At 41.8% G+C, this 71,377-nt stretch overlaps 1 protein-coding gene across 1 annotated transcript; it reads right to left on the minus strand.

Moving 5' to 3' along the window:
- Nucleotides 1–22,543: 22,543 nt before the first annotated feature.
- Nucleotides 22,544–60,546, minus strand: GPBP1 (GC-rich promoter binding protein 1). Its single transcript, XM_086479231.1, has 13 exons — nucleotides 60,477–60,546; nucleotides 58,419–59,483; nucleotides 57,556–57,621; nucleotides 42,098–42,217; nucleotides 37,218–37,341; nucleotides 36,517–36,740; nucleotides 35,804–35,870; nucleotides 33,998–34,182; nucleotides 33,051–33,191; nucleotides 32,411–32,575; nucleotides 28,333–28,517; nucleotides 24,118–24,220; nucleotides 22,544–23,019 (listed from the first exon to the last, which is right to left on the minus strand). Exons 4-13 carry the CDS (start codon nucleotides 42,158–42,160, stop codon nucleotides 22,861–22,863), a joined length of 1,416 nt encoding a protein of 471 aa, XP_086335357.1. The 5' UTR covers nucleotides 42,161–42,217; nucleotides 57,556–57,621; nucleotides 58,419–59,483; nucleotides 60,477–60,546; the 3' UTR covers nucleotides 22,544–22,860.
- Nucleotides 60,547–71,377: the final 10,831 nt, after the last annotated feature.

A 71,377-nucleotide genomic window follows, 5' to 3' on the forward strand; every position in this document is an offset into this window, starting at 1 on the left:
TGCCATAGTTATGCTGGCTACCTTGTTTCACGTTCTTTGAACTTTTAGGACTTTGGCATCTTGCTGCTTCACTTTCATGTGGTTAAGAAACCTGGCAGGAGAAGAGACACAATGACTCTTATTTTGCTGTGAGACTTGGTTGGGTTTTGTGGTTCCAGGTGAAACCTGAACAAAAGGGAAAAAGCCGAAATCAGGCACTCCATGCACTTGAGTCATCACTGCTAACTTTTATCCTAACCAATCTCAAAACAAGATTATTCAGACCAGGTAGAAGAGGATGAGAACTCCCCTGCTTCAGTCTGTGCTTGGAAGAAACGAGTGGAGAAGGGGAGCAATACAGACTTCCACAGCTCTGACCCTGGATCCCTGTGTTGCTGCAAACTGCTGTAGTCACCTCATTTAATATCATTGCAGTTCAGATGAGTACATGTTGGTAAACAAAGCAGCAACTGAAGGGCAGCATCCTGTTTACATTTCACTGCAGCATGATTCATTTACGGTTCTTTAGCAGTGCAGAGGCTGTAATCATGCAAAAGGTCAGTAGTTTCTGCTAGGGCTTTTGCATTTAGTCACATAGTGTTTAGGTTAAAAAAAAATCCAGTGTTGATATAATCCTGCTGAACAGTCTTCGTCTTTCCTGGAAATCAAGAGTTTGACGTAGATGGAACTTCTTTAATTTAAGGTATGGAAAACACTCCCCATGTTTCAAAAGATAGTTGATTGTCTTTGAGTACAACAAATGTAATCTGCCTACAAGCCATACCTTCTGGTGGATGCTGGCAATACGCCATCTTTCACAGATCCCCAAAACCAGCATTGCCAGACTTGCAAGGTGAAGGAACAAGAAATCATCCTAAGCATTGATGGCCTCTGTTAAATGAAACTGGGGGAAGCTCTGTCATTTTTTGGAGAAATAATTACTGATGAGAAAATTATCTAAAGCACTTTCCCTACTATCATCCAGCTGATGGCCTGCAGGATCAGCCATTTAACTTTAGCATTAAGATACTGAACACAATATCTGGCAGAGTAGGAGCTAATTAGTTTCTGATGAGCTATGATTTCTTCATGCTTAGCATTTGCCTGAAATCTCATCTTCCACCCCAATCACTAAGCTCTACCTTTTGCATGCATTAGGTACAGCTTCTCGTGGTGTGGCTTCACTGTGAAGATAACACCACACGTGCGGGCAGTGTTTGTCCCCGATCTCTGCAGGAACACACTTTATGAAATCCATGCACAAGCTCCCAAATAAGCTATTGATTTAGAAGTTGACACCAACTCTTAAATATAGCAAATCCTCCCAAGGTGTATCATTTTCAAACACTAAACTTACCTTGCCTGTAGCAGAATACATATGAGGAACAACCTTTCCCAGCTGTTGGAAGAGTTTGACCTTACAGTGCTGCATGATTTATATTACAATCAAATAAACACGGCCTCCAAGAAGGTTAGAGCTACTTACTGCTTTCCAAATACTCCCTCACATATGCACTTTCAAGCCAAAAATGTCCTTAAATCAGTAACTACTTCAACAAGCCCTCTAGGAACCAGGATGTAATTATTATGGCACCAGCTCCTGATTAAGGACTTGTTTGAAAAAGAGCTCATTAATTTACATGAACATTTGACTGACTGTGATGGAAGGGAGCTGGCAAAGAGTTATTCAGAGCTCTGGTTCCCCTACACGGTGTTCAGAACATTAAATACATGTCTATTAGAAGAATTGCCACCTGTTTGTTTTTCATCTCTTCTATACCTTAACCCCTAAAAATGCAGATATCTTGCTTTCTTTCTGGCCTAATTAATACTAACAGGTCTGTACAAGTCTATCCAGATTGTAAAGACGCTCTCAAAAAATAAAGTGATTCAGGAAAATCTGACCTGTTTCCAAAAAGTGCACGATAGGAGAGACGGAGGACAGCATGGCTGGGGAAATAACTTCCTGTCTGTTTTCCACTCCATTCCATGGCTATATAAAATAGAGCCATCTTACAGCAATATGAAAATTAACACTGTACAACTGTTAATGTTATATTAAGGACTGCTCATAAAAGTGTGAAAATTACTCAAATTTGTGTTTTAATAAGCAGAAAGATTTAATCACAATTTTACCTGCACTGTGAAAAGGGAGGTTTATAAACTTTATAAGCCAGGGGTATGCAACTGAATTATCACAGGACAGGTGGCCAGAGTTACACTGTAAACTAAAAGGAAGGCATCTAAAACTACTGCACTACTTAAGCAAGACAAAGGCCAGTGGAACAGTAACAATGGAAATAATAAATACGCAGGCCAATTTACCTGGCAAAGTTCCCCAGCATCAGCTAACGGCTTCACAAACCCATGGCAAAGATGGAGTCCCATCTGCAGAGAGGCCCAGGTGCCAGCAGAAAAGTCTCCGTCTCCAGTTCCACCGCCAACTCCAGCATACTCATAAGCGGTTGCTTTGGCTCCAGTTTCCCATGCCCACATATAGCTGGTGGGAAGTACCTACAACCTCCCTTTGAAGATGATACATACCTTGGAGCTGACTCTGATTTGATGGAGTATTCTATGAAAAATGGGAAAAAGTTGTGTGGGAATGTCAGGAAAGCTGACTTTCTTCATTCCCTGGCACAGCAGAAATGCAGAGATAGTGTGGTTGTCATCCCAGTTACTTTTGCACTTCCTCCATTTGTATGATGCTCAATATTTCAAGTCAGACATTGGTGCTGCTTTCAAGCGAGTGGCACATCTTGCACACAAAATCCTTTATTTTCTTAATTCCAGGGAATTATGCCCTGAATAAATGGTTGCAAGCTGTATGAGGGCAATAGCTCTCCCCTTTCCCCTCTTTGAAGAGTGTTTGATATTACCTGGTCTTTAGGCACTACCACTAACACACAAGCTTTTCACCTGCTGCTGATTCCAACAATTCATAAGGTTTTTCCCCAAACTCCAGAAGGTTTTTGCTTTGTTTTGCTTTCCTAAATATCCACTTGCTTGTTTGTCTTGGGAAAAACATTCCTGTGTTTGCACAGGAACTTTCAAGAACGTCAAGGAATCCAAGAGACTTCCACCTTTTTCTCCATAATCTTAAAGTGATTGTGTCTGCAGCTAGCACAAGTTTTCTGGACATGGGTTACACAGTTCTTTCCAAGGGACATTTCTTCCCCTTTCCCCATCCCTAAGGATTAATTCTCGCAGTCCTGACAACAGACTGCTATCCGACACCTAGAGCATGGAGAGCAGTTTCACCTGCAAAAGGACCACCTCTGAGGTGGACAAATGCCAGGTATTCAGGCCTTTGAAGACTTTTCCTAAAATCCTTACTTGAAGACAAAAAAAAAACTTGTTCCTCTGCCTTCCTATCCATTTCACTTCCAGTTTGCTTCCCTTACTTTGTTCATTGTGCTTTTACACTGGTGAAGAACAGAAAGGATCGATAGCAGTGAACATGGACAGCTCTCTGCTGTCAGCGGTTATTTAGCACCTAGCAGGCACCAAATGCTTGGCAAGGCAGCCACGTTCATGTAACCCCGTATTAGGGTCGAACCCTTTCCCAGCACTGTTGCGGTTCTGGCAGAGCAACAGCCAAAACCGACACACTACAATGTCCAGGGTGGCTTTGCAAGCTTCTGCATGCTATAATAGTTGGGGCATGCACATGCTTTCACACTGTCCCTACTGCAGCAAGAAGAGGAAAAATCTCCAAGTGGCAGGACGGGCTGGGAGTTCTGAACGTCACCTCCCTCCACCAAGGACACAGCTCGGTAGAGCAGAGGTCAGTGCAAGGGTATAATGTGTTTCAGCACCCTGTAGCATGGGTCACACTGGCTGTACAACAGCATGGCACGGTGCTGTGGAGCCCATGGGGCCACACACAGCCCCATTGAAGCCCCTTTAATTGTCTGCACCCACACCATAATGGCACACAGCTCCAAGCAGCTGACACCACCTCAGATTGTAGCCCAGATGGCACAGCCCTGGAGGTGATCCCCCCAGCAGAAGCTGGGAGCTGCAGGTAACCCAGGGTCACATTACCTCAGCAGGCAAGGGTAATGTCGATGAATTTGAACCCACTGGCCCTCCTTGGAGATATTCAAAAGCCCTCTGGACGTGGCCCTGGCCAACCAGCTCTAGGCTGCCCTGCTTGAATATGGAGGTTGGGCAAGATGACCTCCAGAGGTCCCTGCCAGCCTCCACCATTCTGTCATTCTGTGAAAACTTAAGATATGTCAGTTCCTGCTGAAGACAGTTGCTTAACTCTGGTTCAGCTATATATAAAATTCATAAAAATTACAATGTGGCCTGCTCCACTCAGTGCTCTTTTTGAGGATTGTAGAATCGGGATACAATAGGAGATCTTAAAACTCATGAAATGCAAATCAGCATACTTAGGTGAACACTGCCAGATGGTGTTAGGTCCAAGAAAATCTTGTCTTTCTATATAAACATGTTTTTGGTAAGAGCCCAGTAGAAACGGAAATATTTTCTTGAGGAATAGAACAGAAAAATGGTTTCATCAAGCTGGCTTTGCATGGTTGCAAATCAAATACTATTCTGGTGCATGGGAGCTTTGCAGTTCATAAAACCTGCCTGTAGGAACACTAGAGAGATCTAGAAAGAAAAGTGAAAATCACTCGAATCAATATGAACATGCTTAAAGTCAATAAGTCGTGGAGTTACTTTCATTGCTTAATAAACAGGGAAGAAAATGTAGCTTTAACACCTGCAGGTAATGAGTTATAGCAATAATTATTTTAAAAAAATAATTACTTTGCCCCTACCCCTTTATTTTATTGATGTGAACCAGCATTGACGGTTAGGAAAAAATGTAATAAATAATGTCAGCACAAAGCTACATATTACAGAAGTTTATTTATATTCCATTTAGGTAAGATCTGATACATGAAAGCCAAGAGCTGCTGATTGCTGCTTTTGTTTCCTAAATGTAAACTCATGCACATTATAAGGTCTATAAAATCTAAAAACAAACATGATGAGTTCATTGAACTACATGTTCATTTTAACCCCGGAATATATTAATCTGCATGTACAAACACTGTGTGAGAAGAGCTCTCTGTTTCTCAATTACACACTGTGGTATTTAGACATATGGTAAATAACGTTTGGAAAGACTGCCTCTGATTTCCCTGCATAGTAAGCCAATTCACTGCTCAAACATTAATGTAAATCACATACTTCAGGAAAAAGAGAATTGGCTTTTCTTGAAAAGTCCTGAAAAGCGGAACCATTTGTCCTGTGCTCAGCGGGCGCGGTTGGCAGTGGTGATCCTGAAAGTGACTCCCAGAGACAGCCTCATGACCTACAATGCTCCTCATGCCCGGGGAGAGCATGTCAGACGGACAGACCAGCCTCCTTACTTTGCAGAAAGCCACTTGACGTGTTCAAAAGTTATCATGTGCTTTAGTATATCCTGAAAAATTATAGTGGCCAGCACTATATGAGAAGTATCCACTGAAGAGATATTTCTAGAAAGATTAAACAGGCAGTGCAGGAAGGAGACAGCATAATTACTCCTATTCTGCTCTTCCAGGTTCTCACTCAGACTTAATCAATCCATACCTGCCACACTTTGAAATAACCTGTGAGCACTCAAGCCTCAGCAGAGAATTTATATTTTGCTTCACCAAGGCAGGGTTTTAATCAGTAACAAACATAGACACTAACTTGTTATGACTCTTGGGATGTACCCCAGCCCGGAGGGAGGATAAGGACATATTCTGCTTACACAAGGCAGCACATGCTGCAATCAGGTGCTCCCCTGAACCTCCTCATGTTTCTTCAAACCAGGTGCCTTCAGCAAATGCTAGCTCTCTGCCTGCTGCAGCAACCCATGTATCTTTGGATATCTGGGCCTTCGCGCCTACAACAACAGTTTTAAACTTCTGAGCAGTGTGTCCTTTAAAAGGGAAGGCAGAAAAAATGAAACATCCGATGGAAAATGAGGTGGTTCAAAAAGAAACTAAGGACTGAAACAGGATCTGTTCTTGAAGTCCTCATACAGCTTAAAAGTGTATACGAATATGCACAAGCACACACAGATATACACAATAGCTTTAAAGAGTTGCTGCCCTTGCAGCCTGATCCCTCACATTTTGGTCTGTTTTGTGTATTCTGCTTTTACCTGTAGAGTGAGATAAGCTACAAAATGTTGTTTTCTAGAAAAAGGATGATTTGCACCTCTCTAGCAGGCAATGAAAATAATCTTATGGGACTGGAGCTTTTAGGCTTCTTTCTGCTGTACAGCTCTGACTCGAGCACTGCCTCACAGTGATGCTCTCTGCTTACAGCAGCGTGGTGCACTGTGCACTCCCCAACTTGTGCAGCATCGCTGTAATCACCAACATGTGAAAGATGTATTCTGCTCTGCTTCTGGCATAATCAGGAGTAATCATTAGATTTGTAACGATGTATGATATTGCTGCTGAGTGAAGGGAGAATGGAAATGCCCAAGCTCTTCTTACAGGGCAAAAAAGCAATTGAAGTGGTGAAAGATGAGGACAGACAGCTTCTTTTTTAAATGACTGTTTGCAGGTGTGTTTTGGGTTTTTTTTTAAAGGAATGAAAATCTAGGCCCTGATTTAAACTGTGAACAAAATGAAGGTTTGCATGACAGGTACAGCAAAAACTCTTCAGCATCACCTTAACTCAAGTTGGGGAACGGGCAGATGGGGGAATAATCCCTCCACTACAGAAATAACAAGAATGAGACCTGTGGATTAATTTCTCCCTTCTTGGATGGGCACCTCCTGCTGTTTTCTGAAGAGCAGGACACAGCAGCAGGCAACTTTATTTCACTTGGACCAATCCCAGGATAAAAGCCAGCCTCTCCTCCTTCAGTCACAGGCTCCGTGAATCCCCAGTATCTTACCATAAAAGAGCTTTTTACTGTGTAAGTGCATGACCTCCATTATGCATGTAGCCTTTGATTTTTATTTATAAAAATCCTTAAGCAGCTTCCTAGTCCCACATATTTCTGTTACCTACAGAGGGTAGAAGTGTCCACAACTGCAAACAAACATGTGACCAAGGAACTAGAAGGCATTTAACCCAGGATGCAAACACCTGCAGCATCTCTTACCCAATTAGTGTGACAACAGAAGAAAGAAATGAGAAGTATTGTCTTCCTCCCTGAGCAAGCAAGACAGAGTATCACCTCACACCCCAGAGACAGGCTAGTATGTTAATACATCTTATTCCCTAATTCCCTTAGGTCTGGATAGTTAAAAAAAAAAAAAAAAAATTGCTTTAATTAAGTCTAAACTCCAGTCATGAAGTCTTGTTTTCAGCCATAGTGAGTATCTGTTACTCCCACTGATGAACTGGAACAGGGCTGCTCTCCATGTCTGAAAAATAAGGCAATTACTTGTCAAAATAAAGGTGTTTCATGCTAGCCACCCAGACTTGCAGATTTTGTCCAAAAGACACAAAAACTTGTTATAAGTGCTCACGGCTCATTTCGAACAAGCGTGCATCAACATCAGAACTGCAGTGCAGGAGAGAGATAAAAACTTCTTAATAAAAATCCGGTGGAAAAGAAAACTCCTTAAGCAATCTGCAAGATGCAGACAGTAAAAAGCCATCTCACCCCAACTCTGACAAGAAACAGTCTAGCTGCAAATACATTGCAGTCTCTGCAAATACAAACAGCATATCTCAACTATATCTTTTCTGACCTCTAGTGTCAGGTTTTTGTGATGAACAGAAATCAGAATAAACTTTTTTCTAATGTCCATTTTAACTGTTTTTTTTAAGCAAGGGAACACCTGTCCTATTGCGAACACTGGTAGAGACACGTCTGAAAAAAGGTCAAGTTTTGATTTAAAAAGATCAGCCTTCCCAGCTCTGCTCACCACCTCTCCACACCAGGTCCTCACTTCCCAATACTGCAAAGTTTCAGACAACATCACTGCAGCACAGGAATGCAAACAGCAATCTTCAAATAGGAGATTTGCTTCAGGGGAGAATTGTGGCAGAACAGAGAACACAACTGATTTTGCTCCCAGCTTTTCTTTAAACAAATGCTCGTGTATGCACAGAATTTGTGTAGCTAAAAACGTAACAGAACTCACTTTCCTTCCTTTGTTTAGAATACACCTGTACGTGCTTAAGAACATCTCTAGCCAAACTCCAACCTACAACAGGCATCTATTTCAATTGTTTCATGAGCATAGTCATAAACTGTACCAAAGTAGAACAGTGAACATATAATTCTGTGGATTCTATTATACTGTGAACAGTATAACTGTCACTGCATGTAGCGGCTGGTATAGTAAAAAAAAAAAACCCTGGACTACTTAGTTACACCAGTTTAGAAAAACAAAACCAGATTCACTAATTATAGTTGCACAAAATCTCTAAGTAGAGCAAGAGCAGAGACCAGAGCCAGCCGAAGATCTCCAGCACCCTCTTCTGGCTCCTGGAGCCCACAGGCACGACCGCAGCTAGAAGCGTCCCTTCTGCTCAAGTGACATTGCACCTAGATGCATACTAGCAGGATGCCAGTGCCCTCAGCTGCATTATAGTGAACAATACAGGACACCCTGTTGTTTTGAAAATTTCAGGAAGAAATTTCAATTGTTGTGATACTGTTCCTCTGAGTCTCAGTATCCATTATTTGTGTTACTGTACTTCTTAGAAGCCTTAGATCAAGGGACAGAAGCCTAATGTACCAGACACTGGAAAAAACTGCTTACAAGGCACCGATGGGAGAGCGGACACAATTTACATGCAATACGGTCCAAGAGCCAGGCAGACATCAGAGTAGCCTGAGTTGTCAAGGTTCCTCATTTGGCTTCATTTCACTTTGGAAGGCTGGGGGGGGGGCGGGCAGTGTGTGTGTGAAACATCATCTCTAGGAAGGAAGATAGCAATGACATTTCACTGACCTCCAGAGACAGCATCGAAGAAAGTACCAGGACAGCCTTTTCAAACCTGGCCGCATGGATGACACAATCCAGCATCGTTGGCCAAAGGCAGATGTCATCCTCTCAAAGTCAAGTGAAAAGTGACACGTTGGGTGTGAGTGTCTACGCTGCAGGGGGCTCAAAAGCATGTTTATTTAATATAATCAGGGGCAGGAAATGCATGGAAGGAGCTGGAGAAAGTCAAAAATGGGAGAAGAGCCTGTGCAGCATCACCCTGATACAGGTGGGGCAGCATAGTGCGGAGACGACACTGCTGACTCGAGAGCTGGGCAGAGAAGAAGAGCCCCAGTGAAGAATCTCGAGATACATGGACAGAATGGGTTATATCTTAGACAGGTGAAGATCCACAACAACTAGAGGCAGTTTTGAGAACCCACAGATTGTGAAAGATTGAGAAAGACATAGGATAACAAGTTAATAATTAGGAATGGAAACAAAGAGTGAAATGGTCAGAAGATTTTGTTTAAGAGTAAGAAAATAGAAAACAGACCATTGATTGGGAAGTTTGTTCTCTTGGCTAAGCAATACTGCTCTGCACTACATGGAGCTGTTCGCTTTTCTTCCTGTCACGTCAGTACTATAGGCCATCGATGGCAACACATCTGAGGTCTGGGTGAACATTGAGCAGCTTCTTCCTCTTGGGGATCAGATACTTCAAAAACAATTATCAGCATCTCACCTCTCTTCTCTCTGGCCACACCATGGTCTTTTCTCCCTGGAGTCACTGGAGTTCCCCCAAAGCCCAGACTTTCACTACTTTGCATACAGCTAAGGCACAGAAAGCACCCTTGAGGGAAGACCATGCAGAGGCCCTGGCCAAGCAGCTGGAGGGGAAGGTCACCTGGCCTGGCCAAGGACTGACGTCACCCTAGGACCTTGCCAAAGTAAGCCAAAGATAAAATGACTTGTCTATCCCTACATGGTCAAGCTTTCTTGCATGAAGGGTAGGACAATACCATCCAGGTGCCAGTCACAAATGAGCTTTGCAGGAAGACCAGGCTCATGCTGAAGAAATTCCAGGGAATAAGAACTTCCTCAAGAGCAGAGACAACCAGACACCCAGGCAGCAAGGCCCAGAGACCCCTCCCTGCACTCCAAGTCAAGCTGCTATTCCCCACACCATTAATGACCAGGAAAACCATTTGTAAGCATAACCATTAACCACATATATTGATACATAACGGTGACAGCAGCCAACATATTGCTGCTGCTGGGCACTCCTAACATCTGCAAACATTATGAAATGCCCTTTCTTGGTCCACATACACTCCCCTCACAGCACTCCCTGTACGTCCTGTGGAGCAAGGCTTGCCCTGCTCACCATCTACCTCGCCACACCAGGTCCTACACCTCACCTCCCAATAAAGACAAGAGCACTGTTTGTCCCCTGTCGCCCTGCAGCTCTGTCAAGATTGCCACTGTTTCAAAGGTAATCAAAAAGGTTTCTTCTTTGCTTTCTGTGTATTAGTTAATGAAGTCTGTCTGTCCTGGTTTGGCAAATCCTAAGAGTTACCTTACATAGGAGAGATGGATTTTTATCATTTTTTCTTAAAAAAATAACAGTGAAACAGTTGCAAAACTAGGCTCCTCTACTCAGCTTCCGTGCATCCCCCACCCACACACCTCCTTCAGACACTGCTTAGCAACACACTGCTCAGGCAAAACTACTTCACCCATATTTCCTCGTCTTGCTTCTGTGTCTACTCTTTGACAGGGGTTAAACACCATTAAAACACTCGGACACCAGCTTGCAGGTCTTTGTTGACTGCGCCAGATACTGGCTGTGCTACAGAGCCCTCCAGCTCTGCCTGAAGCTGTAAGCTACAGCTTTCCACTAGTCCTCTTCCTCCTTGCAGATTCTTCTCCCCAAGATGTGTTTCTGAGCCCCCCAAACCCTGCTGAGCACCCCACCTACATGCCACCCGTTGCTCCTTCAGCCAGTGCAGCACCAAGACCTCACTAGCTGCCCTTACAGCTCTCTTCCAGAGGCCAGTTTGCTCCCCCAGCCCCACCAGGCAGCTCAGGCCCACCTGGGAGGTAATGAGAGCTACTGATAAGCAGCTGCAGGACAGCTGAAGCCCCTGTATTCAGCAGACCCAAGCTGCCCATCCTTCATTTTACTCAGCTGTTTCTGTGAAACACTGAGCTATTCCACCACCCAGCCCCACAAGCCATGCCTCTGCAAAGTCCTTTTCACCGTTTGTTCTTATTTTCTTTAGAAATTGTTTTCCACTCTTTATTAGAGCAGTTTCTGCTCCAACCTTACCTCTCCACCCTTGCTCCTTGAAGTCAGCTCTAGCTGTAATTGCTACCTGCCATTAGGCATCCAGGGAAAGAAACCAGTGAGTGGGTCCTAGCTTCTGGGCCCATACTTTTGCTACTGACTCGCTGTTTCTGCACCACAAAATCTGCCAAAAATTCAAAAGTGAGGCCATCTGTCTTTCAGAAGTCTTAATAGCAGCCAGACACCAAAAAAAAAAAAAAAAAAAAATTAAAAGCAGATTTAATCTAAACTGTAGCTGCACAGTTTTGACCACTGTATGAGTTAAGACAGGCTGCGCCTAATTCTTTTGATTTCACTTTGATCAAGTACCAGCCTCACCTCCTTGGAGAGCTCTTTTTTTCCCCACTCCTGCCCTACTCTAGCAATAATGCACCCTTTAGGTAAGGGGACTTCTACACCTGGGATTACTTGGAGCATGCCCTTATCCTCACCCACAGGACTATGCCTGCTCCTAAAATCCCTTCAGGATTTTACAGAAGCTCCAGCTTTTCTCTAATCCCTTTTTTCAGTCTTAATTTTCCCATTCATACAACAGGAAACTATTCAAGCATCAGGACCGCCTTTGGAAGTAGCAAGAGAAAGGTATTCAAAGAAAATTAAGGTCAAACACTTTCCAGATGAGAAATACAGAACCTGACTGCAGGCCAGGAAGCACAAGCCTGTACAACTGTAAAGCCCTTGCAGGCATGCAATACCTGTTAGGCTTTAAGTGCATAAGTACATACCATTCACCTGGCAGGACATCTGCCTTACTCGATATTTTGGTTTTACCTACTTAACACATTGTGCACAAAATACAGAACTACTCCACTCCTCTTAAGTGTGCCTCTGATACCCTTGTACTGAGTCCTTCATCAACATTAATTTACATTCATATCCTTGTGGTTAGCCCACAGTATGATCCAAGTAAATAAATTAGCAAGATTAAGATAAAAACTTTCAAAAACATCCACTAAAATCAACATCTTGCTTGCTTATTGTTAAACCTGGCAGATCCTGACCAGCTTTATGTTCTCTCAACATAAAGTGAAAAAATCTAAAAAATAGAGTCAAGGAATAAGAGAACTACATCAAACCTCTATATGAACCACTTAAGATTTTTACTTTCTTACTATGCAACTGCATAATTTGAGATAACCATATGCACAAATGTTGGCTATAATCTTCTAACATGAGACTAGCCACTAAGAGACAGGAAGGAACACTTCACTGGCATCAGTAAAAAGGGCTCTTGCTTTCAGCTACATGATCTGGATGGAGACATTTTGCAGACCTTTCTTTTCAAGATTATAAGCTTGTCCCCCCTCCTGTTTGCTCCCATTTATTCTTGCCACTGAAATTTCTTTTCCCTCTTTTGCCATTGGGTTTTCCCATTTTAGCTGCCTTCAGCATAGCTGCTGGGCTCTGGCACCCTGCAGCTGCATCCCCAGTGACCTGATCAGCCAGGGAAAATGGTCGCACAAAGTAAAGTATTCAGCAGTTAAGCGACTGAGAACAGATCCTTGCAGTGGAAGCAAAAGGTATCCATAGCCACAGCCAGGATCACCAGTTCCACATGCAACAATGTGTTCATTTTTCAGCAGGTTCATCAAACAAAATACTAAAAATGAAATTATTCTAATTTATAGTTTAACTGGAACATTAAGATATGTCCATATTGCATTTTCAGAATGACTAATTCATTAACCTCAACTAAGAAAATGTTTTTATCCTGTACAAAGATTATTTGTGCATGCCCACTTTGGAGGTGGACAATGAAAAAAATCAGAGCAGAGAAAAATGCTCACTAGGACTTTGTAAAATATCTGTGTACTTTACATTCATACTCGAGCTTCCCTTTTAGAACAGCTTTCCAATGCAAACAGAAGTATTTCTTAGCTTTTGGTAGTGAAGTGTTTACAGATTAGCATAAACAGTAGCTTGATGCAGTAGCCTGCTTACAGTACATCTCAATTCCTTACAGACCAGCTGCTTTCAAACATGATCCTTTCAAACAGTATACCTTGTTACCTAAAGCAATGTTACAGGAAAAAAAAGTGAACCTGGTAACTGATGAAGGGGCCTTTCAGCCTGGCTATAATTTAAATTCTGTATATTCTGAGCAGAAATGATGACACAGAAATGGGAGGAGTGGCTGACACATTCAGAGAGACCTGGACAAGCTGGAGAGCTGGGCAGGGAGAAATTTAATGAAATACAACAAGGGCACGTGTAGAGTCTTGCCTCTGGGAAAGAACAGCCCCATGTATCAGTATAGCTTGGGGACTGAGCTGTTAGAGAGCAGCATAGGGGAAAGGGACCTGGGGGTCCTGGTGGGCAGTAGGGTGGCCATGAGCCAGCAAGGTGCCCTCGTGGCCAAGAAGGCCAATGGCATCCTGGGGGGTATTAGAAGGGGTGTGGTCAGCAGGTCGAGAGAGGTTCTCCTCCCCCTCTACTCTGCCCTGGTGAGGCCGCATCGGGAATAGTGTGTCCAGTTCTGGGCCCCTCAGTTCAAGAAGGACAGGGAACTGCCTGAAAGAGTCCAGCGCAGAGCCACAGAGATGGTTAAGGGGGTGGAACATCTCCCTTGTGACGAAAGGCTGAGGGAGCTGGGGCTCTTTAGCTTGGAGAAGAGGAGACTGAGGGGTGACCTCATTAATGTTTATAAATACGTAAAGGGCGAGTGTCAGGAGGATGGAGCCGGGCTCTTTCCGGTGTCAGCCAATGACAGGACAAGGGGCAATGTGTGCAAGCTGGAGCACAGGAGGTTCCACATTAACATAAGGAAAAACTTTTTCACTGAGGGTGACAGAGCACTGGAACAGGCTGCCCAGAGAGGCTGTGGAGTCTCCTTCTCTGGAGACATTCAAATCCCGCCTGGACGCTTTCCTGTGTGACCTATTCTGATCCTGCTCTGGCAGGTGGATTGGACTATGTGATCTTTCGAGGTCCCTTCCAACCCCTAACATTCTGTGATTCTGTGATTCTGTTAAAGAACATGATATTCATGACAAGAGCCACCAATAACACCAACAGGTACAAACGGCAAGTGTAGAAAATAAGTTATTTCTAACAATTCTACAGTGTTGTGGTGGTTTGGCCCTGGCCAGATGCCAGGTACCCACCAAACCCACTCTATCACTCTCACCCCCTCAGCTGGACAGGGGAGAGAAAATATAACAACGGGCACGTGGGTCAGATAAAGACAGTTTAATGAAGCAAAAGCCGCGAGCGGAAGCAAAAGCAAAACAAAAGATCTTATTCTCCACTTCCCATCAGCAGGCGATGTCCAGCCACTTCCTGGGAAGTAGGGCTCTGGTACGCGTAGCGGTTGCTCTGGACGACAAACGCGAAATGAATGTCCCCCCCTTCTTCCTGTTTTCCCCAGCTTATATTGCTGAGCAGACGTCATGTGGGATGGAATATCCCTTTGGTCAGTCTGGGTCAGCTGTCCTGGCTATATCCCCCCCCAAGTTTTTACCCACCCCCAGCCTACTGGGGAAATGTTGGGGAAGCAGCCTTGGTGCTGTGTGAGCCCTGCTCAGCAGTAGTCAAAACACTGGTGTGTTATCTAGCTACCACTGCACAGCACGGTGAGGGCTGCATCTCAGGCAGACCCATTACAAGTGTCCTCCTGTATTATATTGAAATTGTTGAAGACATATGCCAGATGACTTAAAGCTCAACCATTTTTCATCTGACCATGATGCATTCACTTGAGCTCAGATAGGATACTCCATAACTTACTAAAGATGGTTCCACTTCAACAATCTTGCAACAGGAAGCAATGGGAGATGGAAAATGCAAAGATTAGAATAGCACAGACCTCCCAGGCATGAAGCTATCACACAGAAGAAAGAATAAGAATCAAAAGGAAGCCCTGTACCAAAGCCACCGTACTAGAATAAGCAGGTTCAGAGCTGCACATCATGTACTGCTATGGGCTATACTGAGTAAGAGATTAGAGGAAAAGCTACACCACCTTCCTTGACTCAACTGTGAGACAGTGGATACTGTCTGGCTTCAGAGCAAGACAGGAGCTGTCTGTTGGTACCTGATGGAAAGAGACTTGTTTCAGAGCCTATAGGCTTAGATGACAACTTAGGACAGCACATAGCCAGTCTGTTAATCTAGCAAAATGCAAGACCTCAGACCATCAGGCTTCTCCAGGTTCTTCTTTCAAGCATTTGGAATTTCTTGCATGTTCTCAAGTCTGACTGCTTCCTGGCAGAGTGGAAGGAGTTTGCTCTCCTTTGCTTCCGTAGCCGAAAGTCTGTAGTGCCTTGCTTACACCACCAGAACTAGTTATCTCCCCACACCTCCTAAAGTGAACTCAAGCTCTCTTATAATGACCCAAGGTCCATCAGTCTGATGTGCAGATGCTTCTCTGGACATCAGTAATCTTACCAGTTACAAAAATACTCCCGTCCACTCCAAAGTTGTATCTTTGACCTGGGTAGGACAGAAAAGTAAATGAACATTTGCCCTGCAAGTATGGAACGTCTTTTCTCTATAACAATCATGGTATTGCCAGGGGAATAAACAGTTGCATACTAAGAGGATGTCCACGAAAGATGTATACAGAGTGAAGCCTAAATAGTAAGTATACTCTCAGGTGTCTTTATAAGGATTTAAGAAATCCACAATAGAGCCTGTAAGACCTCACATCTCCATCAGATGATCAGATCTGCACAAGAGACTGCAATGGAAGTGGGCTTTGGTAGGCACTGAATTCAGTAACAGAGCAGTATGTTCTACTGACCAATGGTCAAAAGTACAATTTTTTCTTTAGTCTGACTGAAAGTCTTTCCTAGATGGCAACTAAAAGATAGACCCCAGAAGCTGCTTACAAACTGCTGAGGAACTGCAAACCTCCAGAGACAGAAGAGTTTTCAATATACACCTACGCCTCATGCAGAGCCAGACTGTCTCACAAATCACTGCCAGTGCTGGTTTAGCAAATGCATTGCCAGCTACCTCTAGGGAAGGCTGAAGAGAGATCCAGGGAACAAAACAAACCTCTTTCAGTTTGCAGTAAAGCTCACTGATGACTACGAATAACAGCGTGAGGACAGCTGACCAGCTAGTCAGCACATTTATCACCCTAATGAGCTAATAATTCTTGGTGCACAACAGCAAAAATCCCTCATCAGACCAAAAGTTCCCTGCAGCTGAAAAAAGTGCCTCAGCCACTGCTTAGCAGCAAACAGAAAACAGTGAAAAAACAAAGACATCCGTGACTAAAGTCTCTTTCCATTTTCTAGCAGTCAGTAGTTTAAATGTATTTACTGAAGAACAGGTATTCTTTAAAGAAGAAAAATTAAAGTTGAGGTCCTGATTGTAAAGCAGATTTTTTACCCCAACAGGCAATTGCATAGGAGAACAAAAATCAATTTCCTTCACACTTGGTAATGTTTCTCAAAAACTGGGAAGACAAGCGGCAAAAATCTACTTCAGAATCTTGATTGGGTCCAGTATGCATCAATGGAAAACTTTACTGTAATTAACACTCTTTTCAGAAATGATAAGTAGCTTCGCTTAACAGTTAAGAGAGAAAAAGGCCCTGTACAAGTCAGAGAGGAGGGCCTCTGGTCATTCCAGATGAGGTAAAGGAGCTCCAGCTCCCTACTATTAACACAGGTACCTTCCATACCAGCAGCAGACACAGAGGGCACATCCCTCATCACCAATAGATCAGAAAATCAGTGAGCGACTCATGACTCATCCTCCCTTCTAAAGAAGGATGGAAAGGTAAACCAGGAAGATATGGTTCTCTGCCAATAAAAAACAGGAGGAAGAGGAGAAATGGCAGTGACTGCAAATCACTACATCAGTGCCATGTCTGCATGCAGCAATCAGTGATTACTGTCACTGAAGTCAAGCTCTTTCAGCCCAGCTCTGACAAACTATCTCCAGCAGATATTTTTAATATCCAAAGCTTACTAGAACCTACTAAGGGAACAGACAAGCTTAATGTTAAGACCTAAATAGGGCAAATCAGGGGGTCGTAGCAGAGATTCCCTCAGGCTAAATTAAGGTGAAGTGAAATAACACCAAACGATTAATTTTTTTATTTGTGGTAGAAGCAATCTGAACTTGGAAGGCGTAACAGTAGGTAGCGTGGTTTCTATTGAAACATTTATATGAAGAAAAGGAAAGAAAGGAAAGGGACGAGAAAACAGAGAGAGAGATAGGAGAGAGATCAACACCCTTGGATCCTGTAATGATGATGACGGATGCGGCAGTCCTCCGATGGTGGTCGCACGTGAGGCTCCCAGGATTTGTGCCTTTTGTAGTCTAGTCCTTGCCTCTCAATAGCACCAGTCACACCCCTCGAGGGCTTCTGTAACTTTGTTCTTCTGCGCAGGGGCCCTTGTGGGGGTGGTCACAAACGGTCTTTTGGTTGGTTGCAAGCCCCTTCCTTAAATTAACTTTTATGACCTTTGTCCATTTATGGTGGGTTTTGCTTGGCATATCAGAACACAGAACTGTGCATCCTCCAGCACACCTTCTGCATGCTGTGCTAGCCGACTTCTCCTTTGCAGTTTATCATTGCTGTGCAGAACTGATTTTGCCACAATGTTTGAGACATTAGCATACATGAACTCTCTCAGTCTCTCACACTGAGTCCGCCAACTTCTTAAGCCTTTAAGGCAGACTTCCTTGCTGGTGTTTAATCTGTTCTAGTAAGCTTTGAGTATTAATGCATGTCTACCGGAGATAGTCTGCCAGTGCTGGGCTGAAAGAGCTTGAGTTTGATGACAGTCATCACTGACTGCTGCATGCAGAAAAACAAGAAGGGATGTATCCTGGGAATGGATCATGGTTTATGTATGACAGAAGAGAAAGTGCCATGAACTACCAAAATTGCCCTGGGAAAGGAGCAAAGTCGAAGATGGAAAAAGTTGCATTGTTACATACTAGAGAATCAGATTTCATTCTGCTTTATATGCTCAAGAACTGAACAAAAGGGAGGGGGACAGTATAAAAGACTTTCATACATTTTGTGGAAGTAAAATATGAAAACCAAACTTTGTTTTAAGTGACATTTCCCAGGAAAACAAAAATCAAAAACTCAACTGCAAACAGAGTTCCTCAGTGAGTAGCTAAAGAAAGCGTTTCTTAAGGTGGCAAAAAAGAGGACCAAAGCAGTACTCAGCTTTGCCATAAGTAAATATAATATAAGGCAATCCAGTTCCGCAGTGGAAACATCGAAGCTTCCCCACATCCATACTGTGGTGAAGGGCAAACTGAAATATGAGAGCAGGCAGATAACCATTTCAGCTAGGGACTACGCAGACCTCTGAGATGTCTCTGAACTAGCAAAACTGACCACCGTCTAGGAGAAGAACTGAATCAACAAGTACCAGCTGGTTAAGGTTATGTGTCTGAGCAACATCAAATCACAGTATCAAACATGCCAGACTTCAGAGATGCAAACACAGTGTAATAGGAGTACAGAGTAAATATGTCATGTTTATAGAGCCAGGACGGACAACACAGCACTTACAAGACAAGAAGCCACACACCTACAGCAAAGAAGTTGCAAAAGCTGTAAAGGTGTTTCATTCTATAAAGCAAAACCACTGCTCAATTCCTGTTACTTCCTTCGCTCACAGCTCATTATAACCAGTTTCAGGATATAAACTAGCGAAACAGAAGTACCAAGTATAACTATTATTTCTACTTTCTCAAAAGAGAATTTTCTCAATTACAACCTGTAAATTTCCTAAGTCTATACACTTAGTATAACACAATTCTTCTTTAATTATAGTATCTTCCCAAAGGGTTAATTAGAGAGGTGAGACTTGTTACCTAACTGTATAAAGAGGGCAAAAGTCTATGTCCCACCTTGACAAATACCAAGGCAAAAAAGTTTTCACTTAGTAATAAAAATAGTGTATTCACATATGCTAAGTAGTGAGGACAGGTAGAAGATCATGTTGATAGGATGTGAAAACCAAAAAGGGAATAGACTACACCAAGGTGTCAAAGCTAGTAAAAAAACCTGCAGGACAGGGAAAGGAGAAAGGTCTGTAAGGCATACAAGGTAGGAAAGACTTCATTACTGATAGGGCATTTTTGTCTTTAAAAAAAGGCATTTTTATCCTCTTAAATTTAGACAGGAAAACTAACTACATCAACATTTTTATGTCTGTTCCAAGACACAAAATGAATAGAATAGAATATTTCTCTTGAATAGAAATCTTTATTTAAACTAATAAAAATAAAAGTAAAAAAAAATACCACCTTTGGCTCAAAACTGATAGATGCAACCTTATTAAAAAAAGTCTTTTCCTAAAGAAGTTAAATACGGACAAAAAACACGCTTTTGTAAATATCTTTGCTTCAGAGTTCTAAATTGCAAAGTACTTACTATAAGAAATAGTACAATTCAAAAACATTGTGGAGGAGGAATGTCCATATATATATATACGGCAGTTTGCACGGGAGTGCATGCAGGGGGGCATCTCTTTGAAGAAGGGGCTTTCCATGATCCGAGCAGAGAGGCTTGAAGCTCACAGAACTCATCAGCCGGACAGCATTCTGCAACTGTCTGCATAGATCAAGGCATTCATCCTACCTGACCCTCAAGGCAGAATGGTGGGCAACCATCTGAGAGCAAAGGCTGCAGCTCCAACTGGGGAGTCTGCACCATCTACTCCAGCTGTGGCTGATGGCTCCACCCAGACGGAGCTGCTGGAGAGGCTGAAGTGCAGACCTCAGACTGGAGGAACTGCCCAGGCCTTTCTCCCGGGGCAGGGACAGGCAGCAGACCTGCCTGCAATAGGTGAGCCCAGGCGGAGGACCTCCTGCAGCAGGTGGCTGAGCTGCAGGAGGCAGTGAGCAGACTGCGTAGCATCAGGCAGGCTGAGAAGGAGTTAGTGAGCTGGTGCCAACTGCAGTCTGCAGTGGACCCACAGCCCACAGCTAGACAGTCCACATCAAAGCTGTATTTTGACCTAGGTAGGACAGAAAAGTAAATCAGCCTTTGCCCTGCAGCATGGAACATCACTTCTCTGTAACAATCATGCTATTGCCATTGGAATAGATCGCTGCATACTAAGAGAATGTCCACAAAAGATGTATACCGAATGAAGCCTGAGTAGTAAGCATTCTCTGATATCTGTAAGGATTCAAGAAGCCGGAGGTGCCCTTGCAGAACCAGCCAGGAAGAGGCGACCTCGCAGAATAAGCCAGCGGGAGGAAGAGACTTCCCCTGAAGCCTGAGACACCCTTGCAGAACAGCTTCACGGCTCTGCAGACTGCATTAGCCCTAAAACCAGCCTGCTTTGCAGTATAGCCTGCTCCAGGGAGGGAACAAGCCCTGCGAAGGTGGAGCTGTGCTCCCTCCTCGGAGATAGAGGGTGGAGCGGTGTTCTCCCTTCAGAAACTTTAGTTGGGGCGATCTATAAGTGGTGCCTCAGTTGGAGCAGCTACCCAACCTCCCCTCTCCAAACAAACAAACCCTGCAGAAGAGGGGTGTACACTGGACTTGAGGAGAGCCACTCCCTTGTCTATAGTGGACAGAAACCCCTTCAAGCCCCCAAAATGTTGTAGACTGCACCCACCTAATTAGCAAGGAAAGCGAGGCAGGGATAACATGAACATGACTCATGAATATTAACAGAAAGGGACAATAAAAATGCCAATAATCAAGACACAGGTGCGCACCCGCCACCAGAGACCAGACGAGACCTGTGAGACATCACTGGATCCCCCAAGTGGTGCTATTTCTTTTTCTTTCTTGTTTTCACTTTTTTTTTTTTCCTCTCTCTCTCCATATTATTAGATAGAATTAGGGAAAGGTATATCTTTATCCAACCTGTCAAATATTACTATTATCCTATGTGTGAAATATTATTTTAACCAAGCTGTGAAACTACTAATAAAGTGCGTTATTACTGCCAATCTACTGACCAAAGAGGGTTATTAACTCGCTACCTTTGCAGAGCAAAAGGTCTCTGTCGTGCAGAGGAAAAGCCCTTTTAAAAGGGAGGGTACGAAAGATTCACCTACCCTGAAACCCAAGTGGGATGGGACAAGTGGGTCCAGGGGAGGGCCACAAAGATGATCAGGAGGCTGGAGCACCTCTCCTGTGAGGACAGGCTGAGAGAGTTGGGGTTGTTCAGCCTGGAGAAGAGAAGGCCCTGGGGAGACCTTCTAGTGGCCTTCCAGTACTTAAAGGGGGCCTAGAGGGAAGGTGGGGAGGGACTCTTGATCAGCGAGTGTAGTGATAGGATGAGGGGTAATGGTTTCAAAGTGAAAGAGGGGAGATTTAGGTTAGGTATTGGGAAGAAACTCTTTCCTGTGAGGGTGGTGAGGCACTGGCACAGGTTGCCCAGAGAAGCTGTGGCTGCCTCCTCCCTCGCAGTGTTCAAGGCCAGGCTGGATGGGGCTTTGAGCAACGTGGTCTGGTGGGAAACCCTGCCCATGGCAGGGGGGTTGGAATGAGATGGTCTTTAAGGTCCCTTCTGACCCAAACCATTCTATAGTACGATTCTATGATATTAGCTACGTTACAAATACATGCAACATCACTGAGAGCAGTTGTGCTTATGAATTAATGATACGTAGTTTGTACAACCCTGTGGAAGATACTTAAAGAACTAAAATGAATCAAAACTATAAATAATACAATACTTGGTTTTTAAATGTGTGATCATAAAGAAGTGTGACACAGAGTAAGCAAAACTGGTGTTATGGCATAGACATACTTCTGCTGCTACAAAAGAAATATCTGCTGATGAAAATATTTTTAGCTCACTCTGAATTGCAGTCACTGCTGCCAGAGTTCATTTACTATAAATGTAAACAAAACTTACCAGGTTTAAAAACAATACCCTTGATGCTATGAACTGAGACAATGCTCTGGAAATCAGTTTATTTTCAATGCAGTGGACAAATCCAGCCTATGTAATTATTTTTCTGCATGTGAATAGTAAAATCAAAGTGCTTATTTTCCCCACAAGAAATGTGTTCACTCTGAGAATACTGGGTCTTGCAATGCCCCATAAAGCTTTCAATTCAAAGGTTAGTTCTATAAATTTGGAAGTGTAACATCAGGGTCTTTTGCCATTAATAACAATGACTACACTACAAATGGCTGAAGAGCAGTTATGTGTGGAAGAAGTAGAACAGTACAACAGCTCAATTCAGGAAAGGAGTTCTAGTGCACTTTACTCATTTTAGCCAATGTGCTACATTGTCCTTTTTGCGTACAGAGTGGACTCAAGGATTTCCATTGTAAGAAAGAAATTACTTGACAAGCAAAACACTGTGTCAAGCTGCCCTTTTTATCCTTATAGACTTGGACATTTTAAGACAGAAGCTTTGCAAGACATTGCACAATTCTTCATTTTTATTATTAAATGTCAAAGTCTGATTTGTTACATTGTCACATTGCTAGTCAGAAATGCTTCAGTGAAGAAGAAAGTCAATGCTGGGTCAAGCCACGCCCTCATCCTACAACGTTCGTTTACAAAGAAATTATAACAGTTTTCAACACACCCAACACAACTTCCCCTGCTCTTGTCACAAAAAAGTCCCATCATTCTTACTCTAGTGGGTATGTTATTACACAAATTAGAAAATCTTTTGGACAACATCCCCAAATTTTCATGAGATCACAACAGGCTTCTACAGGTGTTAGAGAAGTCTTCACACATCATCATCATCTGATGTATCACTGCTGCTCGTCTCAGAATCCTCGTTCTCCAGAGCAGGTTTGAAAGTGCTGTTTTTCCAGGGGCCAAATTTAAAATTACAGAAGAGGCCATTTTTCAAAATGCCATTTCTCCGAAGGCCATTTTTTTGTAACTGAAATGAGAAAATCAGATGTATTTAGAAAAAGAAAAAGCTAAGCACAACAATCTGTTGCATTTCAATGTTCTCTACATCATCATCTCTGGGCTAAACTAGATTCATAGCACTATCTTTTCACATACACACACAAAGGAAAACTCCCCTAACAGCCTTCACTTCTGGGGCAGCCACCTGTATCCAAGCACCTCCAATCATGCTAAGCTCCTGCAGTCAACAAGAGCTTACCCTCTGCTCACCCACTTCCTCAGACATCTTGCCCCCATGACCCCTCCTCCCACACAGTCTCTCCTGCAATGCAGTCCCTTTTTCCACAGTGCTGCAAACATCTGTGCTAAGCAGGGCAGAGTCTGCAATAAGGAAGGGGCCCAGAAGTGGAGAAGGAGCAGGAAAGAATGGGTATGATGCAGTCGGAAAATCAAAGACACTGGAGACAAAGGAAAGAACTGATTCTACAAAAAGACAGGAATTACTGCATTTCCAGACATAGTGCAGAAGCTGGGCAACAAACCAAGCACTTAAATGTTTAATATTCCAAATGCTCTATTTAACATGTGTGTGGGTAGACTTCTGAAAATACCAAATGTTCAGATTTGACTTCACACAAGTTTCTCCCTTCCAGGACCTCCTCATTGACCCCATCAGGTACACAAAACACTCCTAATTTAAAAAACTCAAGTCTAGATTGCCTTTTCAGACTTAGTTACTAGTGAATTAAATGTGTCTCACTCTCCAACAGAGAAAATTCAGATTTTAGAGAACTAAGAAAAATGCATAAAAACCTTGAAAGAAAATTCCCTTTCCCCAGGCTAAGCTGAGAAGCTAGAAAGCCTGTGCAATTCTACTACCAGCAGTGCTGAAAGCACTCAGAAGCACACCCTTACCTTTCCCTTGATATTTTGAGAAGAGGCCTTACCTACAATAAGGACTGGTCTCCAATCTTTTTAAAGCAACTGTTCTTCCAAAGGCACAATACTGAAATGGTACTGGAACAGCAACATTCCCAGCCATCAAATTACTGCAGACCCTTCTCAAAAGGTAGGCATCTAGGGTAGTCAACTACAACTTTGTAATGGAACGTTAACTTAGTGTTACCTGTTCACTAATCACTCGGAACTCCCTCATCTCATCCTCTGTTAGCGGAGCACATGTTTCGTCATTTTCACTGTCCTCCCGCCAGCCCATCTCCTTTAACAACCTTTAAATTAAAAAGGACAACATTAAGGAATTTGCTACACACACACACAAGACATTTCAAGCTCTGCCTATATACGTGTGTAAAGACCTGTAACAAATGGATTAATCAGTGCATAACTATTTTTAAACAAACTCTTAGTTAAAAGTAGATTAAAAGCCTTACAAAAGATACACAAATCATAGAAGTTGAGATGTCCTTCACAGATGACCCCATTTTACACTACATGTGGTAAAAACTGAACCTTCATTTTAAGGCAAGACATCTGTGTCAGGTGGAAAAGAATGTATTTCCTCTGCATAACTGCTCCGGTGGAGCAGCAGTGTACCCCCTTGAAAACAGTATGAAGAGACAAAGACTCACGCTGAAGGAATCTGCAGGTTTTCCTGGATAACACAGCAGCCATGAGGAGTACTGGTACTGTCCCTCCACGGGAACAAATTCAGGATGCAATGGCCTCATATAGTTACTTTTTTCTAGCACACACTAATGTCAGAGCCAGGACAGGCTTCTTTGCAATTGAGTCTCACTGAACTGCAGACACTGGTATTTCAGCACAGAAAGCCTAGAACTAGGAGTGAGTATTCGGATGAGGGGAGGAAAAGAAGTAACAGACAGATTCCTCTCGTGACCAAGCCTGAGATCTCTGAAGATGCAATAATCAACATGTTTTAGCTACTCCCAAAAGTGGGACAGCAGTATGTGACTGATAAAGCACTGTCAAACCGGAGAAAGTGCCCAGGCCTTTCTCCCGGGGCAGGGACAGGCAGCAGACCTGCCTGCAATAGGTGAGCCCAGGCGGAGGACCTCCTGCAGCAGGTGGCATCAGGGAGGATTAGAAGGAGTTAGATAATGCAGTCTGCAGTGGACCCACAGCCCACGGCTAGACAGTCAGAAAGTCCCCCCAGCGGCACACACAGAAGAGAGTGAGGTCAATAATGCTCAAGAATGGAAGGCTGCAACAGCAAGGACCAGAAGGAGGAAGAGACTTCCCCTGAAGCCTGAGACATCCTTGCAGAACAGCTTCACGGCTCTACAGATTGAAGAGGAAAAACCCATCACATCGGGAGAGATGCTGGAGCCGAGCGAAGCAGCCTGATCCATTCCACATAGAAGAACCACAGCAACTAAGAAAAGATGACGACAGCAGATACAGGAGGTGACTCTCTTCTGAGAAGGACGAACACACGCACCCGTCTCCTGACCTGACACACTCTTTAGGGAGGTGCGCTGCTTACCAGGGGCTTGTGTCAGGAACGTCACCAAGAGACTACCAACCCTCATACAGCCCACTGGCTATTATCCACTGCTGTTGTTCCATGTGGGCACCAGTGACACAGCCAGCAGCAGCCTGGGGAGTATCAAGACGGATTTCAGAGCCCTGGGAGCAGCAGCAAAGGACTTGGGAGTGCGGGTAGTTTTTTCATCAGTCCTCATGGTCAAAGGGAAGGGGTTGGAAAAGGACAGTCAAATCTGGCAGGGCAACAACTGCTACGGGATCGGTGCCACAGCCAGGGCTTCGGCTACTTAGACCACAGCACTTGCTTTGAGAATACTGATCTACTGGGAGCTGATGGGGTCCATCTGTCAGAGAAAGGGAAGAGCATTTTGGTTATAGGCTTGCCAAGCTGGGGAAGAGGGCTTTAAACTAAAGTTGCCACAGGAGGGGAACCTCAAGCCATCTCACTCCTACCAGTCTGATGCCAGTGCCAGTAATAGATGCCCAGAGCCTGGACAGGGATCACAGGTCAGCAGGAGAGCACCCGGAGGGCAGCACAAGGAAATTCCAGACAGTGAGTCAGCTTCACTGGGGGCTCAGCTTAAATGCCTCTATGCAAATGCACGTAGCATGGGGAATAGACACAAAGAGTTAGAGACGTACACATGCCTGCAGGGCTGTGATCTTGCAAGGCACAAGAAATCCAGGAGGTTCCTGGAATGCATTGATGATAGCTTCCTTCTCGAAGTGACAGAGCAACCAATAAGGAGAGGTGCTATGCTGGACCTTGTTCTCACCAACAAGGAGGGGCTGGTGGTGAATGTGAAGCTCAAGGGCAGCCTTGGCTGCAGTGACCATGAGATGGTGGAGTTCAAGATCCTTAGGGCAGTGAGGAGGGTACACAGAAAGCTCAGTGCCTTGCACTTCAGGAGAGCAGACTTTGGCCTCTTCAGGGAACTGCTTGGCAGAGTACCATGGGATAAAGCCCTGGAGGGAAGAGGGGCCCAAGAAAGCTGGTCAACGTTCAAGGATCGCCTCCTCCAAGCTCAGCAGCAACGCATCCCAACAAAGAGGAAGTCAGGCAAAAATGCCAGGAGGCCTGTGTGGATGAACAAGGAGCTCCTGGACAAACTGAAACAGAAAAAGGAAGTACCGAAGGGAACTGGCACATGAAGCAGCTAAGCCACTATCCATCATATTTGTGAAGCCATAGCAGTCTGGCAAAGTTCCAAGTAAGTGGAAGAGGAAAACATAATCCCCACTTTTAAAAAATAAAAAAAAGGAAGAGCCAGGGAACTACAGTCCAGTCAGTCTCATCTCTGTGCCCAGCAAGATCACCGAACGGACCCTCCTGGAGACTATGTTAGGGCACACGGAAAATGAGGTGGTGATTGGTGGCGGCCAGCATGCCTTCACTAGGGGCAAATTGTGCCTGACAAATTTGGTGGCCTATGACAGGGCTACAGGGCTGATGCATAAGGGAAGAGCAACCAACACCATCTACCTGGCCTTGTGCAGAGCATTTCACACTGTCCCACATGACATCCTTGTCCGTAAACTGGAGAGACATGGATTTGACTAACATTGTCTAAAGTTAGCAGGACCACTGTCCCTTTAAAGTGACTCTAGGCTTCTAGAATGTTTAAAAGTGTGAACTATGTAAAAATATTAAACTTCAGACTAGCAAACTTGACACCAACATGATGGCTGCATGTTGGAAACTTCCCCAGAGGAAGGGAAGTCCAAGATATATTTTGTATGAGATACGTCCATACTGTTACCAGGTATGCACAAGTATCCTGTGAGTTAAGCTGGTCACTTCACGTTCAATTTACCACAAAAAGGCTTACCATAACCATCCGCCTACATGCATACAGAGGTCACAGCCAAAGGGCTGAGACAGTATGAAGACACAGCCTCTCTAGGATACCACAAAGGAAAGACACTTGCCCAGAAACCCTATGAAGGCCATTCAAAGTCATTTGAATTGAAAAACAAAAGCTAGATTCAACTCCTATCTTCTAGTCAAAAAATCATTATCAGCAGCTTTAGTGGCAAAAGATTTCTGTCTCCACAGCCAATGGTAGAAAAAAAGGAACAGAGCAGGGTACACTTCACTTCTCGTACTTGCGAGGGCTAAGAGGTCTTTGACATTTCCTCTGCAGGTACTATAAAAGGGAAAGTTCTCTAGTCCAATGTATACGCAAAATCTCTCACTAAAATAAAAATAAATTTAAAAAAATCTAACCTATCACTACAATTTTGTAGTTGCCAGAAATAGTCAGAATCTGACAAAGCTCATGACAAGTTCATCTCCAGACTGATTTGTGATTTCCCAGCAGCACCATTTTCATCTCTACCAGCTGCTACTGCCGTCACTTTTATGAGATACTAGAATTGTTTCAATCCTTTCTGAACTTACCTTCTCCCTCCCCAGTGCACTCTCTTGTGACATCACTGACAGTGTCAACTAGTCAGCCACAGAAATAATTAACTACTCTAACAATGACAAAAAACTCACTGGAGTTCTACATCAGACGCAGCATTTAAAGTACTATTAATCCAAATAGCAAATACATGCATTGTTCCTCCTAGACATGCAGACCAAAATGAGAGGGATGAAGTCACTATGCAGTTTGCTTTACTTCTTTATAAGGAAATATAGCAAGTTTTTAGTAAAGCAAGCTTCAGTCAGTACACAATACTGGCTAAGTCTACTAGGAACAAAGCATATTCCATGTTAAATTAGTACACATCTAAAAGTTAAACTTGGACAGCAGTCAGTAACCATTTTACGTGTTCTCAGTTTTCAGATTCTGACTTCTGAACTGGTAAGAATTTATGACATGCTTATTTACCAAAAAGTAACACTCTTTATATGATATAAAGTACATACCTATGCTCTGCCTCAAGTGAGCTTGAAAGAACACCTGCATGAGGGAAAGCTGGAGACTGAATGATCTGTTGAGATGTAATTGAAGCATTGCCATTCTCCTGTGGAATGTCCTTCTCAAAGTTTCGGTTTATATCTCTCTCATCATGAGGACTGTTGCTGTTATGCAAATTAAAGGCCTCATCATCCTATAAAAAATAATTATACATTACAAAGTTTAAAAGTAAATTCCATTCACAAGTAAATGTCTTCAAGTGTTGAACTTACAAACAAGGCTCCTTATTAAACATCAGGGCCATTTGTGTCAGGAGAAGTTTGATAGTGTAAGAGTTTTCAAATTTACTTAGTATAAGGGGCAGGTCACAGGCACTGTACCTCAAACAGTAAATTCATCTGCCACAAGTTCAGAAAAACTGGATAATGCTCTTTAAACTCAGATGACAACTTCCCTTACACACATGCACTCATCGCAGATTCTCAGGCTGCTGTTAACAGCAACTGTAACTTACTAGCCATGAAGTAAGAATTAGAAAGTTTATTTAGAAAGCAGACCATTCAGGTTGACTCAAGTATTAAAAGCTCTTTAATCTTTTGAAACAGAGATGTTTCTTGTTATTCTACTCATTCAGCAAACTCTAATTCATATTTAGTAATAAGCCAAACAGCCTCAAAAGTCTTACCAACTGTAAAAACAGACAAGTACAATCGTTATCTAGTTAACACCCTTTTGACAACAAAATACCTAAACTGGGCATACAAAAGCATTATCTGCACCAGGAGGCAATCAATCAATCAGCCAGTTCTGCACTTGTAAGAAACCCTTCTTCAGAGTGCAAGATCAAAACCATCATCATCATTTCCCTCCCACTTACAGTGTTGTCTGCTTCCAGAAAATTAAGAATGCTCAGCAAGAATTTCTTAAGAACAAGTATCCCAGGTAAACACACATTCAGTTGTTAAATCACATGCATCTCAGATTATCAAACAAAATTCATAAAAATATTGAACAATATATATAGGGCAAAATAGTTTCTTCCAAGCATGATTCAGCTGCTGATTATGATTTCAGAGATGAAATCCATTACTGCAGCCCTTAAAAATCCATCAATGGGATCATGTTATAGAAGACTGTTGTGCAGTTACCTTCCCATCCACTCAGCTGCACACCATGTCTTCTACTGATGATCATTAAAACAAACATTGGAAGTAGGACAACTATTAGTTACATGATCTAACATCTTTTCATATCTGTTAGTGAAACAGCAACAGCACGGAAAAGGAAGCATGCACTTACCAACAACTACTCCAGGCCATGTGCCACACACACCTATCCAAGGACACTGCAACTCCCACTACTAAAAGTCTTTTTTTTTTTTTTAATACTCTTGCCTCTGAAAAGCACTTGAGTACAACAGGACAACCAAACATGTTCGATGTGCATATCAAAGATATTACAAACTCAAGACAATTTCAGGAACAGAAACCCGCAACACGTTCATGTACTATTTTCAAAATTCTGAAGCTCATGGCAGTGTTTTCCAATACCTTTTCAATCTTAAATCAAAATCTTTGTGTTTTTCTTAAACACACACAAACAACTTTACCCCCAACAACCATCTCTGGGTGCTCAGCCACAGAACACCTTATGGAAAGACACAGACCTTTCTTAACTCATGCATACAGCTAAGTTGTACAGCCCCATTACAGCAAATTTTATTTTGCCTGAAATAGGAACAGGGTCACAAAAGTCAAACTTATTTTTATAAGCAACGCACTGGCATGGTTTATTTTTTCATGTCTCTGAATCCAAATAAACCTTCCTCAAAACCACTCATTTATCTGGCTGATTTTTAATTTGTGATTTTTTTGTTTTGTTTTGTTAAAATATATTATATTAAGCCACTCATTTACAGTGAACAGTTTTGTAACCACCTCATCCTGAATAATACAATCCTTAGCACTGACAGAAATATTCTTTGGTGCCAGACAAGTACTACATACATAAACCAATCCAGACTGAAAGAAACCTGACACATACTATACACAGTCAGTACAGGCCTCCAAGTTCTCAATTAGGAAGTAAAAACAGGTTCTTTATATATGCATAAACTGAACTATTACTCCCATGACTAGACCAAGAATAGAGAACTTCTGGCTATTCAAACACTAATTCGAAAGGAAATGGTATGAGAAGCAGGACCAAGTTTTTCCATTGATTGTTTCATAGGATAACTAGCAGCCAAGGTATGAAACACTGCCTCCACAAGTACATGGTGTCAAATGGGATCCACTCAAGAGTACTGAGTGATCTGACAGAAGTGCTCACCAAGCCACTCCATCATGTACCAGTAGTCCTGGCTAACCAGGAAGGTCCCAGTTGAGCGGAGGTTAGCAAATGGGATGCCCAGCTACAAGAAGGGCCAGAAGAAGAATCTGGGGAACTAGAGGCCTGTCAGCCTGACCTCGGTGCAGGGAAGGTTATGCAGCAGATCATCTTGGGTGCCATCACGCAGCATGCATAGGACAACCAGGTGATCAGGCCCAGTCAGCATGGGCTTATGAAAGGCAGGTCCTGCCTGACTATCCTGAACTCCTCCTATGACAAGGTGACCTGCCTAGTGGATGAGGGAAAGAAAGTCTGTGGATGTTGTTCACCTAGACTCTAGTAAAGCCTTTGACCCAGTCTCCCACAGCATTCTCCTGGAGAAACCGACCACTTATGACTTGGACGAGCATACTCTTTGCTGGGTAAAAAAACGGCTGGATGGCTGGGCCTAAACAGTGGTGGGGAATGCAGTTAAATCCAGTTGGCAGATAGTCATGAGTGGTGTTTGCCAGGGCTCAGTACTGGGGCCAGTTCTGTTCAACATCTTTATCAATGATATGGATGAGGAGATCGAGGGCTCCCTCAGTGAGTTTGCAGACGACATCATGTTGGGTGGGAGTGTTGATCTGCTCAAGGGCAGAGGGATCTGGACAGGCTGGATTGATGGGCTGAGGCCAATGCCATGAGGGTCTACAAGGCCAAGTGCAGGGTCCTGCACTTGGGTCACAACAACCCCATGCAGCGCTACAGGCTTGGGGAGGAGTGGCTGGAAAGCTGCCCGGCGGGAAAGGACCTGGGGGTGCTGGTCGACATGAGCCGGCTGGACATGAGCCAGCAGTGTGCCCAGGTGGCCAAGAAGGCCAACAGCATCCTGACCTGTATCAGACATAGTGTGACCAGCAGGAGCAGGGAGGTGATCGTGCCCCTGTACTTGGACTGGTGAGGCTGCACCTCGAATGCTGTGTGCAGCTTTGGGCCCCTCACTGCAAGAAGGATGTTGAGGTGCTGGAGCGTGTCCAGAGAAGGGCAACGAAGCTGGTGAAGGGCCTGGAGAACAGGTCTTGTGAGGAGCGGCTGAGGGAACTGGGGCTGTTTAGCCTGGAGAAGAGGAGGCTGAGGGGAGACCTTATCGCTCTCTACAACTACCTGAAAGGAGGTTGCAGTGAGGTGGGGGTTGGTCTCTTCTCCCAAGTAACAAGTGACAGGACAAGAGGAAATGGCCTCAAGTTGTGCCAGGGTAGGTTTAGAGTGGGTATGAGGAAGAATTTCTTCACTGAAAGGGTTGTCAGTCATTGGGACAGGCTGCCCAGGGAAGTGGCTGAGTGACCATGCCTGGAGGCATGTAGATGTGGTGCTCAGAGACAAGGTTTAGTGATGGACTTGGCAGTGTTAGGTTCACATTTGGACTCAATCTTAAAGGTCCTTTCCAACCTGAACAATTATATGACTCTATGATTAAGTTAGTGTACTAACCTTAATTTATTCTTTTTATTGTTGCTAAAGACATAGATGTACCTGAGTTATTAATATATATGAACAGGTACTGCAGAAAGAAAAGAAGAAACTACTAAGAAGCACTGGAGGAAGAGTAGTACTTGACACAACTTTTAAAAATCCATCAAAACATAATTCCTTTCCTTCATTTAGAGATCCAAGACCATGACTTAACAGCTGTTTACTGAAAGACAAAAAGTAGCTTACAGTCCATCTGAAAACTACTAGTGCCAGATCTACAATAGGTATGAACAAAAGTACCTTCTCTTGCCCAGTATGATTATCATCTTCATGTTCCTCTTCCACTCTATGTTGTTTCAAGGCTTTCAAAAATTCACTCTTCTTATCAGTCCGCATTCTTGTCAATTTTGTTAAACGAGGCTGACCAACTTTGTCAACAGGGGATGAAGAATTCGACCGATTATACTAACGTAGGGAGTTAGAAAAAGAAATATAAGTTTATTCATTCAGAAAACTTTGAATGAAAGACAAAAAGACTCTCTGGCACCTGTAGTTTCAGGTTTCACATATATCCATGGTCAACAGCAGAGGGAAGATGTTTGTATTTCAGTATATATAGTTCTTACATGTAAATCCAGAGATGCAGATTTATGGAGCACTGCTAATAAACCGTGGACCTTCTGAAGTCTATCATACCATTAGCAGTTTTGAAGTTTAAACCTATCAGGTTATACTTCATAATGCATCATTTTACTCCAAATCAAACCTACAAAGCAAATCGTGCAGCACTTAAAGGCCAGTGACGAGCCTTCTATATTTCTCACACATTAACTTCCAAAAACACTTATTTAACACAATTCTGCATAAAATGGACTGATCCCCTCATCTAACCAAATTAAACATTTCACAGATTTGATAGAAACTACAGACATTGCTTTACCTCTTTCACTGAATTCTGTGATACAGTAAATGCCTTGGCAGTTGATTTGAAAGGACTGAAATTGCCAACACCACAGGCAGATTCATGAGGAAATGGATTTCCAAGTTTATTTTCTTTTGCTTGGCTTTTCCACTGTGTAGACTAAACAGAAATTTAAAGAGTCATTAACTACAATAGGATTATTTTCAGGAATCTTCAGAAAAATGATTCAGCAAAAGCAAATCGTAACTACAACATAATTTAGTGCAAACAACTGTTTTCTTATGGAAAAGAGACCATTTATGAGCAATTCATCCACTTACAAATACTGTTTACACTTTTTATATAAAGACTAAAATTTCAAACCAATTAAGACCCTCATATTTGAGGTACTAAGAATCAAAATATGAGTCTTCAACAGCCAAAAGTATTGTTTTTAATGTAGAATGTTAGAGACTTAAGAACTACTCCATCCTATGCTCTCAGGAGCACAGAAAAATGCCTGAAACAAAAATCAAGAGATGAACACAGAAAGCTGCATTTGGAAAGGAACTAGAATGACACTAACAGGTTGCAACATCATGTCTATCAATAATCGGGATAAATTCTGAAGGTATTTTTATGCCAACTACATCTCTCCACTAGGTATCTATTTTTATGTTAAAATCATATATACAAAAGGCATTACTGTTCTTTAAGTTAAAAACATCCTTTTCGCTCTCCTTGGACAGCTCCTGCAGTCCTCAAAAAAGGTAAATGAGAAACAAAGGGAGACCTAATTACAGCGTAGTTTAAAAAGAAAAATTAGAAAAGTTGTTTCCATTCAATTCAGGGGTGTATTGTGCTTCACAAGAGGTGAAAGCATAATACTCTAGGAACACTACTCCCAAGGGTGAAATAAGCACATTCAGAATTACAGTTTGGGTTTTTTTAGCACGTTGTTCATGCCACCAGTATCCAAGACTCACCTTCGCAGGTGGAGTGACAGGTTTAGGGACCAATCCTTTATAAACACTTGGGCCACTTCCAACCCTTACTGGCTGTGAATGAAGACTTCCAACTACTGGGAATCCAGATATCTGCAGTTCTTTTGTATTGCCCTTTTTAATGACCAGCATTCTTTGAGATCTAGATTTAGGATTCAAAGGGTACTCTGGAAAAAAAAAAAAAAGAAATGCATATACACATACATGTGCATGTGTATACAATCTTATGTTTCTACTTCATAAGGTACTGGATAGCCATATGGTCCAGAGAAAACAGGCATAAATCAGGAACTCAGTCCGGTATTAGTTCTGCAAATTACACAACATACAAACCTAGATAAACGTAGGTCCTGTTCCATTTTCTACAACCGCTACTTGTAAAGTATTTCACATGGCAATGAAGGAATTTTACTTTTGGAAAGTAAAGATATTCTTCATAGAAGCCAGCTACAACTGTTCTTGTTTGCAGATCTAAAATCCAAATACTGCTAGTTGTTGATCTTCAAAAGAGATTATGGTTTTCATATCAAAATTATCTACGAGATACGATACATGATGATATACGATCTACGAGATATGATATGATCTGATCTGATCTACGAGATATGATATGATCTGATCTACGAGATATGATATGATCTACAATCCTTCAGATCAAACTGAGCCACATCATCCAACAGCCACACTCAGAGTGTTGCAAAGGTTGTAAAACACTCAAATTGCTATGTAATTTTTCCCAACTTGGTTAGGAAAGAATTTAATTACTGTTGCTCTTTTATTTAAAGCAAATTATAATTCCAGACTTTCACATGAAAGCTGCTAAACACACAAAACTGGAAAGCAATCCAATTGTTCAGGCTGCTGCAAAAGTTCTTAGCAGTTAGATATTCATATTGAGGGGTTGGCCTACATCTAGTGTAACCTAAATGTGCAAAACATACTGGGGAAGTATGAGAAAAAGAACCAGCAAATTAAAGTACTATTTAAAATGAACAGTAAGTTTCAGATCTCAGTATTAGCAACAGATTAAGCAGCATGTTTTCCATTTAAAGCTATTTCTTCATAAAGAGAAAGGTTCTTAAATTGACTAAGTTTATTACTTTAAAACCTGTGCAGTCTAAAGCTGCCACCTTTTGTAAGGGCGAACAATTACCTGCATAAAGCCCATAGAATTGTAAAGTGGTAGCCAAATTTAATCAGGTAGAGATGAGAAAATAATCCCAGACTACAGTTCAGTTCAAGGCCCACTCTCAGGATCAGATTTGTTAGAAGTAATTTGTAAACACAATGAACAGCTTAAGACATTCACTTCCAGGGAGAAACCTTAATCATCTGCAAGCTTATGTTCTCTTCCCAGCCCTCCTAGGTTTCTCTCCAAATTCTTCCAACAGCCCCAATCAGTCAGAAGCATTCTTCTACCAAGTCTTCAGCTAGCAATCACATCGCTAGTTTGTGTGGTGACACACCTTCATTGTATCTCCTCTTGAAAATAAAGGTGAAGATAAATTCTTCACATCTTTACCAAGAAGATGTATACTTGTTCTGGGAAACTATTCTACTTGTGGCTGCATCTACAGACCAACGGATTAATGTTCAAATAGAAGTGTTACACCTCTAACAAAAAGAGATTTACATTGTAACAATATTGAAGTTCCCTCAATTTCAATATATACCTTTATAATTTAAATCTATACCTTTGTAACTCTAAAAAAAAAATCCTATGTTTGCAATAAAACAACTTCAGATCTCTGCTACATTTTTACATTTAGAAACACCAAAAATACTCACCCCACACACCTGCAGCTGAAGATTTACTCCGGTTTGGTTCCCTCTCATATTCAGGGTTCAAAGACGGCTGAAAAAGTTTTATCATTATTTAAAAAATAAGTCTTGAATTCTGGAACCAATGAAATAAAGAATCACAGTAATATTCACAGTATGACCTCTGCTGTCAAAGATTTTTAAATGGAAACAGACCAGACACTTCCCCCTGCAACCCAAAATGTCAATGCTCTCTTGCTGTGCTTCAAAAAAACACCTGAAGCAGCAATCTATACCATTACATGAACTGTCCAGACAAAGCAAAAAACAGCAATGTACAGTTCTTCAAATAGGAAGCAATCCTACATTTCCAGGTTGAAGCATGGAATCTTAAAGGGCCACTGGCAGAAAGATCACTTTGTTAGTACTTCACATTTCCAATAACTACATAGATTTTAATACATATACATTCCACAGTAAACTGGAATCCAATTGTAGTTTCACTTAACACTTAAGTATCAATAATAACCAGGTAATGATAAAAACTGCATATAAAAGGAGAAACAAGTTGGTGGACAAACACCTTCTTACCTATGGGCTGTGACTAACACCCTTACCTAAGGGTGATCCCTCATATGATGATGTGAAACTGGTGAAGTCTCGTGAAGTACCTTGTAATGGACAAAATGGCACTTACAGAAACAATGAAACCTTGTTCATTATGATTACAATTAACTTACAAAATCCTCAGCCTCAAACTGCTTGGGTACTTCTTTGTCCTCCTTTTTCCTAGTTTCATTATCAGGTACATTGTTTTCATGCATTCCTTGGCCTCTTCCACAGTGGAAAGTGCTGGTACGAGCGCGGGAACCTCCACCATGGTATCCCCCACGATGGTTTGTATTTTCTGTACCACTTCTGCCTTGTGAACGCCAACCATTCTTCTCTTTTCTCCCCAAATGCCCTTAGATTTTTAAATTTTAAAGAAATGTAATTACAAACGATTTTAAAAGAACAAAATTGTTAGAGAAGACAGCTGCTCTATACTCTGGGACGCAATAGCATAGTAAACTTAAGTTTTCATTCACATAAGCAGCAGGAAAGAATCTTGCAAAGAGTGCCAGAGAAAGAGGATAGTAGGCCAACATTAAGACAAGTCAATCTCCTTTACTGGCTGCTCGTTTACATGTTGTTGGCTAGAATATTAACTCTACACTCTTATTCTTCTTAAGAGAGAAATACACCTGGTATCACACTACTTTAACCAACCCTTAGTCATCACATCCTCTCCCAGAAGATCTGTCTTTCCATTATCTCTATTTTACCACAGAATAAGAATTTAGCATAGCAGAGCTATTATCATCAGATTTTCTTTTCTAGCTAGTGCTACTAAGCAATGATGTAAACTTATTCAAAGTGTTCCATGAAAGCTAAATTATACCTCCATTAGACCAACCAATGTTAGGATCAAATCCATCTGAAGAGTTGTGTCTTCTGCGATTTGCTTCATGACGATTCTCTGTCCACGGAGAGTTTTCAGAATGTTTTTCAAAGTTCAGTGACGACTGTAAAGAAGCATAAGTGGTAGACCTGAGATATCTGATTAATAACAAAACTGAATTATCAGAACTGTAACATGCACATTACTCACAGTACATACAATTTGTTTTTAAAACGACTTTGAATGACAGACAATATGGAGGTCCTCAAGTATTCGTACATTCAGAGCTATGTCACCATCTCCCATGCTAGCAAAGTGGAAGCTCTGTGTTCTGCTCCAGGACACTGAAACAGTACTGAGGACCATGCTGGTGACACAACATAAAAAACCCAAGTGTCTATTTTGTTGTGGCAGCAGAACAGAGAACAACTGACATGTGTTGCAGCAGAGGAAAAATAAAAAAAGGTAATAAAAGGAGAAGAGATCACAGTTTGGTAGGCAGAAAAGAAGTCTGGGATCTTAATTTGGGTGGTCAGAGACTACATGCATGCATTCCATAGAAAGCAAGGAGCCATTTTCACCAGAGGCGGTGGTACCCAAAAAAGGCCCAATTTATTCATCTTGTCAATGTAACTTACTAAGGCAAATGCAACTTGTTATGAAATACAAACAAAACCTAGAGTCAAAAGCGTACAGATTCACAAACATACTTCAAATTATCAGCTTGTAAGTCGGCATTGTAGAAATTTTAAGTAAATAAACCTTTAACATATCAGTAGGAAGTTCTTTATAAACTAAACCTTATAGTGAGAACAGCACTCAGAAATCAAAATTACATCCTGACTAGAACTCATACCTAAGGAGATTAAACCAAAAAAAGACCATGTCTTACAGCAGCTGTCTTCCCTACTACTTCTATCTGGCTTTACTATTTTTACACCAAAACATTTCTTTCACTGTTACACCATAAAAATTCAAGAATAAGTTTTTGTTCTGCAAAAGTGGTGCTTGGCCTTACTGTTGTTCACACCACACATCTCCCAGTGAGGAACAGCAAAGTGCTGTGTCTCCCAGCACCTCCCTGCCCCTCAGCCAGCCTTTCATGCAGATGAAGCAAAGCCCCTTTCCCTCCCATCAGACTTATTGTGCGCATATATGTCCATTGTATTGCACGTGTACAAAAGGTCAAACACATCCCAGGGCTGTGAGAGCTACAAATGCATAATGCACAGCTGCGTGGAAATGTACTGTGTCAGCAGACTAAGCTTAATGATTCCAGCGCGCATCAACTTTACTGCACCCGAAGTATCAACCTCGTTGCCTGAAGCTCACTCCCTCTCCAGACTAACATTCAGGAAAAAAAGTAATGGTGTATGTCTGAAAATGAACGGCTCAAGTTTATTTCAATAACTATTCACTAACGTCTAATCAAGCTATATTAATATTTAAAGTACTCCACTGATCAAAGGGAGCAGGGGAAAAAAAAAAGGAAAACACAGTAATAGGTTTAACTACTTTGGAAAACACGTTGAAGAAAACTATTTCCTTCTTTGCACCTCCCCCACCCCTGCAAGAGACCACTGCATGGAAAAAAAAAAAAAGGACACCCAAGTTCTACTGAAAATGGCCCAGCAGAGTTCAAGCTGCGGTTCAAAACTAACTGCTTAAAATTCAAACTCAAGTAAGCATCAGGTATGTTTGAAAGACAAACCATGTGTTTCCAAACCATACAGAAGTCAAATGGAAAGGGTTTGCCCTCTCAATTTGAGACTTGGGAAATGAATTACTTCCTTGACAAAGCTGGAGAAGAAAAAAAACCCAGAAAACCATAAGAAATTATCAATAGATTTAAGTAGTTCAAAAATTATCATAATGAATATCAATATTTAAGAAATTAATCCTTATAAACAAATTTTGAATAAGCTGCCAAAAATCTCATAAAGTTACAGATCTGTTGACCATAGATGAAATTTTAGAAAATAGCTTCATGTGTTCATTTACATACAACACCTTCTAACATTGCTTTTGGAGTTTAGCTTTCATTTTTTTTTCTATGAACTTTGAAGAACCATATTTTCACAAAGTGTAACTTACAGCATTTTATATATAGTGTTTGAGTTGTACATGATATAATGAACCTAGTCGCTAAATTCTGTGCAAAGATCATGCAGTTTGCATTTTCCCCACATGATGGAGACATCAGTCTATCAAGTCTCTTGTCGCAGAGATGACAGTAAACTTTGTAATCAACAGGAAATCTATTGGCAATTTCTGGAAGTTGAAGAATTATCTGACTAGGTTCAGCCAGCCAAGAAAGAAAGAAATACAGATTCTTTTGAAGTCAAAGAAGTCTTACCGCTTAACATGAAGTGAAAGTAAGCTCGCAAAAACTTAGTTTACCAGTCTGTCTCCTATCTCCCCATACACGTTTTACAGCCATCCTTTCTGAAAAGGATTTTGCCCATATCCCAAGGTGGCTTCGCTATTCACAACACCTTCCCATTTCCGTGTGCCCAACCGCAACACTGCACTGACACAAATACAGTAGTTCCAGACCCTAACGAAAGCTACTGAGCAATGGATACCCAGCTATTCAGGTGAACTTTGCTATGTAAGTGACAGGAAGATGACAAAAGCTTATCCTTAAGAGGAAATCATCAGCAACAGGTGAGATGGATTTCAGTCAAGATGTAATCTGTATCAATCACATTATGAAAGCTGATTCACAAACCCAGTTTCCCGGCATAAGCTTTTTATAATGCTAGCCTTCACCTAGGTAAGGAAAAGACTTGGCTACCCAGGATCAAGGCGGGAAAACCAAGCTCCTAAAGATGCAATTCCCAGAACTGCCTCTTGACAGAAATAAAAACTGAACAGGCAGAGTTCAGTTTATCCTTCTCAAGTCTACCTGTTGTTGATACCATAGCCTCACCCCAGCTCCACTGCATGAAACATGTGACACCTTGCTTTCCTCACCCCATCCTTACTCTTCCATCACCACACCTTTTATCTGCTCTTCTCTTCAGCTGCTTTGTTCATATATGGGAAGCAGAAATAGAAGTCTATTGTAGGAAATGGAGGGGATGGAGGCCACAACATTTGAGACCTGTCTTGTAGAGGAATGACAGGACAAGCCTTATTCTGTAAACTAAGAATTACTACACATCGAACCAAAACTGTTTTGCAAGTTTTTAATATCCAAATGTGCTGGACATCACAGAACGCTGACCACTGAGGGACCATTGATGTAATGCAAGGAAGTAAGTTGCATTTCAAACAATGAAGCACAAAGACTACAATGGAGAAAGCATACAACCACAGAGCTTTTGGAAGAGATGAGAGAAATTCTGTTTAAACTCCTTGAGGCAAAGAATGTTGGAAGAGAACACGTTCCACAACATACGCTTGCAGTGAAAAATCCCACAATTCAGGAATGAGGTGACAAATACAACCCATACCTCAGAAACATCTGAGTGGTACTAGAGTAGTTCTGGAACCTAAGTTTATCCTGCTGTACTGACACTTTGGGCATGCAGGTAAAGCTCTTCCAGCAGATTCTTGAAATATGCAGTGAAGATTGTTCTGTAACTGTGACACCGTATTAAACTAAGCTCCGATTACTTTTTCAATTGAAAATGTATTAAACTGGAAAAAGCAGATCAAAAGAGTTGAATATATCAGAAATCAAGTACAATGAAAACAAATGGATCGCGGGAACCATCCTGGACAGATAGGCGTGATGTTCCCAGAACAGCAACTGACAGTTGTTTGTAAGACTATACTAAACAAAAAAGCTACCTAGGTCAGTGTAGAAGATAAACAGAGCAACATGAATAAGGACATTCAACAATCTGACTTAAAAAATGCATGTGTGTATGTGTGTGTAGACATATATAAGCAAAACAATGGGAACACAACTAATACTGACTGCTAACTGTGCCTTTAACAATGCACGAGCTTATTTTCATAAGTTTATAAAGGCTAAACATTTTCCATGATCATGAAAGACAGCAAGAATCTTAAATAAACACATTGAAAGTAAGGCAATGCCACTCTCATAGCTGCAGAAATGGATATTGCATGCAAAAGATTATAATGAAGACGACACATCTACAAATAGGGAAATACATGACAGGAGTTTGAATACCCGGTGCTGTCTCTGCTTCTGCATTCACACAAATTAAGAAAGCGTAGAAGGATAGGCCAGAAAAAAAACCAAACACCTACGAGATAGACATGCTTATGACTTCCTAGAATATTTACAAATCCTAACAATTCAGAGACTGCTATTTCCTGTTTCCAAGCTAACTGTGCCATTGTCTAAATTAACAGTCTAGATGAAACAGCCGGAGGAAGATACACAGCTATTCAAAAATGCCACACTCCACCAGTAGTAACAAGCATCCCACCAGCAACTGAAAAGTCATTTCAAAAAGTCTATTTCACACGCTTTTTTTTTTTTTTTTTTTTTTTTTAATCACTTGGATGATAGACTAACACCTTTGTGAAATTTATAGGATACAGAGCAAAAACAGAAGCAAGAACATCAAGCACATGCCTCTATCTTGGTAATTCTAGCACAAAATACTATAACTAATTTTAAACTCCTGATGAAGACAACCTCAATCCATCAACATCTCTGATAACGTGGCTAGGCACAATGCTTCTTTCCAGAAACACTCAGCTGCTCAAGCAAAAAACTCTACTGGAGGTATAAGCTTGACGACGACAGTACAACTACTTAAATCACCACAAGACTTGCTAGATATGTTATCATCCTATTCACAAAGAGATTTGCATTTTTACTATGATTGAGGTTATGACATTTAGACTTCTCTAATAATGAGAGTTCCTGTCGAAAAGAACAATGAAGAACATACCTTTGTTGATGATGGTGGAGTAGGAAAATTAAGCCAGGCTGGAGCAAAGTCATGCTGCGCCATTTAGGTCCAGTCTCTCCGAATCAATGAAACAAGGCTTCAGCACCTCATGGCAAGTCCCTGTAATTGGAAAAACAGGAAATGAGTACTCTTCAGATACTTATGTTACAAGAGGATTACACTTGTGGTGTTTTGATAATTATTTCCCTTCTGTTTTCTGGTATTAATTTCTCACACAGATCTGGTTTAGAATCTATCCTCATCTTGTTTATAGCATCACATTTGTGCTTTTATTATCAAAGTGTCACACTAATCAAATACAACACAGGTATCACGAAAATACAACTGTAACACTCCTTCCTCTTATACAACTGTATACTGTACACTTATACAACTGTAACATATTTCCTCTTATAAATGGGATGAAGCATCTTGTGTAAGGTCTGATCCAGAAAGCTGTGGCAAAATTAGCTTTTTGAAGTACTTTCTGGCACCATCTAGAATGTATTACGGGAGCTATTTCACTAGCTTCCTTGAAGAAGCTGATTTTTTTATTTAGTCTCTAAAAGTTAGTCTCAGAAGCTGTATTTTTACTTATGAAAAAACTAGATGCTCAGGCCCACCACAAACCCCATATTATCTCTAGATGCAATAAAACAGAGTTTACTTGTCCAGAAACAGTGTCAAAATCCAGTAAAATTCTATAGTTTGAAAATGGGTAAGAGAAAGTAATGGCCTAAGACTAAAACCCAGTAATACTTTTTCTACCCCACGCTCTCCTCACAGGTAGGAAAACATCTCTCAATAAGCAAGAGAATGCAAGATAATGTGAACTATATTACCTGAACCTGAACTATGCTCAGAAAGGAAAGAAATGGATGAAACATTGCCTGAACTGTAAAACGGTATCTGAATCATGCTGTGCAGCTAGACACTGCAAAATTGCCAATGATTCAAAAATATTTTAAGTATAATATACACACTATTAGAAATTCAGCTAGTGAAAACATAATAAACACCTACACACATTTCATAGTGACACCCAAATAAAAGTGTATTTCACATCTCTGCACAACAGAGTGCAGATCTGTTAGTCAGTGAGCATAGACATAGTTCGCTTTAATCTAAGGCTGCTGTAACACAAGTAAGTATTACTAACAGCCATGGAATCTGAACTTGATAACTAATAATTATTATTGTATTCTGGCCTGAACCAGGCTACTGCAGATTCCCAGTGACAGACGAGAATGTTCCAGCTTCTAAAAGAAAGGCTAACATATTAAACTGCACTTAGTTGAGCTTTGAGTTCTTTTTTTATGCTGTGAGCTCATGCTTCAGTTTAAGTACCTCCTATACCAGAGTTAAACTGTAAGGTAACACGCAAAAAATCCACTATCATTAAACACAGACAAGTTTAGAGGTACGCCTAGCCCAAATAACTTGTTATAAGTCACTCTGTTGAAGTCATCCAACACTGTTTTCTAAGTTAACCTCAACAAAAATTCCAGAGAATTTTTCTAAAGAATCCAACTACATGAGTCTAATAAAAAACAAATCAAGGAAGTTCTAAAGTCACAGAACCATCACAAAAACAGCTTCCCTTTCTAATAGGAACCACATTCACTTTTACTGATTAATCATGTTCAGCAACAACCAGAAAACAGTATGGTTACAGATGAACCAATACAAGAGACACTAAATTAAGAAACAGCAAATTAAATGTGAGCAGACTGCAGCAAGATTTTTTTTTTCCCTTCCATCAGATACAGTTCTCATCTCCAAGCAGAAGAATCATGAAATCTTTAGAAAGGATCAAGACAGGTATCAATACTGGAAGATCAGCACAACAACAACAACAACAATCTTCAGATCAAGGCACTTAAAGAGTCTGAAAAACAAAGGGAGAGATTTGGTTTATATCAAATAAGAACTAACAAAAGACCCAAGAAGTATTGCCAAGTTATTGGTGAACTGACTATTAGGTATGGGACAAAGGCACCAACAATATGATTGCATAATAAATTCATCTAACTATTTTTAGAAAACTAGTCAAGCTTCCTAACAGTATTATTTATCCAACTGCCATGAAAAGAATTTATTCTTAACTCACTAACAGCCCTACCTTTTACTTTCTGCACATAAATCAAGGGCTCAGCAAGACCTGGTGATCACCAAGTATCAGAGGACTGAAAAGGTGTTTTTAACACAGCTTTGTCCACAGCGCACTGATACTGGGTGTCTATTTCTTCCCACAAAAATTATTCTAGAAGCAGATTCAAGTCTTCCTTATGTTCTCAGTTCTTCAACTAAAAGCTCTAAAAAGGTTTTTGATAGTGCTGCTCTGTCAGATGAGTCAATCCCTCTCCTACAAAGCAGTATAGTGAACTGGTAAAGACAGAGGCCTGAGACAAACCAACAACACTCAGAGTGCGGAGTCAGCAGCAACATATCTGTAAATTTGAATAAGCCCAGAAAAGAAAAACTGTTTTAGGCTTACTCTTCCAGCTAGTTTTGATGAAGGAACAGGAGCAACAGAATCACAAATGTTTAGAACACTACTTAACCAATTTCACAGGTTTACAGCTAAAGACTACCAAGAAAAGCAACTATTGAAGATAGTGACTTCCACACCACCAAAGTCAAGAAAACACCTTCTCTCATCTGATTGTACGTATTATTGGTTTGGCAACTACACATGGGAAAATAGAGTATTTTCATTATTAACCTTACTAACTTCTAATAGGCACAAACTCCCTAGCCATAATTAAACTGGTGAAACAAACATCAGATCAGGAAAGGACAAATATTAACATCTTTTTTTAAAACTGTATTTTAGAGTACATAGCCTACCCAGCTTTAAGTTGCCAGTTCCATGTTTTACAAGGCTGCATAAATACTCTTACAGATGCTAGCTTTCTGACGTTGCCAATAAATTTGTCCTAGAATGTATTTTACAATAAAGACATTATAATTACAAGCATAAGCTCTGTTTTGATGATCTGGCAAATATTCAGTAGCTTTAGGACACTCTTTATTCTCAGGAAAATATTTTTGGTAAATTGAAAACAGATCACAAAAAATGAGACTGGGATGTCAAAAGGACCACCCTGCTGCCACAGGCAGGATTTACTATGCTTAAACCTTCCATGAACAGCTTGGTCACCAAACACCAGTTTGTTCCTTGCTCGCTTTCCAACTTAAGTTACACCAACATTATTATTCTAGACTATTATATTCTAGACTATTATATACTATTCTAGACTAACATATTATTCTGCAACATGTCCCATCACTAGAAAGGTTCCTCCTACCAGATCTGCCCTAAGTCTTTTTACCTGCTATTCGGGTCCTTCACCTAACTTACCCCAGCAGTCAGAGACGTTTCTGCATTCTGCTCCCAAAGCACTTGCTGCCTCCACTCAGACTCATAGTATCTACAAAACTAAGAAGTATACACTTCATTTCACGATTGAAGTTATTAATAAAAATACTGAGGAAACTTCTTCAGAAATTTACTTGATACATCCTTCCAGCCCGAGATCAAACGAGCTGCCGTTACAAAGACTGAGAAGCCACTACGGCAAATACTAACACTGATCAGCAATTTACTTTAGAACACTTCTGCCCTTCAGAAACATAGGACTTGAATAGCGTGAAAGTCAGTAGTACACATTTACAAGCAACTCCTTTAATTGTACTGACAGACAAGAAGAACCCACTTGTCTGCTAGCAAGCTGTCTCTTACATACACATCACACAACAATCAGCTGTTGTTCACTAATACTGATAAAACAGCTGTTGTACTCCCAGCATTAATACAGCTATCAGAAATATGCTTATTGAACTAAACACCACAGATCCAAACACGACCCCACTGCTTTCAGAAACTCTCTTAGAAACAAAAGAGTAGGCCCAAAATTTATCACTGAATGTTTAAGTCACCACCACCTAGCAGCACAAACTGAAAATATATCTGCTATTCTTTAACCAAAGTGTCATAAAAGCTAAGTTGGCTCGAGTTGTCCATTACTGAAGCAGAGCTGCACAATTCTAGAAAGGTAAGAAAAAGATACTGAAATACTGCTATCCTCATACTATTAACACTCAAATGCATTTAGATTTCTTTAATCAGACTGGTCAAAATATTCAGTCTCATCTCAGCAATAGCCTGTGGTGTCTGACTCAAGCACTGAGTAGTGACTTTGGAAAAGTCTTCCATAGCCCATAAATTTAGATAAAATTTACATTTTGCTGTGTTGTGAATAGAATAGTTTACAGAAAATAAAAACCCATGTTCTTATATTTTACTTCTTGTGGGGCATCTGAGAGAAGTCTGTAAAGCATTTTATTTCAGATAACATGGAATAATTATCCAATGTTCAATCATATAAAGGTTAATTCAAGAGTTCTGTGAAGTATGTTCTTCAATAATAAGGCAGTGAATGCTAAAGAATAATGAACAGCTAGTTCCAAATGATGTACAGTGAGGAGATTTGTCATAAATATAACTCAGTCATCCACTTTGAGCCACATCAGCAGCTGAAATAAGAACAGTGCACCAAGTATGCTTAACCAACATGCAAAAAAGATTGGGCTGGGATTATTTTATGCTTGAGTCAATAATGTCCTTTTCTGTTAAAGCAGCTGGAAACACTACTTCTTAAACAAACTTATGCTATCAGAAGAGCATTTGGTAAAATTTAATACACTGCCTCTGTTTTAGAAAAAGTAGTAACATGCTGAGAAAAGGCAAGCAGAAAGCCACTGCATGAATCAGGAGTCAAGACTTCTGTAAAAAGGCTAAGATGACATCTACAGTCAACTGCCAAAACTCGGCAAAAACAACAAAAAATGGAACTAAAACAACTATCATTAGTTCAGCTTGTACTTACCAAATGAAGAAATCAAATATTAAACAGTATAGTCAATTTTCCCTGCATCATTACATTTTTCTTTTTCAAACCACCACAGAAAAATATACAAGTAAAAGCACACTTAAAATAACAGCACAGAAATTTAAAATTTTACTTGGTGCAATAATGAACTATTTCAGTGATCAGAGACAAGACAGGTCTACAAAAGCTATTAAGGTCCACAAAATGAGGACTTTAGATATATTTAAACGCTGGTTACAAACATCTGATGGAGTAAACTCCATCAAGAAAAGAGACATCTTAATCCAAAACACCGTAAGAATCACAGGAAGATTTAAGCTGGACACACATAGTAGATTTAGGCTGGACACACAGTCCTGAAGATCAGAAGAACAAGGTTTTGGAACAACTGTAAGACTTAAAACAAATACTTGAACCTTTCAAGTCCCACTATGTTTTTAAGCTGGACACTAATAACTGTAACTAAAGAGTTTAATGTGTAGCACAATGCATGTAAGCAAGCATAACATTGTAATAATTAATCCACTTTTTCCCATCTTAGGTGGTAACCTATGAGAATACTGTTTCCCCAGCAAGTTCCACCCCCCCCCCCGCCTCACCCCCCACTTGAAACCAATATAGTGTTTAGAAAATAAACTTTCTAAGCAGGAAGATCACCCACTACAACAAAAGTGCAAATCAAATTCTTTTTTTCCCCTACAATAACAGAGACAGAATTCAATGTGGTACAAAAGCAGAAAACACCTTGTATCCACAAATTTTCAGATTAACATGCTTTCAGATTACTTAGCAAACTGCTTCTTTGAGCTTCATTCTTACATTGTAATTTTCACCTTATCCGCAACCTTTAATTCACTGTTACTGGGACAAATTTGGAACAGGCAAAATGATTAACACTTAAGTTTTGTTTGCAAAGCTTGTTTGTAAGCTAAAAACCTCCATGCAGTTAGCATATAAAATAGGGGCATGAAATACATAGATCAAGGAGATCTAACTGAACAAACTATCCAGAACAGTGTTACAGAATACATTTCTGGTTTAACAAAAACAATTTCTCATCACTTTTTAATAAAGTGTGTGTAATTTCTTGCAGTAAAAATATTTTTTTTTAAATCTCTTCTTTTCACTCTCCTATGTTCACCAGACCAAAAAAAAAAAAAAAAGCCTGCTCATTCTTACACCATTTGTGCTAAATTAGGGATTCCTGCCACCACAACTATGTCAGTTACGGATTTCACTCTCCTTCACTCACCGATTCCACCAAATAGGCAGACTGGCAATACGTGGCAGTAGTTCTAACCACTAATGAAGCGTGAGAGCATTACAGGCTAAGCATACTGCAGAACCCTAACAAGCATCTGTTAGTCCAGCTCATATCTCCGTGTAGCACATCAAAAATAGGGATACAGTGCAGACTCATTACAGACAGTGTAACTATAGGGTCACTACAGACAGAATTGAGTGCATTTATTAACTCAGCTGCAGTGCTGAACCAGAAAGCAGTTGTGCTGACAAAAGTAATGGAGCAAAAGGATGAAGCAAAAAGACAGACCTAGACTTTATATTTTCATGCTAGGCATCTAGAAAAAAAAAAGTCTCCAGTTCGAACACTGGAACACTTACAATCTAACCCACCTTCCTTCATATATTAGAAATTCCTATCATGTCTCCTGCACTGCTCCTGCTAACACAGAGGAACAATAGTAGTTTCTTTACAAATCTCTTCAACCTGGCCTTAAACATATCATGAAAACAAAGGCTACTGAGTCTGGAATAAAATGATAACACAAGAAATAATTTCAGTGATCACTCCTGCTCCCTTATAAAGAAGATCCTTTATCCAGAATTTCTTCTAGCTTCACATTCATCACATCTTTCCAGCTTTGGAAACCCTCCCTCTTCCTCTCCCCCTCTCTCGCCCCTCCCCCTCCGCCCCTCTCCCTCCCCAACACTTAAAATAGCCATACAGGATCTCTGAAAGTGGATAATACTCTTCAGGAGTTGGAAATTGACTACCATGAGAATTCATCTCAAGGGAATCTCTGCACTGGCTGCATAAGTGGACATGACAGCCCACAGATGGGGCAGTCGGAAGAAATGATCTCTGCAAGGGCAGAGAGCGGTGTAAGCAGACGTAATCAAAGCATACTGAATTTTAGTTCCATGTTCTGTTTTCTATAAAGTCCAATAAGAAAAAATAAGCCTGATTATTAAAGTACAGAATCCTGAAAGGACTACAGCATGTAACATAAAATGCGTCCACATTTAACTGCTGTGACTTTTCGAAAATATTTTCATTACTTGGTTTAAGTAGCTCTTAACTAGAGGAAATGCATTTAGTATCACATCTTTAACGTACTTACCTACAAACACTACAACAATTTCATGACTCATAAGAATCAAGTGTAAAAACATGTAATCCTACCTTTTATTTTCGCAGGTCAACACCCACTGCAGATTATAGGAGTAATGTCTCAACTACACAACTCTTCAATTTACCACAGAGAGGGTTATGAACTGTAAGCATCACCTTGTAATGAAGCACTGCTACCTTCTAACAGCCTTCCAAGGGCACACTGTCTACTCTTGTCCCAACAGTCTGTAGTCCCATCAATCGCATTAATGAAGACAAAGTTTTCCTCATCATTTTCACCTTCACAGAATTTTACATGAGAAAAATATGAGTTTGATGGCTCACTAATTTTAAATCTGGAAAGTATCTTCTGAAAAAACTAAAATATAACATCCAGAGAGTGTTCTGAAAGACTGAGGACCAACTCGTACTTCCTTAGAAAATCAAACAGGATCCGTCTCTCCCACAGGAAAGATGCTCCAGTCCCTTAATCATCTTTGTGGTCCTTTGCTGAACTTGCTTTACTACATCCATATGCTTCTTGTACTGGGCAGCCTATAATGGAACACAGCACTCCACACATGGCCTCACGAGGGCTGAGAAGAAAGACGAACTCCCCTAGACCTGCTGGCAACAGACTTCCTAACGTAGCCCAGGGAGATGTTGGCCTTATTTGTTATGAGGATGCATTGCTGGCTCATGTTTTTGTCCACCAGGACCCCCAGGTCCTTCTCTGCAGAGCTGCTTACCAGCTAGTCAGCCCCCACCATGCACTGGCAGCTACTACTCCTCAGAAGCAGAACTTTGCATTTTCCTTTTCCTGAACTTCATGAGGATCCTCTGTCCAGTTCTCCGTCTTGTCCCAGTTCCTCTGAATGGCAGCACAAACAACTAGTGTATCAGCCACTCCCCCCCCATTTTGTATCATCTGCTAACACGCTGAGGGTAAACTCCGCCCAATCGCCCAGGACCTTAATGAAGATGTTAAATAGTATAGGCTCCAGTATTGAACCCTGGGGTACAATAACAGCTTCCTCCAAATGGTCTTTGTGCCACTGATCACAACCCCGACAAGCTGGGCCTGGCCATTCAGACAGTTTTTGATACTCCTCATAATTCACTCCTCTACGCATACTTTGTTAGCTTCTCTATGAGGACGTCATAGAAGACAATGTCAAAAGCCTCATGGAAGTCAACATAAACATCATCCACTGCTTTCCATTCACCTAACAAGCTAGTCAACTCTTTACAGAGGTCTATTAGCTTGGTTAAGCATGATTTTCCCTTCATAAAGGCACTCTGACTTCTCCCACTCACCTTCCTGTCCTTTGTATGTTTGGAAATGGTTTCCAGACTACTTACTGTACCACCTTCCCATGGACTGAAGTGAGGCTGATCAGCCTGTAGTTCCCTGGATCCTCCTCCTTACCCTTCCTGATGACAGGATTGATATTTGCTCTCTTTTAGTACTCCAGAGCCTATCACAATGACTGTGACAACTCTCCAAGACAGTAAGGAACGGCTTTGCAATGACATCAGCCAGCTCCCTCCGCACTCATGGAAGAATTCTGTCAAGCCCCACGGATTTACGTGTATCTTATTTAAGCGTTCCCTAACCTGATCCTTTTTCCACCAAGGGCAGAGAAAAGAGCACAGTAGAACTTTAAGATGACAAGGACATGAGATCAGAAACTGTCCCCACCCAATTTTAAAGCCATGCTGTTTAACCTGTCTAACCAGTATTTACCTGGCAGAGGAAAGACAGTCCCACCGGTACTGAAGAGATCCAACTTTGGGGAGGTCTCTTCAAGTGTACAAAGAAATATTTCCCTACCCCAGAAAGCCGCCTTCAATATTTAGGACAGGTTTCATTACTATTGACGAGACATACTTGGTAACACTATTTGTCTGAACTACCAGAATAAATGAAAACAGCTTTGCTTTTTCAGAATGCCCTAGCATAAAGAAACAGATAAAAATGGTGCCAAAGCAATAATAAGGAAAAGGCTGGTCAGTATAGCAGTAGAATAGCCACAACACCTACAATCTAAAAATTTAATTTACTAAAAGACTGTATGCTTTTGGCCATCTTATGGATTTACCATATTAATAAATACATACAATTTAAGTGGAGCTGACCAAAACTTCGTAAGGAAAACAAATTTTAAAATATTGCTAAAAATTAGGGAAAAAACCGTGACAGCGGAACCCAGAAGCTAGAGACAAGGAGAAAGTTTTACATTTTTAGCTTCTATACTTCTCACTCTCTGTGGATAGCTACATAATTTTACAGGAAACAGTTTCTGTGACACTGGGTATTACAGAAATTGTCAGAAGACAATTAAAATAAAAGGCAATATAAACTCAAACAGCTAGGAATACTTGAAGCTTGAGTAGCAAAGTTATTAACAGGGAAAAAAAAAAAAATAAGGAAGCTTCAGGCCATGAATTCCACAAAGTTAGAAGAGAAATACAAATTCAAATTTCTTGATGCTTCCTGACGACCAGTTTAGAAATTCTGTCTGTTGATTTGCATAGAGAAACCCATAAATAGAACAAATGTTACAAGCACACGGATATATGCTCATTCATAGTTTTCAGGAAAGTCTAGAATTAGCATGTACATTTATCTAAGTGGCACATACCTATGACCTTTTTACCTAATGCCTCACAGATCATTATTACCCTAAGGACAGCCCACCACAAACTACACACCGGAAATTGAACTCCACCCCTCAGCTACACATCCATTTGACAACCCACCCTCACTTTGTCACCATAATTTTTAGTATAGTATTTATTTTGGGGGTGCTAGTAGATGAAAAACCGAACATGAGCCAGCAATGTGGGCTCACAGCCCAGAAAGCCAACTGCATCCTGGACTCCTGAAAAGCAGTGTGACCAGCAGGTCAAGGGACAGGATTCTCCCCCTCTCCTCTGCTCTGGTGAGACCCCACCTGCAGTGCTGTGTCCAGCTCTGGGCCCCCTAGAATAAGACAGACATGGACCTGCTCAAGTGAGTGCAGAAGAGGGCCACAAAAATGATCATGGGGCTGGAGCACCTCTCCTGTGAGGACAGGCTGAGAGAGTTGGGGTTGTTCAGCCTGGAGAAGAGAAGTCTCTGGGGAGACCTTCTAGTGGCCTTCCAGTACTTAAAGGAGGCCTAGAGGGAAGGTGAGGAGGGACTCTTGATCAGCGAGTGTAGTGATAGGATGAGGGGTAATGCTTTCAAACTGAAAGTGAGGAGATTTAGACTAGGTATTAGGAAGAAATTCTTTCCTGTGAGGGTGGTGAGGCACTGGCACAGGTTGCCCAGAGAAGCTGTGGTTGCCCCCTCCCTGGCAGTGCTCAAGGCCAGGCTGGATGGGGCTTTGAGCAACCTGGTCTAGTTGGAGGTGACCCTGCCCATGGCAGGGGGGTTGGAACTGGATGGTCTTTAAGGTCCCTTCTGACCCAAACCATTCTATGATTCTACGATTTATAAATGGGGTAAAAAAAGGCTGCAAGCCACCAGAATTAAACTATACTATAGTGTTGTTATGACAGCAGAAAAAAATTAAAGGTTACATATTACCCAGTGTCTCAAGTTTGTTGCTACTGATGCTGCTTTGCTTCCTTGACAATGACCTACAGCAACTATATAAAATACTAAGTCAGGAAGACAAAGCATACATATGAATTTCAGAGGGGTCCAATAAGCAAGTCTGTGCAGTATCTTAGAAAAAGTGATCACCTAACAAGAAGGGAAAGGAGGCACACAATTTTCTAGGAGAGAATTAAAACTGCATGTTTACTATCAGAGATACGCCAAACACCAACTGTACTGCATTTCATGACAACAAAAAGACAAAGTTATTTGCCAAGGTCAATTTTTTCTTCCTGAAGAAGCATCAGCAGCAGGCAAAGTTCTCATTAAAACAGAGCAACTCTAGAATAACCAAGCTACAGAATAAACTGACTCCTCAGTTCTCCCATCTTGGGCCAGCTTCAAATGTTTATTTCACCCACTTAGCATGAGCCACAGAAAAACTACAAAGTTCTGCTCCGAATTCAGCAAAGAAACTACATGTACAAGTCCTAGCCATCAGACTACACAGTCTCTCTTCTTCACAAACAGAAACATTCCAGATTTTTCTCAAACTAAGCAGGCCTTTAAAAGAACACACTCTGTCCAAAGTTTTTACTTCTGCCACAAAACATACTTTCTTTTAAACAAAAAAAAATTCTTCTGGTAATAGACCCTTCCCTGTTATTTCTAGTCAAGAGTAGCACTAATCTGAAGTGACGTTGCTAAGGATAAGCTTTAAACAATACTTTTGTTGAAACCCCATACATCTCAGTTTTCATTCCCCTTTTAAAGACACATCTTATTCGAGATCTTCCTTACTCGGCGATTCACTTAGTTTGAACAAAGCAAAATAAGTTAATTTCAAGCTATTTTGCTATTCAAAATTTGGATGTTAATAAAACAGAAAATAATAGTCAAAGCCTAACACAAGCTTTAAGGAGTTTTTGAAAATGGAAGCATTTCTACTGGTCACAAATTGCTGCAAAAGCATGACAACTACTTGAACTAAAGATTATTTATTGCCTTTGTTGTCTCGCCACATAAATGCACAGCCACACAGAATAAGCTTAAATCTTTACAATCAATCTTTAATGCTTTGAAAGGAAAGCGTGCATGTTGCCCCCCAAAACTACATTTCAATGAGGAAGACAGTTTATAGACCTGAAATTTACAAAGGAGGTTAAGTTTGGGTATGGTAATTCTCCCAAGTTCTTTGGTTCTCTAAAATTTGTTGTCAAAGACTCACACCTCCAATAAAAGGAAAGGGAGCTGAATCTTTAAAGGTCTTCTCTGCCTCTGGTTCAATAGACTTTAAAAAATTCTGAACAATTCAGCTGAAGCCTCTTCTTTCTCAACCGTGCTACTGCAGAGCAAGTAAAAGCTCCAGTTTTAGTCTCGCTGTCCCCACCATCCAATACAGAACTGTTCTGATGAGTATTCTAGCACTGGACAACAAGGAACAATAAAAGAAAATATCCATACTTTTTTAAAATTTACCCTCTTGCCTCAACTTTTAAAAAATAAGCAGGAGAACTTAGGTTTCCTGCAGGATACTGAGGATGGAGTGAGGTCCTCTGTCAGATCTGAACACTTCCAAAAGTCTTGTAACATGCCTAGATACGAGAAATGTACAGAGTCAAACTGTAACAGTCAATTTTTTAACCATTTAAAGCCAACACATTCTCAAGTACAGCTACAGCCCTAAAACCTAGCTTTACAGTGACTTAGCAAAAAAAAACAAAACAAAACAAAAAAAAACCCACCAAAAAATAAGGAAAACCTTCATTTCTACTTAGGGCTCAAGTTCCTTATCTGAGTATGAGTCAACTAAAGCACACTTTGTTTTGCATAATGATCTAGAATGTTGGGGGACACAGCTGTTCTAAAAATCCCAACCACTGCTCTTTATCATATAGTTCCCCTTTCTATACATAGATATGGTTCACAAGGAACAGGGTTTACATCACTTCTGTGAATCAGATATTAACGTCACACAATCAAAACACCTTTTAGGAAACGTTATAGAAAAAGCCAAAGTTAGCGAAAGAGTTTCAAATAACTTAATCATCACTATCAAAAAAAGTTCTTCCTTCTTGTACCATATCAAAACGTAATTAAGAAAAGCAAATTATTTCATAACACTGAATAACTCCATATTGGAAGGTAAACTACAACCAGGTTCCTTCTGGTTGAAAGCCTATACACTTGCAGTAGCTTAGCAGAAAACTAGATAAACACTAATCTCTTGCCCTTTGCAAGATTCAAAGTCCAAAAGCTGAAGTGTTAGTGCAGTAACATCACCACCCTGTTCAGCATACATTATGCAACAAAATCTCCAGGAATTCTCTTGCACTTTGGAGTCTTCACAAGGATCTGAAGAAAAAGGAGTTGAAAAAGGTAGCAGTTTTGACATATCCTGAGCACACAAAGCAGAAAAACAATTCTACATATTTCAGCTATTTCCCTGACTACATTTACTCAAAATATGAAAGGAGGCGATTGTGGAAGAGTTGATAACAACACATAGGGTATTAACACCAGCTACTGTGTAATAATACTACTGCTCAAACACACAGAGCAACAAAAAGTGAAACAAAAAGCATGCCAAGTCTCATTCAAGTTTATTTATAATAAAGTTTGCAAATAGCTCTCCCCATCTCCTTCGGGACAGAATTTAATCCTAGTACTAAAAAAATAAAAACAAGTAACTTCCCCAGAAATTACTGATGAACTATCACAGTTACACTGCTTTATCCACACATTTTGAACAGAAGAATCTCATTAGAATGGAAAAAAAAAGTGCATAAAGTACATTAATTCGTGATGTACTAACAATGCTAAACATCTACACAATTTCCCTACATTATTTTACAGCTGTAATTCCACCTAAGCTTTGTGGCAAGTTTAAACTCTGCTTAGTCTTAAAAACTTCCACCAACAGTTTTTTCACATAGCAGAGCAGTATACACCATTTAAGACAACTCCTCAATACAAATGTACCCATTTTAGGATTCTACCAAAATAAACGCATCAGTAAAAGAGCCAAGCTGCTGACAGTTATTCCAGTACAAAAGCTATGTTTACACCAAGGCTTAAAGTATAAGCTCTTGGGGGCAAGGACCTTATCTTCATTGTCGTCTGCAAACAACTTAACAGACTGTCAGCACTACCCAAATAAAAACCTAAAGAAGGAATTAGAGTGGACCAGCATGCTAGGCATCCTCTCCTCAATGGGCCTCACCCAAGTATGAATTTTATTTAGGGTACAAGAGCACAGCTGTACACGCCTGAACCCTTATCAAATACATACAAATGCATACAAATAAGAAAAACCGCACTTCCGAAGTGCAAACACAGTGAAAGGAAAAAAACTATCCTACCAGTAACAAACAGACGTAAAGACAGAGTAAATTTAATGAAACTGAAAAGGAAACTTCAAAGCATGCAGAAGGGAAAGAGTCCAGATAAAGAGGCAACAGATGTAAGCTGGAGCACAGGAGGTTCCACATTAACATAAGGAAAACCTTTTTCACTGTGAGGGTGACAGAGCACTGGAACAGGCTGCCCAGTGAGGTTGTGGAGTCTCCTTCTCTGGAGACATTCAAAACCCGCCTGGATGCGTTCCTGTGTGACCTACTCTAGGTGGTCCTGCTCTGGCAGGAGGGTTGGACTAGATGGTCTTTCGAGGTCACTTCCAACCCCTGACATTCTGTGATTCTGTGAAAATAGTAAGCAGAGGACGCAGCTCCTTGATTTCAGCGAAAGCCTCTTGTCAAGAGGTAGAAGTATCTCACAGCACTGAAAGTTAACCACTTGAAAAAGAGTGACACATCACTCCTTCTAGGAGTTAAGGAGCAAGTACTTGTATTACTATTGTTTACGACCATACAATAGACAAAACCAAATTAAATGGCCACTAACACCTGAACTCTTCCCATTTACCAAATGCTTTCAAACAAGACACAGATTAATGCAGCTAAAGGTATGAGGAAGATCATTTTTTTTCCTGTCGGTTTGGTTCCTTCACATGTAGCTCAGTTCATTCAGTCAATCCCCAGACACACTGAGACTCCATGTAGAAGAGCCACAGGCCACAGTCACAAGAGAATGAAACAGCCTCCTGTTCATGTCCCACAGTTTCCACGTTTTCAAAACAACTGAAATAGAAGTTAAAATAACAAAACAGCAAGGCCAACCAAAGAAAGCAAAATACTGAAGCTAGATCAACTATTAGTTACTGACAAGACAACACACAGAATAGAACCACCTCAGTGAGCCTGTGAATTTAAAAAACTTACTTAGATGCAACTCTTTCATTTGTGGTCAAAATAACAAGTTACAGGTGTAAAAACCACTGCGGTACTCTTTAGATACATTCTCACATGCTTAACTTTACTTTTTCTGCAAGGCTTTAACACAAGCCATCTTCTAAAACATCTTTGCATTGCCCTTAGAGAAAACTGGTATTAGCAATACTTCATTATTGCAGAAGCTCTGAAAAATTTTTTAAAAGGTGGCAACTGTGTCACCTTTACCGAATACTCAGTTTACAGTCTACCCAATAATGCTTTAACTATTTAAAGCTTTATGAATAATCAACATGGTATATGGGGAAAAGAACTTAAGTAAAATTATCACTGACTTTTGAATTAAGTTGTTCTGTCCATCTTAATCTTTTTTGAGGCAGCAGCAATCCAGCTGGATGAACCTACAAAAAATTATTGTAAACCTATTAATTTCAACATTTAAACTACATCTGTCTTCAGAAACATTTAACCATTATGGGAGGACAGAGACGGCAATACACCTAAAAATAACATGCAAAATTAGTTAGTTCACCACTATGTTTTGTTCTGAATCCTTCCAAAAAGGCATAGGTTTTTTTGGAATGTTATACTTGCAGACTACTCAGGCTCACTCATTCCCATTACAGAATAGGAAACTACTCTCAACTCAACCTTAAAATTTCAACACATTCAAAAGCTAGTTTGCATAGGCAGTAAACTAATTTTTGGTAGAAAATATCTGCTTCCATAAGTGACAAAGAACAGTGGAAGGAAATTAAAAAAAAAAATCCCCACAAAACTACATTATTCATGCCCTCATGCTGCAAAAACATGTAATTGAAATGGAAAGATTGAGATACGCAAGCCATCCAGGACACTCGTTCAGTAAGTATAATAGCTCATTGTTGAGATTACAATATTAATGTGAAGGCTAAGTTACCTACAGATTCAGTCTATTATATACCCACTTTTTAATCTCCTAAAAAAAAAAAAAACCACACACTCCTACTTATACATTTCTCCTTGTACAGCTATTCTTCAAATTCTTAAATAATTATTCCACTAATTATTAAAAACAACAAGTAAAAAATAGCAAGCTTATTTCAGCATTCTCAGAAAAAAACAAACCACCTCTAGGCAGTAAATGTTACTGGTTTAACCATTCTCCTGATAAAATGTTTATTTGTGTAAATTGATTTATGAACACTACACCACTTACCTAATCCAAGAGGACCGCACAAGGTGTTAGTACTGTGCGATTTATCTTTTTCCAGTTTGTTTTCCTTGAGATAATATCCCGAGTTCTTGTTGATACTACATTTGTAGCTGTTTGACATAGATTTGACCTCACAGAAATCAGCTACCCATCCTTCTTGCTTACAGATTCCACAATGTGATTTCCAAAATTTGCCAACGCTGTCTTAAAAAGCTTTTTTTTTCTCTGACAGCTTCTTCTCTTGTCTATTCCATGTACATATCACTATAAGAAGCATCAGCTCCAGGTGAAATAAATACACTCTTCACACCACAAACCATGAAGCTGAAAAATCCAAATTTCACATCTGAACTGTGGAATGCTTCCCAGCTTCGGGTAACAGACACATTTGTAAACAACAGCTATCTGGATACCCCCATACTGCTTATTGACAATAACATTTTTCAACAAAAATATTAAATAAAATATAAAAGAAAAAATGATAAACAAACGTCTATTAGATTCTTCATTTAGAAAATGGGTCTCATTGCAAAATGACAGAAGGCTATGTCACAAAATCTAAAAAATAAGATAAGGGTAAAAGTATCTGCCATGAAACTTCTCAGCAATGTCCACAGAGTGACTCAGGCCGCATTTAACCTGGAGTCAGTTAACAAAACTGGTTACGCCTATGACTCAAACAGAACGTTGCCTAGAAGAAAAAAGTATCTAAAAAGCAAGAAAGCACTTGATTTTCGGTGCTGAAGTACTCAGAACTTGACAAATTTAGCCATGTATCCATGCATCCATGCCATGTGGACAAAAGCGTCCAAGGGTGAGGTGCTCGGCACTGCTAGAAAGAAAAAGCTCACGACTTCAAACTTCCAATTCACTTCTCAGATGCCTACTGACGGTTTCAGAAGCCTTTTCAGAACGAAGCACCTGGACAAATAATCCCAGAACAGTGTCCGGTATTTCTCCCCTTTCACAAGAAGCAACTGCTGCAGGTCGATTTCCACCTTTTTTCCTTCCTAGCAGCTGAGGCAAAAGGCTGCAAACATCCAGGTCTGTCTCTGTAATCCAAACTGCCTACGGCAAAAAGAACCAGAACAATCAGCTTTCCCTTTTGATATCTAAACTGGCGTTACACAAACACATAAACCTGAATCTTAAAAAAGTAAACACACACGCAACCAGGCAGCTGAACCCGAGTACAGAAGCCTCGGTTAAACCTAAGCCCGCATCCCGGGGAAAGCGGCAGGCATCTTTATCGGAGAAGGCAAGCCTATCCGCGAAAACGTCCTCCCGCCTCTCCTTCCCGAGAGGAAAAAAAAATAAATTAAAAAAAAAAATAGGAAAGAAGCGGCTCTTCTCGTTTTATTGGGGAAGACGCCCAGGTCTGCAGAAGGCACCCAGGAGGGAGGCGCTGACCTGGGCCAGGGACACCGAGGGGAAGCACCGAGGGGAAGCGCCGAAGGAGCCCTCTGGAGCGGCGGCAGCCGCCTGGGGAAACCCCAGTGCGCCGCGGGGGAAGCCGCGCAGCGCCGCGGCCGCCCGCCCGCCAGGAGCGCGGGCAGATCCCCAGCTCCCCCGCTGCCGCCGGCCTTTTGTCGCGGCACCACAGCGGGTACCGGGACGGGCTCCGCCGGCCCGCGCTAGGCGCCTGCCCTGCCTTCCCAGGGGGCCGCACCGCCCCCGCGCAGCAGCAGCCGCCGCGGTCGGCCGCACCGCCGGGGTCCCGGGGGCGGCTCCCCCTGCCCTCCCCGAGGGCGGGCCTGTCCGCGCGGCGGGGGAGGGAACGGGGCGGCCCGGCGCCCCGCGCGCCAGTACCCGCCCCGGCCCCGGCCCCTCCGCGCCTCCGCCCCCTGCCCCGGCGCCCCCGGCCCGCCGCCGCCAGACCGCCCCGGGGGGGGGGGAGGGGGGATGCGCCCCGAGCCCGGCGGTGGCGGCCGCCCCACCCCCCACCCCGCGAGCCGCGGGGGCCGCGGGCAAAGGAGCGCCGCACGCGCTCACCCGCCCCGCGCGCACGCACACGCGCACACACACGCGCGCACACACACACACACATACACACACACACACCCGCTCGCCTCGCTCCCAAAATGGCGCCGCTCCGAGCCGCAATGCTCTGCGCGCACAAGCCTCGCGAGAGGCGCCGCGCGACCCCGCGGGAGCCCGGGGCGGAGCTTCCTGGCCGCCGCCGTGGGAGCGACCCCGCCCCCGCCAGCGGGAGCCCCCCTGTCGTGACGTCACGGAACAATCCCGAACGTTCGGCGCTGGGCGGCGGGGAAATCCCCAGCGCGCGCCCCGCCCCCACCCCGCCCCGCCCGCGGGAGTCCCCGGCGCCGCCGCGCCGCCGTAATTAACCGTGCAGCGGCGCAGCTCCGCCGCCCGCGCGGCGGCACCCCTACCGGCGCCGCCAACACTGGGGTGCCCAGCGGCGCCACCGGCACCAGCGGCACCGAGACGCGGGCTCAGGCCGCGGTTCCGTCGAAGCAGCCCGAGCGGGGGCTGCGGGGCCTCCCGCAGCTCCGCAGGGCTGAGCGCAGCGCGGGCGGGCAGCGCGCCTCCGCCGCGGCGCCGGCGGGCCCGCGGCGGCGAGGAAGCCAAAACCAACCCTTCACACGAACAGCGAAAAATCAGCACCTTCGCTGGATCGGCAGGAGCGGCCTCAACTCACAGGCACGCCAGTGGAAATGTGCCTGGCGCACGCGCCGTCGTTCGGGGCGCGCCTTTTTGAAAGAAGCGTGATGGATTTTTGGAGCCCGGGATGCAAACGTCTGAGTCAGCGTTTTGCGTTTTTGAAACCTCATTTCCAACGCCAGTCAAATTATTTTGCAATTAATTAGGTGAAAAATTAAATGTACAAAATTATGTTTAAATATCATTAGAAAGGGTGCTGGCAAGTGGTTTTAGAGCCTGCATACAGTTCTGGGTTTTCTTTCAACGGCTGTTTCCCCTGTGAGATTTAAATTCTTGTAGGAACTGAAATTATGCACTGAGTTTTACAAAACTGTCTTAAAGTCCTGACAAAAAGTAAGATTTTTTTAAACACATTCACAGGCACATGCTGTCAAAATAACCCATTTTCATCATTCAATAAAATCAGTAGAAAGCAACAATTACCAGAAAAAATACTAAAAATCAATAACTGAGAAAATCAGAAAGTAGAAAAACACATGGGAGTTTCATCTGTAAAACCAACAGAAGCTCTGAAACTGCTGTGCTCACATTTACTTCAGCTCAGCTCTGAGTAGTCAGCCCCAGTTCCGATGTTTTCTAGGTTCCCATCATAACCTTGACTACATCGCAATCTCCTTTCTCTGCCTCAGTCTTGAAATTTTTTGTCCTTTTATTTAGCTTGACCCATGATGCAGGAGTGAGGCTTCCCAGGCAGGATGACGAAGCATACCCGGTGCCCCTCGGTTATTGTCACAGTCTGCTGCCAAGCCCAAAACCACAAAGAGTAAAGGCAGGCAGTGCTCTGCCCCCAGGCCCAGCTGCGAATCGCAGCGCCAGCCAAGGAGCCAAGCCTGATGCATCTACTTGCGGTCACTAGGACCACAGCACCAAAACCGCCTGCACGCTAGGCTGCATGATTCAAACACATGTAATACCAAGAAAGCCCTGACCGAAGGGATCGTATGCAAGTCCCAAAGTAATATATACAGTCCTAAAATATAATGGGTAACAGTATCTAGGAAAACAAGATAAGAGGTGAACCCAAAGCAACGTGAAAACAGAGTATATAGAGTACATAAATCATCTCCAGGCGACCTTGACAACTCACACTTAAGGCTACAATAATGACCCGAAATGACCTTTCAATTCATTTGAGTGAGCTATGGCTAAAGCCTCCACACTGCACAGCTATTCTGAGTGCCTTCTGGCTTTGCAATACTGTGGGTATCAAAAGAGAAACACAATATGTAGCAGGAGATTATCAATTTATCTACATCAGTCCTCCTAATAGGTTTCTGTTTGTGTTTCTTCATGTATGATCCTTCTATTTCCTTCTGGCGACAATGACTACAACAATTTTAGTAAACACAGGAAAAGCTGTGATAGTCATGGGGGAAATTACTTTGAAGTAGTGATGGGAAATGGGTTTAGTCTATATTTCTAATTGTTTCATAAAAGAAGGTGTAACGCCATTTCCACTTCATGAAAAGCAAGGCTTTGACCCAGCAAACAGCTGAGGTGATGTCCTTACCTTACTGAGATTAGTGGCAAACCTCACACTGAATTCAAATCAAGACCTCTCCTCTTTTAGTGCCCTTCAGTTTACAAATCGCAAGCACTCAAGCAGTTCCAGCAAAGTCAACAGGCCATTCTTAGTGTGCAAGGATTAGTTCAGAGGAATTAACTTGCAAGTCTGCTGGCATGTGAATTTGGTTTGTGAAGAGGTTCCTGCCACGCACAGGCCAACTGTACCAGCTGGTTCTGCTGCTGTACACAAAGTTTGCAGCAGCAGAACAATGCTTCTACTAATACGGGTTGTTTTGCTTGTGTGGGAAATAGTTAAACTACACTGATAAAACTATATGTATTCCATTACTGATGAAGAAATCCTAGCATAAACATAATCGTTGTCTGTCATGAACAAGAGGAGAGACAAGATTGCCAGAAAGGCAAATTTGTGAAGCAAGTTTTATAGCAGTTTTTGATTGTAAAACATGTTATTTGATCTTCTGAACCCAAACCGTACCTGGATCTTCAGAAGTCTATGGAGCACAGAAGAGGGCGAGAACATTAAAGCAATTGATATTTAATAGAAATAGCTTCTGAAACCAGGTAGGCTGAGAAGAACACATCTGTTCTGGAAAACTGCTATAGGAGGTTATGATGACATTTATGCTGGAAATTAATATGGGGAAGGGGGTTATATCCATATGAACAGTTCTCTTTTGTCAGGCAGATCTGGAGAAGCAGGCCAAGATTTTTGCCACAGATGCTCACATATGTTTTTAAAAGTCCTTTCAAGGAACCACTATGTAAGCAAAGGGCAACTCATGTGGAATTTAGACAACGGTTGAGATTTAAGAACAAGCTAATAATCACTGGTTTTGAATGACCGACGTACCTCTGGGCAGTCTGATGAAGAGAGAAGAAAAAACATTTAGCACTTTGATCCAAATTTAGTGTTCTGAAGACTGTATGTAATTTAAGGTTCTGTTTGCTATAGATCATACTACAAACTGCGAGGTAGCTGGAGAGAGATAGCTCATTCCATATTCAGGGACTGTCTACATCAGTATATGAAAGCATTGAATAAATAAAATGAAACAAAAATGTGTAGGAGATGCTGAGGTATAAGAAATAAAACCAGAAACATTTTAACTCCCACCAAATACTAGCCATCCATATTTAAATTCTTAGAATTCATTTTAATATGAAAAATGTATAATGAATTTAAAATTAAATTATTTACTGCACAGACTTGGATGACGGGATGAAGTACATGACCAAAAGTTAAAAATGTATTTCAGCAGGCGCTTGAAATGTGCTGATTTCATTTGTTCTAGGAGTGGAATACAAGATTCTTATGCAAGTATATAACACGCTCAGATTGTTAATCAAGCAAATATTAAAGAAAAATACGGAAACAAACTTAGTTCCTTGATATCACACATTTTTTGTGTCACTCCATGAAGACCCATTAAACACTTGGTCTTTGTCCCGTCCCACTTGGTGGGTTTCAGGGTAGGTGAATCTTGAGAGACAGAGGGAGGGACGGAGGAAGGAAAGAAGGAAGGAAGGAATATCACCACTCCTGGGGTCCAGCAATGTCTTGCAGGTCCAGTCTGATCTTTCGTTCTTTGATGGCGGGTGCACACCTGTCTCTTGATTATTGGCATTTTTACTGTCCCCTCTATTAATATTCATGAGTCATGTTCACATTATCCCCTCCTCTTCTCTCTTTTCATGCTAATTAGGACGCAGGTGCAGTCTACAACATTTTGAGGGCTCTAAGGGGGGTTTGTCCACTACAGATAAGGGAGTGGCCCTCCTCAAGTCCAGTGTACACCCCTCTTCTGCAGGGTTTGTCCGTTTGGAGAGGGGAGGTTGGGTAGCTGCTCCAATTGAAGCCAGTTTATAAATCACCCCAACTAAAGTTTCTGAAGGGAGAACACCGCTCCACCCTCATCTCCGAGGAGGGAGCACCACTCCACCTTCGCAGGGCTTGTTCCCTCCCTGGAGCAGGCTGTACTGCAAAGCAGGCTGGTTTTAGGGCTAATGTGTAAAACTTGCACTGTAAAACGCATTTGTTCAAGACACATACATAAAATCTGCAAGGCATGTTGTTCAAGGCAAAAAAAGAAATCAGACTGTCCTTCACAGCCTTGTACTAAAAAAACAGTGTGCCCAATATACAATCAATCTGAACCAAAGAATCAGGCAGAAGGCCAAAATCAAAATTTTCATATAACAGGTTTAAAATCTGGTTAATACAGATTTGATCCAGAAAGCTTGTGGTGCATTGAGCACAATACGTAAAAACTAGAAAGAAAATGGCCACCTAATACTAGTAGTAAAGACCCAATTCTAGTGTATATTCTTCTCAACACAGGAGTATTTGTACAGTCAGATCGTCAACACAGCAAGAAATCCTCAGTACAAGCACGGTTTTAATATACAATCCTTATTGCAAAGTTTTAAATATCATTTGGCTGCATATGCACTACATGAAACATTTCAAGTAACAAAATTAAAAGAACGGAAGCGTTATACAACAGTGCTTAGCAACATCTAGTCAGTATCATTTGCAGTAACATGATGAACACTAGTATAAAGTATCTGGGCTTCTCTGTTTATATGCATTATCGCTTCCAGGAAAGGAAGGTAAGATGACTTTTCCAATTGCTTCAGGACTTCAGTGGGTCTACCCAGAATCATAGAATAATTTGGGTTGGAATGGACCTTCAAAGATCTTCTAGTCCCACCCCCCCTGCAGTGAGCAGGGACGTATTTAGCTAGATCTGATTGCTCAGAACCCCATTCAACCTGACCTTGAACATTTCCAGAGATGAGGCTTCTACCACCTCTGCAGGCAACGTGTTCCAGTGTTTCACCACCCACATCATGAAAAAATCTCTTCCTTATATCTAGCCTAAATCTATCCTCTTTTACTTTAGAACCATGACCCCTTGTCCTATTGTTACAGGCCCTGCTAAAATGTCCCTCCCCACATTTCCTGTAGTCCCCCTTTAAGTATAGGAAGGCTACTAGAAGGTCTCCCCAGAGCCTTCTCTTCTCTAGGCTAAACAACTCAAACTCTCTCAGACTGTCCTCGTAGGGGAGGTGCTCCAGCCCCATGATCATTCTTGTGGCCTCCTCTGGACCTGCTCAAGCAGTTCCATGCCTTTCTCATGCTGGGGGCCCCAGAGATGGACACAGTACTCCGGGTGGGGTCTCACCAGAGCAGAGGGGGAGAATCACCTCCCTTGACCTGCTGGCCGTACTTGATGCAGCCCAGGATGCAATTGGTTTTCTGGGCTGCAAGCGCACATTGCTGGGTCATGTCCAGTTTTTCATCCATGAGCACCCCCAAGTCCTTCTCCGCAGGGCTGCTCTCAATCAACTCATCCCCCAGATTGTATTGATACCAGGGGTTGTCCTGATCCAGGTGCAGGACCTTGCACTTGGTTGAAACTCATGAGGTTCACATGGGCCCACTTCTTAAGCTTGTCCTGGTCCCTCTGGATGGCATCCCATCCCTCAGATGTGTCAACTGCACCACTCAGCCTGCTGTTATCTACTTGCTGAGGGTGAATGTAGTCCCACTGTCTACGTCACTGATGAAGATACTAAACAGCCCTGGTCCCAGTATGGACTCCTGAGGGACACCACTTGTCACCAATCTCCGTCTGGACATCAAGCCATTGACCACTGCCCTCTGGATGTGACCGTCCAGCCAATTCCTCATCCACCAAACAGTCCACGTGTCATATCTGTACCTCTCCAATTTACAGAGCAGGATGTTGTGTGAGACCGTGTCAAAGGCCTTACAGAACTCCAGGTGGATGACATCCGTAGCTCTTCCCTTGTCTGCTGATGTAGTCACTCCATCATAGAAGGCCACCATGTTGGTCAGGCAGGACTTGCCCTTGGTGAAACCATACTGGCTGTCTTGAATCACCTCCCTGTCCTCCATGTGCCTATAGCACAGATACTAGGAAGATCCGTTCCATGATCTTCCCAGGCACAGAGGTGAGGCTGACAGGTCAATAGGCTCCTCCTTTCTACCCTTTTTAAAACTGGGTGCAATGTTTACCTTTTTCCAGTCACCAGGAACTTCAACTGACTGCCATGCCTTTTCAGATATCATGGAGAGTGGCTTGGCAACTACATCCCTCAGGACTCTGGGATGCATCTCATCAGGTCCCGTAGACTTATGTATGTTCAGATTCCTCAGCTGGTTTTAAACCTGATCTTCTCTTACAGTGGGAGGGACTTGGCTCCTCTGGTCCCCATTTTGCAGCCCATCCAGCCAAGAGGTGTGAGAAGAGGTTGCCAGTGAAGACTGAGGCAAAAATGTTGTTGAGTAGTTCAGTCTTCTCCTCATACGTTGTTGCCAGTCTTGCTCATCTTGAGAGATACGCTTTCTTTGACCTTCATTTTCTGGCTAACATACCTGTAGAAGCCCTCGTTCTTTGCGTCCCTTGCCAACTTTAGCTTCAGCTGAGCCTTGGTCTTCTTGACCCCAGCCCTACACAACCAGGCAGCGTCCCTATCTATACTCTTCCCAGGGTACCTGTCCCTGCTTCCACTGCCTGTGCATTTCCTTCTTGCCCTTTAGTTTGACCAGCATGTCTCGACCCAGCCATGCTGGTCTCTAGCCTTGCTTTCCTGGTTTCTTACACTTGGAGATCAAGAGCTCTTGCGCTCTATGGAAAGTGTCCTTAAAGATCTGCCAGCTCTGTTCTACTCCCTTGTTCCCGAGAGCAGTTTCCCAGGGGGTTCTATTGACTAACTCCTTGAAGAGCTGGAGGTTTGCTTTCCTAAAATTCAGGGTCCTGACTTTACTCTTTTGCCTGACCCAGATCCCTTCAGGACTGTGAACTCCACCAGTGTGTGATCACTGAAGCCCAGGCTGCCTCCGACCTTGACGTCATCAATTAGCTCACTTGCTTTGGTGACCATCAGGTCCAGTATGGCACCCCCTCTGGTAGGGCTGTCTATTACCTGACTTAATAAGTTCTCCTCCATGCACTCCAGGAGTCTCCTGGATTGCCTACAACTCGCCGTGCTACTTTTCCAGCAGATGTCAGGGTGGCAGATGTCCCCCAGCAAGATGAGAGCTTGCGAGCACAAAGCCCTCTGGAGCTGGAGTAAGAAGGCTTTGTCCATAGCCTCCCCTTGATCGGGCGGCCTCTAGTAAACACCAACCACAAGGTTCACTTAGTTGCCTCAGTCTCTAATCCTTACCCACAAGGCTGAAATACCCTGGCAGTTTTAGTATTTTAAGAAGGTTAAATGAAAAAAGTTAGAGGGAAACCTACCTCTTTCTCTATTTTCCCCTTCATGGACAAAAACAGGCAGCAAAAGGTTTCTACAATTTGTTGTCTGGTTCTGTCATCTCAAACTTTGCTAAGAAAAAAAAAGCAACCCAAGGAAATTAATGGTATGAAAGTGTTAAAAACAAATGAAATATTTTCTCTGACTCATCTTCCTGGAGCTGTGTTATGCTGTTTTCCAGAGCCCTCTGAACAGACTTCAGAGGCTTTCTTTAATTCATTCAGAATTGGAAGTTTAGAGATGTGGTTCCTTCCTAGTGGACACCCATCCAACATAAGTGATACTGATACTCCTATACAGTGGCATTTTTGTATGTTGCTACCAGCAACTCCTGGTATTTCTAAATAAGTGGAAAAGAAGTCTGGATTTGACATCCCTGAAATATGAACTTTAATCTACAAAGATGATGCAATAGCTTCAAATCAGCATTGTCTTGTATTGATTTCCACTTCTGTCAGAGATCCTGCATTAGGCTTTGGCTGAAGTTTTTTTAACTTTTTTGTGCCTTAGTTTTTACATCTGCAGCATATAAAGGCTGCTTGTGTAGTTTTGTGAATTTTTTGAAAGACAACGATAACACTTTCTGTAAACTTGCTAATTATTATAAATTGGCTCAAAAGAAATAGTCAATACACCCTCAAAACTCAAGTACAGGGCTTCCTCTTTAGGAAACATTCCTTCTCATTCCTTCCAAAACAATGATATCCTATTACACTACACTAACTTTGCCAGAATGGCTAATAGCATTTCTTCACTAAGTAAAAGCCAGTTTCCTGTAAATATTTTTCAAATTATGATGGTTATTGGGCATGTGTTTGAAGTATTTTGAGATACAGAAAAAAGCACAATGTTTTTTTCCTTCATACAGCATGACACCTCTGACGATGCTATAAAATGAAAATTAGTGAGGTGTAATACTATACTTAGGAGAAATTGTTTCTTGTCATGCTCTTAATTGTTTACAATTTAATCACAGACCTACTCTTTCATTAAAAACTCCTACGCTCCACCTTGCCCAACAGTAAGGCACACTGAGGAGGCACCCAGTCATCTGTTTTTCTATGTGTAGCTGACTAACAGTTTATTTTAGTTATAATGCAAGTGAAGTGACATTTCAGTACAAAGACAGTCAGAAAGCTGCTTTCCCTCAGCAAGAAGCCCTTCCTGGGAAAGCTGGGCCCTTGAGGGAATGTGGGGCTCATCCCCTTCACGCCAGGATTATCCCATCACTTCAGTGGTAAAACCAGGAGGGCTGCAGGGTGCAGCCTAAGGTGGGTCCCTGATAACAAGCCTTCCTTGGACCTCTGTAAAATGCCCAAGGGAGCTGCTGTGGGCAGGAGCTTTGTCGGGGTGAGTCCCTGCTAAGGAACTGGCAGGGAGATGCCACCTGGGAAGCAAGAGGATGCCTTACAGGTACTTGGAAAAAATGGGGAAGACTCTGGAGTCTAGAAAGAGGGAGAAGAAACTCAATACAGGCTATGCAAGTAATACGTAACAGAGGGTGGAGGGCAAACTGACCAAGATACTGGTTAGCTAGAAATTCCTGGACACTTTAAACTGAATGACAAATAAACCCAAACACCTAGACAGTGATTCTAATTCAGGATGTTTTGGAAAGGACTGCTCACTGAAAATCTGCTTCTCCTGGTAGAGGGGAACTGAGGGAGTGACTTGGTCAGGAAAGACAGGCTGCTTAAGTTCCTGCTATAATAAATAACCATTTGTCTACAACTGTTTATGGCTATATACAGATAAAAAAATGTCTAAATTCACAAAAGAAACCATTAAAAAATCTCCTAAATTGAAATATTTGTTATGCTTACATTACACCATCTCCTATGTAATTACCAGTGTGTCATTACATGCATGTGCTGTATCTCTCTGTAAGTCTGGGTAAAACATCTCCTTGCTGTAAATCTGCTGGCTGTGGGTAAGCTTCACCAAAAATAAGCTGGTTTGCCTATTACTAAAATTAAATTACTATTTTTATGAACAGTAAATCACTTTAAACTTTTTATGCATGTTCTTTAGAAAGAAATTAAACTTTCTTTTCTATAAAAACAGCAGAATAATAAAAGCTTGGGAAGGAGGTAAGGGAAAGTATTTGCTTTGAAAATTTGGCCTAAGGGGTAAGCAAGCAAAGCTATTTTAAAAAGTCAAACTTTCTTACATTATGTAGGAGTCCAGTTAGTACTGCAGAAAGCTGTGTTACTTGCTTTCATGAAAATTTAAATCACTAGGAGGCAGACACAACTAGAGGATTTAAAAAGTTACTTACCATACCCATTCTTTGTTGCAAATATGATTCTCAACACCATGGTGTCTGCACAACAAGTAATGAGATTAGGAGTAGCAAGTGACATGCCTAATACACAGGTGGGGTTCCTTCCATCCTCCCATCTCAAAGCTCAAAGAACACAGATTTGCCAGAGATGGTGACTTGTATTTTTACAATTTTATCTTTACAATTTTATCTTTTACAGTAAGCTACATAGCGCTGGCACATGGTCATCCATAACATCAGATGATTAGGATGGTCCACGCACACTTTGTGCCATGCTCCCACCAGCCTGCCTCCTCAGTACCCTTCAGGAGTTACTGTGTTCAGTGGTCCATCTGCAACAGGAGGTCTCTGAAGGAAACAGAAGTTTTGCTAGCAGAGATGTGGGAAATTCTGCGCTTTTTAGTGGTCTAGCAAACACCCTTGCACGTATCTAATTTAGTAGTAGAGATCCAGCTGAAGGGTCTAAGACCAGCTGCATTTCCTGAACAAGCAGGCTTTACTTTCTATCATTATACCTACAGAAAGGGACATTTGAGGCCATTAGTCTAGGGCTTTGGGCAACAGGTTTGCTGGGAGAGTGTGGACTGAAGTGAAAAAGTATCACAATATTCAAGCTACCCAGTTATAGACCAAGACTTCAAACACGTTTAGGTGTTTTCCGATCACCATCTATCTGTTGGCTCTATCCATGATAGCATACATCTAGGACTGCAGAAAGTGAAAGACTTAGGACTTTATTTTATAATTCTTTAAGAGTAGAGGAGAAAAAAAATGCTACAGATCAAGAGATTTTTTTCTGGAGCTTCTGCACTTTCTAGCTTACAACTCATCTATAACTGTTCAGCTTCATTGCATTATCGACTTTTGTTTTTTTAAAAAACACTGGACATTTTAGTTAGTTCCATTTTTTTTGACTGTCTCAATCAATTGAAATGAAAAATCAGTTACAATCTTTTCCTTTTTTTTTGGATCTGAGATTAACTTGGATAAAATACAGTCAAAATATGACACAATATGTATATTCCTCCATTACTTCAGAAAGAACAGTTTAGGCTGATTTTTGTCCCAACTTCTTGATTCCAACTCAAGAGAAGAGACACCTTGAAATACAGAACTCCACACAGTCTTGCACACCCAGCAGCTATGGAAAACTGCATTTGCATTGATGTAACTCTTTGCT

The sequence above is a fragment of the Leptosomus discolor genome, chromosome Z (assembly GCF_034619465.1).
Source record: "Leptosomus discolor isolate bLepDis1 chromosome Z, bLepDis1.hap2, whole genome shotgun sequence".
NCBI classification, from domain to species: domain Eukaryota; kingdom Metazoa; phylum Chordata; class Aves; order Leptosomiformes; family Leptosomidae; genus Leptosomus; species Leptosomus discolor.

Excerpts from the sequence above, each read along its gene's own strand:
- GPBP1 (XM_086479231.1), bottom strand. The coding sequence starts at position 42,160 with ATGGCGCAGCATGACTTTGCTCCAGCCTGGCTTAATTTTCCTACTCCA. Across the intron at positions 28,518-32,410 it reads ATCATACTGGGCAAGAGAAG|GATGATGAGGCCTTTAATTT; the intron begins GTACTTTTGTTC and ends TATTTTTTATAG. Across the intron at positions 23,020-24,117 it reads TCCGAGTGATTAGTGAACAG|TTACAAAAAAATGGCCTTCG; the intron begins GTAACACTAAGT and ends TTCTCATTTCAG.